The sequence below is a fragment of the Rutilus rutilus genome (assembly GCF_951802725.1).
Source record: "Rutilus rutilus genome assembly, chromosome: 2".
NCBI lineage: Eukaryota > Metazoa > Chordata > Actinopteri > Cypriniformes > Leuciscidae > Rutilus > Rutilus rutilus.
This window is the reverse complement of record NC_140210.1, coordinates 7,611,732-7,683,820: the sequence shown is the minus strand read 5'-3', so window position 1 is coordinate 7,683,820 and position 72,089 is coordinate 7,611,732. Positions and strand designations below refer to the sequence as shown.

Here is a 72,089-nt window from a genome sequence, read left to right as displayed (position 1 = left end):
AGTTACATTTAGATATTAACCATATTTAGCCCATTAGACATACAGCACCGTGTAATCATATGGATCCTCGATTAAATATCTGCTGTACTATTCACTATTGGTCATCATACAGCTACAAAACAGTGTCCTACATAGCATTTTACGAAGACAGACACAATGCATCCCTTTTCTAAAATTCCAAGGGCCATTTAGAAGAAATAGACAATATTGTTGTTCACAAAAACATTATTTATCAACACCATGAATTATGATGACTCCCCTATGGCTGGCCACTCTTCTTTAACTGTTTTTCTATCCTCCTGTCAAAGTGTTTCTGCTCACTGATGAAAACATTTTTTAAACATTAAAAAAAAGGACATCCATGGTGAATTTGATCTTGTCAAATTCACACGCAGCAGGACTCACTGTTAATTTTTGTATACAATTCCTGAATACTTAATTTTTTATCACAGCTTTGGTACATTTCTCAGATCACTACTGAAATTCTCATAACTACTTTTGAACAAATTGCCAATGCTTTGGTAAATTCATGCAATTGATTATGAATTGCTTTGCTGCTTCCTAATTTATCAATTCATTATTTCCTTCATTAGTGAAATTCTAAATACACCTCCGCAATTCATCAATTCAGGACACATTTACAAAATAAAGTCTAATAGAAATGTATTGAAAACATGCTTGACAGTTTATATAGTCAGCCATTTTGCATTTAATGACTTATGCAAGGAACTAATGCCTATGTTTTGAGAAGTATGACAATTCAACAGAGAAATAGTATAATAGGCCTATATTTTGATCAACATGACATAAAGAGTTGATAATGTAACAGCAGACAGTTGTACATTATCAATTGCATGAATGTACTGAAGCATTTGCAATTTGTATAAAATAATGAGAAATTGCTTTTATGATGTGCACAAGTGACAAGATGATGTGATTTCAGTTGTGATCTGAGAAATGCATCAAAGCAACTGAGATAAACTATAAGACTTATTGGAGACCCTGCAGAATCACTGTAGACCCCCTACGAGTCACAGACCACATAAAAGAAAGTGTTACGAGAACACAAACTGCCTTTTTAATTTGAGTTTCATATCTGTGGGTATTTCATAAAAAAAAAGAATAATAAACATTAAAAAATGTAAAAAGGACATCCATGGTGAATTTGATATTGTCACAGTGTGTGTGGGTGTGCTGCCCAGAATTTATGTCAGGAGAGTGTGGACCGCATCAATTTGCTCCTGATCTTCAAAGTACAACGGCACAGGCACTTGTTGGTGGAACACTTTTGGAAAAAGTGTCAAGACACTTTTATTTCTTTTGGCCACTGATGATGAACTGTGCAGAGAAAATTGAAAAAACATGTCCATGTATGTCTCTGTAAGTCATTTATTTACTAGAGAAGCTATTGGTTTGAAATGCAGTTAAAAAAAAGATGGGATGCAAGTTAAAGAGAACTTGGTAAAGACAGAGTATGATAATTCCCACATTAAGTTCACACAGCCTACATTTTAGTCCAGATCAGTAAACAATTTTAAGAAAAATTTATATTTAGATATAAATTAGATAGTTAGATCATCTCATTTATAAGAAACAACTCAAACCAGAAAGGAGTAAACAAAGTCTTACCAGAAGAGGCCATCTCACGCAAGATAAAGACAGGCAACAAAAGAAAATTAATTTTGAAAGTGAGTAGAGAAGACTAGGGCAGCTAAACTTACACGTGGTCAGCTAAGTTTAAGCCAGACAGAACATCAACCTGACCGTCCAGAACTTTTTGCTCTATCAAGCTAATCGTTTATAAAAAATAAATGTTGCTTCATTGCTAAACAACAATAACTTTAGCAGATTATTTAATATACCTCAATTCGTGTCGCTGTACAGTCTCCCCCTACTGGACGCATCAGGAACAGCAGGGGCGTAAAACTGCCTGGGGCGTAAAACTGCCTGGGGCGTACCGGCTCCAGGTCTGCAGCCTCCCCCTACTCGCCGCAAGTGAGTTTTTTACGACCGTGTTGTGAAATATTCCAGTTCAGAAGCCGGAAGTGTACTGAGAGTGAAACTTCTCGCCTTATTAGACATTCTCTGGTCGTATTTTTAAATTTCGCGGTCTTTCTCATCTGCTATTGACGCAGCTCGGACTCATCTCTTCAATCGGACTCGATTGTTCACCACACCGGCTGCCATGTTTACATCACCACCATCACCACAAAGCTCCTCCCTCCCGCACGCAATGGGTTGTGGGCAATATTAGCCGCATTGATCTGCACTTCGAATTCTAACCGGAAATAGTAGACCATCCGGGTATCTTTGGAATACTCATTTCAACATACTACGATTTGGGACGTACTAATTCTAGTTTCGCATACTATTTAGGACGGATAGTATGCGAATTGGGACTTAGCAATAGTCTAATGTGGGGAGAAGTGCCACTCAATAAACTTCCGGTTGCAGTTCCACTGTTGTTCCATATGAGGGCGCTCACATGACGAGTGCAGAATGAATGGAGGTCTATGGAGCTATACCGCTCAAAATCCACTTTTCTTAGGATATAATTTTTTGTCTAGTAATTTGAATGTTGTTTTCGAAAGGGGATGCAAAGAAATTACACATTGCTTGGTGTTAGATTTTTTAGAGTCACTTATTTGCTTTAAAAAATCTTTCAAAATGTCAATGACGTCAGAATGCTGACGTCATTAGCAGAATGCTAGCGTGTTATGGGCAACAACAACTCAACCTGTAAGAAATCGAAAAGAAATAAGTACTCGTTCATTCAACTTTCGATCTATAACCCATGTTGAACTTGCAAAACCTACAATCAAATCTGAGATTTCTCAACGGCAATCGGGTGAGGGAGACAAATTTAGCCGTCTAGCCCCATTGACTCCCATTCATTTTGCACTCATGGCGAGCGCCCCCAGTGGAACTCTGATTGGAACTACAACCAATAGGACTTAATAGGGCGTTGGAGTGAACAGGCTTTCCGTAGACGGGCTTTGGTTCTGCTTTAAGATAAACCTTACCTTCTTACGTGCGACGTTACCCGGTGCTGTCCGTGGCGATGGTGCTGAATTGGTTGATATCGATGGCTCGAGAATCAATTATTCTCTCTTGCAGGGGCTGTTTATGTGAGAAAGCGGTGTTCTTTATAAAAGAAGCACTTCAGAAATAGTTGAAATTGCATTTATTAGGACTAATGGGATATTATAAAAATAGCCTATAATAGCCTAGCCTACATATTTTTTAATTGTATCATATATTGCTGCCATAATAACCATTTCAAATTTTTACGTGCTTTCTTCTCTTTCCCGTTTTTGTTCGCTGAGGTGGAGCTGTGATGAAATATTGTTGTTGTAAATACTTTCCAGCATTTCAGTAATAGAAGTGTACATCTTACGTAGGCCTACGGTGCTCGGCAGTGATCAAACAGGATTTAAACAGTGGATTTTGAATCTCTTGTAAACTCAGAGATGTGGATTCAGATGCCAATTAAATTACCACACGACCTGTTTGTCAAAAAATTATGGATTCGGACGGCACTAAAATCACCGACTTGCCCCTGTAAATGTTTAAAATAGGCCTACTGTACGAGCCCATGAGAAACAATATTAGCGTCCGAATAGGACTTCTGACAGTAGCCTATGCTTTCACTGGCCTTTAAAAGCGCTCTTTAATTAAATTAATAATATTGTATAATAATATAATAAAAAATCTAACGACAATCAGTGTAATGACAATTTTATTCTTTGCATGAAAACACTTGAATTAGCCTAATTGAACACTGTCTGTGTGTATTAAAACTTCGGAATTATATTCGTATAGACCTGCAACAGTGATAAGGTAAAGCTAAGAATGGTCCAGACCAACCTTCCGAACGTATGACTTACAGAAGGTATACTTAACTAAGAACGTTTCGGGAAACACATATTAACGATAAGGTATAGCTTAATGTGTAACTTAAGAACGATGTAGCGTTAAGGAAGTTTCGGGAAACCCAGCCCTGGGCCTTAAAATGAATAAGAACCAATGTTCGGAAAAGTGTAGAGTTTAAAATGTTTTAGAAAAATAATACACACAAACACACACATTCTTTACATGTATATAGACATCTATTGGAGATTCGGGCTGTTGAATGCTTGATTCTGATTGGTTGACGAACATTCTAAGGTGTGCGATTATTTTCAGGAAAACTGAAGTAGTTGAAGTAGGCTGAAGAAGTTCCAGGTCTTGACCGCATCCCCATTACAGTTCCATATCACTTTGCCAAATGATTTTAGTTATTTCAAAGGTCCTTCCAGCTTCACGGCATGGCCACATTACCACCTTAAGTGTGCATTCTATTTCTAATAATTCAACAGTCCCTTGACAATTATTCCTTACATATGTAATTTGGACCTTAAAATGAATAGGAAAACCAATTTGTACCCTATTTGTGCAAAGAGCCAGGTAATGATGAAATAGCTGGCAGTTACATACTTTACATAAATTTACATGATTTAGTTTCCTTTTATAGGCGATTCATTCAGCTAACTAAAATACACTAAAACTAGAAGGTCTACTGATGAATGGCTCTCTTTGTAGAAACATCTCACAGCTCATTATATTTTGACCTGAAGCTAAGGTGCAAGAATGTCAGTCGCTCTCTGTGCAACTGGAACATGCAGTGATTATGTTTGCTTTTGGTAACTGAATACTGTTTAATCAACACTAGAACACATCAATTATTCTGACCTAAAGTATATAACAAGCTTAAATGACCTATGGCACATAAATGGTCACTTGTGGTCATAAACTGGTGTGATCATGTGATCTACCTGACCTTTATATCTGTTCAAATGCATACACAATGGACATGGACTGCAAATGGGCATTTTTAAATACAGCAAGTCACAGCAGTGATGATCACATGCAAAGTGTGTATTCACTTAGTCTATGAATTTAAAAATATAAATACACTCGTATTCAAAGCATCATCTTCCAAAAGGACAGTGACTGCAGATGAGTTGCTTAGCAACCTTTGGCCTTGATAAGAGGAAATTGTAGTCACCACCAAGCAATCACAGGTACACATACATTGAGGCCAGCAAATTCAAACAGCGGGCGATATTCCTTAGATGAATTAAGAGTTTGTTAACCTTCGTTTTATCAGCAAAAGATTAATGAGGACGGAGGAAGCTGGTGCCGTAGGTAGAGGAAGTTGATAAGGGAGTTTTATGGCAAACACAGTGCAGAATCAGCGACTTTCATTGTTTTAAAGGAGACAGCAAAGGGGAGATGGGCGAAAGAGATATATCATACACTGACTCACTAATACACATGCTGAGATCTTCCCTAGTGTGCAGAACCATAAAGCTGCTTATATACTCACATCATTTCCCTACGTTCAGGTATAGCTGATAATATAGAATGACAAGTCAATCACTCTCAAATCTGCTGACCCAGCATCTCATAAATGATATTTTATTAAAAGCACTAAACATCTGTTCACTGGATGATAATATACACACCGAGCTAAGGGTTTTTATCATCAAATGTCAGTCAGTGGTTCAGGCATGAGCGTTCCATTCGAAAGCAAGGACAAGACAATAGAACCAAGAGGTTACTGAGAATTGTGTTTCTGAAAGAAATATGAAGTGCCATGTTTGTGTTAAGGACTTACGACAACATTAAAATTTAATTTTGAAAAGTATAATACGAATTAAAGTCTGTGCCTGTGATTGTGCAATTGCAAAAAGAACTAATAAAATTAATGTAGTGCAAGCCTGATTATAATGCAGTCAAGAAAATCAGAAAGGTGGATGGGGAGTTACTATGCAATAAAATAACTTAAAATAACATAAACTGACATAACCTCATGTTGGTCAAGAGAGAAAACGTCTGGAGACTGGAGTGTGTGTCTTTTAAGTGTTGCTGATGTTGTTCTCATCTCATTGCAGTACTGCCACCTAGAGGTCAACACTGTATTTTATTGCATTCTAATGCAGTATGATGTGTCAGTATGAAAGGATTCACATGTAAGTTTGTGACTTGTTTTTGACAGAGGTGTCAAAAAAGGGAGTTCATGCCGAGTTTGGTGTCAAATTGAAGCTTCTGTCTTTTCTGGTACCTCACCCTCATCCATAGCAAACAACCACAGACCCACAGTAATTTAACATGTATGAAACATCAATACAGTCAAATTAAAACTTGCACAATACATAAGAGCAATTATGCATTTTATATATATTTTCAACAACCAATTGGTACATTTAAAATGAATAAACATGGCCACACTATTTAATGCTATTATTATTTGATCTATATTCCAATCATTAGAAAATGCATATTCACTAATGTTCAGAAGTTTGGGGTCAGTGGTACTTGTTTTTGTAATTAATAGACATTTATAGTGTTATACAAGTTTTCTATTTCAAATAAATGCTGTTCTTTTTAGCTTTCTATTCAAAGAATCCTGAAAAAAAAAAAAATCCCAGTTTCCACAGTTTAATCAGCACAACTATTTTCAACATTGATAATGTTTTTGAGCAGAAAATCAGCATATTGATTTCTGAAGAATCATGTGACACTGAATACTGGAGTAATGATGCTGAAAAAAAAGTGCATTCTTTGCATAAATGCAGCATTGGTGAGCTTTAGAAAGATATTTCAAGAACAAAAAAAATTGACCAATCCCAAACGGTAGTTTAGATTCATATTTAGATATATGATCTAATCTAGACAGCATTAGGAACTGTTTTCTAATGACTGAAACATATTTTAAGTTATAAAGTGTAAGCATTATATTCTATTCTATTGCATTACCTGATCTCATGCAGTTTGATGCCCTCATTGATAAAGACCAGCGGGATCAGCTAGAGGATTCCTAACACTCAGGTTATCGTGGGAATATCAGAGATATAGAACATGTGGTGGAGGTCGGGATCATGCCAGAGGAAGCGGGACGCCAATGCTAAAGAAGCATTAAGAACAGGCCTGTGAGGGGAACAGAAAACAACTTTATGCCCAGAAAGCCTGGTGTTTAAACGAACATGCCATAACTAAAATTTGATGTAACTGCAAACAAAAGTCATAGCATGCCTTATTCTTCATTATACTTTAAAGTTCATCTACTGAAATGTATAAATACGTAATGATAAAAAGCTACTAACACAACGCAGATGATGACACACCAGCAGCGGTTGCTCAGCCGACTCTGTTTCCACATGAGAGCTGAGCGATGCACATGACTGATGGAGGTACACACTTAAAACACACACACATAGACCTTGTACAAGAAACACCGGGTTCATACTCAGACACATCTTCACTTTCAGCATGCTAAATGATTCATCTTTAAAACATGATTCCGCAAGCTTGATGTGCTTAAAGGAACAGTTCACCCAAAAATGAAAATATTAGAAGCACTGTAAACTGTAAAGCACTGTAAAGGAATTTCAATAAAACATAATTACTCTTAGCATGACATATTTAAATATCTCAATACAACAAGAGTGATTTATTTGCACTATGCTCCTTAATATGCTATGTGATTTTTGTGAACTGTATATGAAACAATATGCATTATGCTACATTATTGTCACACGTATGCTAGTGATGTCCGAATATGTCTACTTCCATACTCTAAAGGTGAAAACAGTCTGAAGTGTGCATTCGATGGGCATGAGGCCATGGGAGAGGATTTGTGAATGGAAGTGAAGTGATGCAACTGATGCCTGAAGTCACATGACAGTGACAACATGGCAGATGTCATACTACACACATTCATACTATATAGAACATACTTTTTTAATGGTCGCAGCATAAGTTTTAAACTAAATGTAGTAGCTACTAATCAGTATGCAATTTCATATACAGCGAAAGTCATCTTGGACACATTGTATTGTGGGAAATAGTGTATATCACCTACTACTTCCAGTGAGATTCTGAAGTGCGCATTCAATGGTCACTTTACTATCCCATGGGAGAGGATTTGTTCATTCATACTACAACCATGTATACTATATAAAACATACTTTTTTTTTAAAGCTCGTGAGGTAAGTTTCAAACCAAATGTTGAACCTACTATACAGTATCCAATTTCGGATGCAGCGAAGGCCAACTTGAGCACATGCTATTGTGAGACGTAGTGTATATCATAGATTTATATAGTATACATATGTCTCATTATTGTCTGCTTCTATGAGCCGCTATACGCAAGCTATCCGCCATATTGGAATGGTCAAATCCAGTCCGTGTACACTCAAAAGCAAGTTAACTGTGCATCTGCAACCTAGTTATTCACATGTATGAATATCTATATCTGCAATAGATGTTTGCAGATGATTTTCACAGCATGTATTTCATTAATGTGATAATTCGCATTAACAATACTAACAATGCTAACAATACATAAAAACACAAACCAGCACATTCCCATCTCTGAAAGGTTATCCAATTTCACCTGGAATTGTATAGCTCTCTGTCTTTACAGCCTTAGGCTGTATGAAAATGTAATGAAATTTATTGATTTGTTAGTGTGAATTATGAACAGCGTCATGTTAATGTTTAAAGATGTGTCTAGAGAGGTTGAATCTACGTATACATATCTATGGCGTATACTGCAGAAATACAGTAGAAAGAGTATTACTGTATGTTGGAACGCTATTACACAGCCAGTCTACATGTATCACATACACATTCCACATACATGAGTAGTGCTGTTGGGTGACAGTTCTTCATCTGGGTGGTTAATAAGACAGAAGCTGTGCAGCAGGAGGCCAAAGCATGTGAGAAAGGTGCAGACGGTGTGAGACCAAACTTCACCAGGAAACACAGCACAAACAACCACAATGTCTACACAAAACTACTGTACATCACTTTAGCTGATCAATTAATCAAAATAAATAAGTGTATTTAACAATAAGCAGATAATGCTCTTTCAAGCCAATGAAAGATGAATTAAAATGTTCAGAAAATGCATGACATACCCCTTTAAAAAGCTTTGCCCTTTCTTTATCTTTTTTAGGAGATCTTTCATGATGGAATTGTCCGATGGCTTTCCCAGAAAGGGACACCCTGAAAAAAAAGAAGAGTAAATCATAATAAATGATGCCTCTAAAAATGATTTATCTTATATATGAAACGTATGGGACTGTTACAATACATGTTTACAATAATTTTATCTAACATTCATGATTGGAGCAGGTTAAATTTTAAGAATCAAAGATGACCAACCACTTATCTGAAAGTTTAGGGGCCCTCCTATAATTTTGGGTTATTGTTTAGAACATTCGTTCATGCTTGAGTAAGGGAAAATAGAAACAGGACAGAAAGAGGACATCACTTGTGCCCAGTGGAGGAGGAAGTTGACACACATGCCAGAATCTGTGGAAATAAACAAACACACACAGGCTTACTCAGCTGCGCCTGTCAAACCCTGAGCTTAAGATGTGTTACTCATAACTTCTGACAGAAATAGCAAAGTCAAAGAAAAGGAGCGCATGTGAGACAGAGTAAAAGAGTCCGATGTTATGGAGTCCTAGATGTCCTCCTAACATGAGGGAATCAGTTCATTCTTAACTAAAAATTAAATGCTAATTTTAAATGATTCATTAAAAATATAGACAAATAATGTATTGGCGTAATGCATATCCCGGGGTATTGACTACTACCGTTCCTGCATGGCTCGTTATTGAGCGGGATATTCAGGACTCCTCCCTCCCTGCTTTACTCTTTGCAGAAAATAAACCTATTAGAAAATTTAAGAACTGTAACCCTATCATTGTAAATTCTTTAAAGGTGTGGTATCAGCTTAGGAAGGTTTTTAAACTCCCTCAAACTTGTTCTCTTACTCCTATAGCCTATAACCATGCATTTCCTCCCTCGCAGACAGATACAACTTTTTTATCATGGAAAGAAAAAGGAATTGTATTGATTTATACATTAACAATGTATTTGCTTCTTTTGCTCAGCTTAGACAAAAGTTTGAACTACCCCCCTCTCATTTTTTCAGGTATTTACAAGTACGAAATTATGTTAAAAGTAATATACCTAATTTTGAAACCTATAAACCCCCTGAGCATCTTTATTATTGTATGACCTCTGAACTTGACATGAAGGGTCTGGTTTCTAAATTTGTTGAATGCTTAAATAACTCCAGAGTTCCTCGTACACAATATTTAAAGATATCCTGGGAAAAAGACCTGGGTATAGATATTTCAGAAGATTCCTGGGCCGAGGCCCTCCGAGGTGTTAGATCTTGCTCCATCAGTTCTAATTTTCAACTGATACAATATAAAGTTGTACATAGACTGCACTACTCCCGTACAAAATTACATTCTATATATCCCTCTGTCTCACCTTTGTGTATTAAATGCAAGTCTAATGAAGGTACATTGGCTCATTTATTCTGGTTCTGTCCAAAAATATGTAAATTCTGGTCTGAGGTTTTCTGTTTTTACTCAAAGGTACTTAAAACTGATTTTCCTCATGATCCCCTTGTTGCGATATTAGGTTGGGCCCCTTCTTTAGAGATCTATAACCTTAATCAAATCCAGCTGATACAATATGGGATGACAATAGCGAAGAAGACAATCTTGCTGACGTGGAACAAAGAGTTTGTACCTAAATTTGAGTTGTGGCTTACAGAGTTTAGCAGTGTACTATATATGGAAAAGATCAAATATGAAATTGCTGGTAAACCAAAGAAATTCTTCCAGATTTGGAAGTCCTTTATGGAATTTCTAGAAGGAGATCATGGAATTTAACAGACTGGACATATATTCTAATAGATGCGATACAGTAGATTATATTGCATCTTGCAGGGTGCAATAATTCTTTTTTTTTTCATAATTGGGTAAACATTGGTATTGGCATTTTCTTTTAAGTATCTTTTAATGTATGTATATGTAGAGGTTTGCAATGTGTGTATGTATACATGTATGTATGGATATGGTATGTTTCTGTGTGTATATGCACTTTTGACAGGCATTTATCATTATTGATTTTTCTTTTATTTTTTTTTATTTTTTTTTTGCTGGCATGGGGTGGGGGGTTGTTCTGTAAAAAATGTGAAAAGCTTTAAATAAAATATGAAAAAAAAAATATATATATATAGACAAATAAGAAATGGATTAAATAATGAATGAATGAATGTTTAATTAATTAACTTAATTAAAAATACATTTTATATACAAGCACAATTGGTGTGATGTGTTTATGTAGTATTACTTAATTGCAATATTGCATCATAATATTGTGTCATATCTGAATTGTCCTAGACTCTGTATCTGATACATTTGCCTTCACTGGCAGTCATCTGATTTTTGGCAGAATGATGTGTCTTAATTTATTAGATTGTTTTTTATTTATTTATTTTCAAATTGTGATTTTGTGTCACTTTTTTTAATTAAATTAAATTCATCTTTTTATGTGGCCCTCCTAGTCCTCTCTTATACCTGTACGAGGACAAGGGACCGCTGACACTGGAACAAGAACAGAAAGCACTTTCTGATGCCTGCCGTGGTGTGACGTGCCTGAGGAAAACAACATTATAAAGTGCATTGACCACACTGATATATAAAAATTCATCATATGTTATACATTCATCCATGTACACGTGTGAGCGTTAATTTGTGTCCACATTTACCTGTTTGATGAGCCTGGTGACTGTGTTGTTGTCCTGTTGGTTAAACTGTACTGTGCAGGCCAGCCCACAGATGGCGCTAGAGAGCTGAATTACGCTCAGAGAGTCTGATGTGTTCAAAGTTCCATCCGCTGCATCAGAAGTGGACCAACAACATGCGGGAACCAGAGGATCTAAAGCAATGCTGTGAATTAATAGATCGGAAACAATGGATAATGTACAGTTGATTAATATAATATATACGGGTCAATGACGTGACGGGTCATTTTTTTGTCCAAAGGCCTTAATAATAATAAAAAAACAAATATATAACATCCAAAGTATGTAAGGTAGTACAACTTGATCTCTTTTACCGAATCCAAAAGGTTTTAATTATATTTTACTACATATAAAGGTATTTTAAAGATTTTGAAGCGTCAAAAGGTCATTCGGTAAAACCGATATAGTAAATATTTAAATGGAATAATATTGTTTTTAATAACTAAAGGAACTACAATAATACAAATATAAAGCAGATAAGGCTCTTTTTTTTTTACATTTCCCCTTTTCTCCTTTCCCTGTGCAATGTTTTACTTGAATATGTTGGAGTGTTTAGAGTAGTCCAATAAATGATCACATTTATGAGATCAGTGATAATTTTATTTAATATTTCTTCTGTGGTACACACTATATACTATCTCAACATCAATGTCAAATCAGTTTTTAACTTTCAAATCAGTGGTTAAACCGAATGACTTTTTTGGTGACAATTTTTTTTTTATTAATTGTGTTAATTGATTGTACAAACCACAAAATCTTATTGTTAACACCTAGGTAAACTAAAAAATGGTTTCAAATATAGTTATATCTCCATTCTATTTTTTTACACTTTTAAAAACCTTATTCGTCAATGACCCGTACACATATAATAAAACTATTTTGTAAATACATACATATAATAAATAAAAATGCATATAATACAATAATGCAGATAAAACGGCAAGTGATTCCACTTACAAAGACTTGGCTATATTAGTGAAACCAGGATTTGTGCAATTGTGACAACTTATCCCATATAGTACAACAACATGGCCTGCAAAAGGTCGACATGTTTAAAGGGGTCATGACATGAGAAATTGCATTTGCCTTGATCTTGTGACATATAAGCGGACTGTGGTACCATTAAAACATCTTGCAAGTTCCATAGCTTAAAACATCCTCCTCATCATAAACATTTATTTAAGCTCTAAAAACAGCTCGTTTTGATATTGCGGGATCTGTGACGACACACGGGCAAATACATTTGCATATGACTTCATTTGGAGCAAGACATTGATGAATAGTTATACATCATCACACTTTAGACCCTGCCCACTGGCATTCAGTCGATTTACGGCTGACATTTGATGTGACATGATGTGAGCGTTGAATAGAATCAATTATAATCACTGACGCTGTCTACACTGGATACAGTATACAGATGCGCGTTCAGTTTCTGACATATTCCACTCACTTGAGTCTGTTGACAACAGGACAAATGAAAGAGTGAAAGGACGTTCGCTTTTGTTTAGTAAACGAGGCACAGTGTAATGAAGAGCGCAGCTGACTGTATTGGATCTGACGGAAGCTGCATCACAAACTGTAAGTGAATGATTTCATTATGCTTTTTCTGTTAATGATGGTTTTATACGTATAATGTTTTCAAACACTTACTCACCCGCAATAGGTAATGGGCGTCAATTCTGTTTCCTATGCAGACACGTTAGCCAATCATAACAGTGACCGTTTATTGACGAGCCTTAAAGGAGTTTCCCCTTAAAAACCAGATCATTTTAGAGAGGGTCAAAATTAAGGTTGAAAATAATATTCTAAAATAATCTACTGTATATTTGTTTGTTTGTTTTTTGTGCAAAAACTTTATTAACATTATAAGTCAATATTAAATATTAAAATAATAAAATTAGGCAATATTTTAAGGTGTGTCTACACAGAAATTGATGTTCAAAAATAAATCTGCCCTGAGAAATATTCACTGGAGTAAAAAGTGTGACAACTAACCCCAGTCTTCCCTATGACATGGCGATTTTAAAGCAACAATGTTTCATGCTAACATTACAATGAATTGGGATTGGGGTGTTAAAATATAAAAATGAGTAATGTCATGTAATGAGCAAATTCATGCTTGGCAGATTGTAGGGAAATGAGTGGAGGTGAGTTGTAGGATAGAAGAATCACCTGATATCACTTTGTAGGAAGATATCATTGTTGTTGATGTTTTAACTGCTCCCGAGGCACCACACGACCTCTCCATCCTCCTGCATGATACACACCATCTCACATTCAACTACACACTCACACACACACACACACACACACACACACACACACACACACACACAGACACACACACAGACACACACACAGACACACACGCGCGCGCGCGCACACACACACACACACACACACACACACACACACACACACACACACACACACACACACACACACAGAGAGGTTATAATGGTTGCTTTGTTGTTGATGATATAAATAATTCTGAGCAGTATTGCCAGATCTCACTAGAAAAACTAGCCAAAAACCAGCAACTGCAACTGCTATTGGTCTTCCTCTGGGGGGTGTTTATGAATTTAAGGATTGCTTCACTTAATTTATCTGATAAAGAGATGTTTTAAAAAGATGTTGTATATATTTATATATAAAATAATGTAAACTTGCATCAGTAGTGGACCAACAACACATGGGAAATGGATTGATTAATAGGAAGAAGAATGAAAAAATGATATATATTAGTGCTGTCAACTAATGTATGCAATTAATTTTAATCAAAACAAATACAAATAAATATATTTATTTTATTTTTATAAATAAAGGATTGTTGTGTGTGTGTGTGTGTGTGTCTGTCTTACTCTGGGATATGCAGTCTATGTGCAGTCTGAATAAAGGGACCAGCAATGGAACATTTATCAATGTTCTGCAGATGTGGCCTCACATTCTCAATTCCTTTTGGAAGTTTGGCCTGGAAAAACAAGAATCAGGTTATCTCTATTTATGTCAAAGTGTGTGTGCGTACAGCTTGTCTATCAGTTTGGAATCCTACCTCCTGGTCCCAACAAAGAGAACAGCTTCTTAGAAGGTCTACATAATTCCTTTGTAGATATCTGAAGTGTTAACAATGTAAATGAGTGGCACCCTGTTTAAGTCCTCGATAAGACATGCTCCATGGCTCTTGACTCTGTCCTCTCTCTGACACTGTCTCTTAGCAGAATTTCCTCCTCTGAAATCAATGAACAGTACCGTTTAAAATTCAACAATTGGCCATAGACTAGCCAGCATGTGTCTGTCTCTCACCTTCCTCTGTCTCTGGCTCCTCCACGTTATCTGGGTCGAGAGGGAAGCTCTCTGATTGGAGGGAGATGTGACAGTTCCATCCTGTCTCCAGTCCCATTTTCTCAGCAAACTCCTACTCATGGAGTGATTCAAAATGTAAATAACATGAATAAAACATTTATACAGTCAATCATCCGACATTGCTTGAATAATGAAGATGTTAAAAAGCAGCCGAGTAAGCGACATGATTCAGGACATGTTCCTGGATCAACATCCTTTGAAGCAGAGGGAAAACATTCCTATCCAACAATCATAACCTGACCTAAAGTCAACAAAGACCCCATTTACTTTTTTATACACATTCCTGGTATTATAGTGCATGTTTTGTCAGTGTACAACTGCAGATAATTCCAAAGATTATATATATGAACTTTCTATTCATCAAAGAATCCTGAAAAAATTTGTATCACGATTTTTACATAATATTAAGCAGCATAACCATTTTCAACAACAATAATAATAAGAAATGTTACTTGAGCATCAAATCAGAATATTAGAATGATTTCTGAAGGATCATGTGACACTGAAGACTGAGTAAAATTCAGATTTGCTATCACAGGTATACATTACGTTTTAAAATATATAAGCATAGAAAACAGTTACAATATTTTAAATTGTAATAATATTTCAGAATATCACTGTTTTTTACTGTATTTTTGAACAAATAAACACAGCCTTGGTGAGACTTTTATGACCCAATCTTACTGACCCCAAACGTTTGAATGGTAGTGTATGTCATATTAAATGTATTATATTTTATACAGCTATAGAAACTTTAAAATGCCTTTAAAATGACTTCCCTTTTCATCTGATCTGTTCAGGCTATTGGTCAGCATTAACCGGGGGGCAAAAATGCCTCAGGCTATTACTATGTGTAGGAGTGTTTGTGTCTGCTGACCTTACTTCGAACTTCCTCTTTAATGGAAAAATAGACAAAACGAATACAAGCACTGTCCAGCCCTGAGATAAGTCTAACCACATCAGGACGAGCTTGATACTGTGACGACACCAGACCAAGAAAGATCTGCTCCCTGAGGGGTGTGATATAGATGTCATCTACACACACACACAGACAGACGCACACAGTTTACCTCCAGATATTTTTACATGATCATAATTCTTCACACAACTATAATCAGACTGAGTGTCAGTATTGTGGTTCAAAGGCAGTTCCACACAGGTGTCACCTATTTGCAGGTCATGTGGTTATAACAGTGGCTTAAAGGAAACAGCCACACACTGGTGGTCAGTAGGTCAATAATGAACATTAACAACTTAAAGAACTCTGACCTGAACCATCGGACTGCTGCAGATTCATTTCGGCATTGATAGTGTTGACATAGAAACGCATACATTTGAGTCACGAACCACTCCGAGTATAAAGTCACAGGTTTCCATCTCTTCCAAATTACAGTAGTTATGGCGTGAACGCAACATAACCTCGTTGTTTTGGATCAGGAGGAACTGTAAAAGGTGGCTGCTGTTTCGTTTGCGGTGCTCAGTGACTGACATCTCTCTAACTCTGCTTAGCATGAAACACTCTGATGACGGTTGATGTCTGCGTGAGCAGGTGCACGGATGCATGGAAATACATAAGTTGAAGCGATTGGACGAACATTTTATGGTCCTACGCCTTCCACAGACGATATATATGTATACCTTTATACCACTTAACTTAGTGATTGCTATCAGGATGTGAAGAGACTTTCAACCAGCATAACAAAAAAAAATGTCTGGAACAAATTGCCTACCCTGCCTTTAAGCCAACAGTAGATACTCTAGAGTCTAGAGGGTGTGCCAGCAGTAAACGTACTAGAGATGGGGTACTTGGACTCAATAGTGAATGAACTCAGACTCACAGCAGGTCACTCCATTGCGTCTAGTGCTCTAACACTCACACATACAGAGTTCACAGCATGAATCTACAGTAGATGGAAGACCTGTCAGAGTCGGTGAGGTGTTGAATATCCTCACCATCCCAGAATTCAGTGCATGCACCCAAAATTACATCAGCTGAGCCATATGAGAACAATTGAAGATCTCCTTAGGACAAAAATAACATATTGTTCTCAGTGTAATTTGTAAAATACACAGTTTGTGATATTATGAAACTGTTCATCTCAATTCAATTCAGTTCAATTCACATTTATTTGTATAGCACTTTTCACAATACACATAGTTTCAAAGCAGCTTTACAGAAAACGCACGTTTCTACATTACAATTTAGAGTAATTTGCAATCAGAGGTGACTGTCCAAGTAATCTCCATATTTCAGAAATGTACAGTTCAAGAATTTTTTTATTTCCTGTATGATACATCAATGATGTTATTGTTAAGTAAAACTAGAGCAAAAAAAACCTACACTGTCCAACATATAGTATCAGTGCATGTTCATGTGTCTTGTATCACTCATGGTCTCTTTTCTCTAGCATAATAATGATTTATGAATTTATGAGAAACAATTTCAATAAATGCTAAAAATGTAAGAAATATTTCATGACCTTTTATTTATTTGGTAAGCAGCCAAGCAAAGAGTGGGATAATGTATAATCTACAAATTATTATCATAAAATAAACCCCTTCCTTACATAATGCATTTTTTTCCACATACTATTTCTGTATACAGTGTACAGTATGCATAGTAACTGCTTACTATTGGCGGTGCGTGTTGTAATGTCACAGGTCACGCGCACGTCTAAGGATGTTCATGCATGTATGCATGTGTGTATGCTCACCGGTTTGTGAGATGTGAGAAAGGAAGCCGTCTCATTGACACAGAAGGTGGAGCAGTGATCTCTGGGTGTCCAGAGCAGTAGATGGAGGGCAGAGTGTAGGCTGCCACACTCATTCTCTGTTCCAAAGGATCATTTGTGGAGGTGGAGAAGCCTGTAGATATGAACACAAGCACTGTTAGCAATACAATTACAGTTTTCTGAAAATTAGTTTGATGGAATTTGAAATATATGAAAGATTTCTGGTTACAAAACACTGATGAATCACTCAGTAACCGTAATACTACGATGATATGTTTAGAATAACCGTACAATACTAAATAAATACCATGGTATTAATTCATATGATTAATTAAAAATGCTCTACTATTGGCCAATAACCATTTTGATACCGATATATTGTGCAACCCTACACTCTAGGAAAAGTCAATAAAAAATAGGGCCTAATGTACTCTGTTAATATGATGGAATTTTCCATTGTGTTGTGTTTTAGGGTCAAAGGAAATGTCAGTAATCTTAATGGATAATGTGCCATTAATTACCAGTACCTTTTCCATTTTTCTATGGATTTTTTTTCTTACAGTGTACAGTACCATACACCACATTTCAATAGCGTTATCATCTTGATTTAATTTAAGACATTATTAGACCCATTTATAAACCATTTCAGGACCATCAAAAACCAACAAGGATGTTTTTGTTATATTTATGAATACATTTAAGTATAGAGTACACTAAGATCACATGGGATTTGTTCACAGATATTCCTGCATGCTGATACTGTGACCAAGTGCATTCTGGTACACACTCAAAGCTCTCATTTCAGTATTGCATTACTTTGAGAGAGATAGAATAGCATTCACTGCCCCAACGTCACCTCACGTGAGAGATGTTATCATTGTAGTGCAGAAACACTAGGCAACATACACAGCCCCCAAAAAGTATTTTGACATTCATTCAGTTAAAAATATATGAATACCATTGCATATTAGATTTAAAAAAAAACTAAAATAAAAAAAGCCCATTAAAACAAGTAGCATTTATTTCAAAGGAAAAACATAAAGTTTGCAGGTGGCAGTTGATTATTGAATGCAATGACATGCATACATTTTTAAGCGTGCCTTTATGTCCTAATTCTTACATTCTCAAATCTTTTTTGCTCCCAGACTGTGCAGCAAACTAGCGGTGTGGCAGAGAGTCGATGTTTGACCCCAGAACACTGAGTAACATTACTTGAAGGTCAACTTCCACATTTCCAATTCAATGAAATGGGAAAATCAGTTTCACATTCCAAATCATTACCAACAGTATATTCATTCACATGGTTACAGTTGTGAGCTATAAAAATACAGCCAGCTATTGTGTGGTTTCCTCTTTATTGAACATACCCACCCACCGCTGGCTGCGAGCCCATCTGTAAATGAACACGGGTCTCTCTGTACATGCACACCAGAAAAAGCAGGGAGAAAGTCAGGGGCAACAGAGGTAAAACACCATTAACCTGCAACACAACATTTGATGTATTAGCAAGAGATGCGTTTTTTTATTTTATGGTCAATATTTTAAAGAAACACTATGCAACTTTTTTTGTTTAAAATGAACTAAATTTAAATAATGAATCAACTCTTCTTCCAAAACGTGTTATCTTACACGGATTCACTATGGTAAGCCTGTTATAACTGTTTATATTTTAGACCTGACGGGATGGTTTTTGTGGGAAATTGTGTACATACGTCACTCGCCAGCGCGTGTCTCGTCATATCCGTAAATAGAGAAAAAAGTTGCTCCGGCTACTTGAATGAATGAATGGTGTGGTAACTGATAAGACATAGTTGTCACGACGAGCGAGAAAGGTTGATATGGAGCACACTACATTTCAAACCTTCGGGGAATCAAGCCCTGAACAGAAGAGAGCTCTGGCAAAAAGAGAACGTGACAGAGCTCGTAATAAAACAAGAATTAACATTGGCTTGGTTTTTCGGGGATGGCGAGCACTGAGGGATCTGAACTGTTGTAAAAGTGACGCGAAGATGGTGTTTTATTACTCAACAGGTGAGTAAGGTATTTAATTGAACAGATAAATTGGCATATGTATTTTTATCATTGTAAAGCATTATCTATTGTGAAGGGTCATTTCATTATACAGTAGTTGTTGTAGCGCTGTGCTGGAATATATTTTCAAGGAAGAACCTTGTCTATTGGGCAAAGCTACAGTAACGTCTTCAGCTAGTCAGCTTGAGATCGTTTCCATCTAAACTGGTTATATTTCTTAAGCCTAGAATGTTAAGAGCAGAAGGATAATCTATCTCTCTTAAACATAAACATATTCATCCGCAGTCACGCAGAGCTGAAGCACAGCCATAATAATGTTCTTTTGCAAAACGCCTTGTTTTTTAACTGCTAAATAGTGTACCTTTAAATATAAAGTTTTGCTCTACTACATCACATGTTCTCACAAATTATGGTTGATACTGATTTGGACTATAATATTTCAGACATTACAAGTATTTGCGTTTTGTGTGTTTCAGAGTATGTAGTGTATAGATGTGTGTATGCTTGTTTTTGGATATCCTACAGGTAGCTGCAGGAGTGTGACAGGCCATGGTCCCACACCAGGAACGCCAAACAAAATGTGTAACAGATTCAGAGCCAGGAGCAGCACCTTGAGAATAAAGGTCAGATAGATGTTACAACCAATCCTGGACAGGGGAATTTTTCCATTTCATAAACAGTGAAAAGGCTATTTCAGTTCATACAGTTCAACACTAACAAAAGAAATACCAAAACACCATGGTACCTTGTTTATCAAGGCAAGTAGCTTGAAAATGAACAAATACTAATTAAAACAAATACTTTGAAAGCAATGCTAGTTACTTCTTATAAAAATATATATGTCAAATGAATAACATAAAAAATATAAATAAATGAGTCTCACCAGGACAAAATGTGCTGGGCCTCTCTCTAGTAAGTATTGCACAGTGAAACGTTCATTATCCAGAACTGACACAGGTCTTTGATGAGAGAGCTCCAAACACCTCCTACATAAAAAGATCCATACAAAAGAGATTCTGTGCCAAATTCTGGGCTTTTTTCCATAAATCCTGCTCTTATGAACATCCTGGGGCTGTAGTTTAGGAGTTCAAGTGTATTGGATATGCTTTGCCATTGTCAATGATCATTTCTGTCATGTTGTTACAAGCAGATCCAGTGAAGGCGCTGTAATAGTGGAATATCATATTGAATACAGTCCTTAAGCTCTTAAGTCCTCCACTAGGATCTGTGTTTTGTGTCTGGCACAGATGAGCTAACATTAAAAGACTCTTATTCAAAAGAGAGTACTAAAACACCACCGGGACACAATAGTGCTTGTTATCTGAAACCCTTTGTCTTTTACTTATATAAATATGTTGATGTGTCAATAAAATATAGCAAAGTTTTCTGAAGTATTAGCTCACAGATTTTTGGTTTCAGTTGGCTTGCAGTACTGAACCTATTTTTATTTTATTTTATCATTGAGCAAACAAATAGCAAAATGATAGCTATAACACCAAAAAAGGTTGACAGGTGTTGAGAAAAAAGAAAAGAAAATGAAATTTAAAAAGAAAAGAAAAGTGAATTAATAAAAGAAGGACAATTTAAAAATTAAAAAAACCTACTGAACCACTTCGGCTGCAGGAGTCTTCGTTACTCTGAAGAGCTGTGGTTGGAGCAAACGATGTGGGTGGGGCCTTCCACTATCCAATGGGGATGGAGGAGAGGAGAGGTGACTGAACACATCACTGCAGGATAAGACAACATGATCCTCTTCCTGTCCTCATAGACCAATCAGAGAAAAGAAAATAGTTTTATGACAGAGTAAGAGCACTCATTTTATGCTCTTGTGCAAAGAGAAAGTCATTTAGTTCCAATCAGTGATGGAAAAGAATGGAATTCATCTGTTGAAAACAACATAAAAAGATGCAAGGTGCTGCCTTGGGCACATTGGAAACAAACTGTATTTACATAGCCTTATTTATTCATTATAATGGTTCACACAAAAATTAACACACTGCACTTGGTACATAAAGAGGGAGCATATGTCAAGCTCCCTAAATACTGGTCTGTTTGTCACAAAAGCAAATTTTTGCTTCAGAGAACTAAGAATATTGTGCATGAGTCATATAGACTATTTGTATGCTCCTTTTTTTGTCCTTTTTGCAGCTTGGCAGCCTCTGGTCATTGTATGTTTTTGTATGGGAAAGAGAATTGTGAATATTCTTCAAAATCTCTCATTTTTGTGTTCTACAGAAAATAAGTCTTTTTACTTTTAGGTGAACTATTTCTTTAAATGTGTCATGTATGCTCTCTGACCTGGATTCCTCTTAGTTCAGTTGGCGCTTCACTGCCAGGGCGTAGAGAGATAATGTCACCCTCCTCCACCAGCAGACTGACAGGTAGATTGGCAAGTTTCCCATCACATCCACTGTCCTGACACCACAGGGGAGGGTGGGGTGAACAGGTCCTCTGTGACTCTTAGCCAATCAGAGGAAGGATGTTTCAAGAACTCTGGATGCATCCAAAGAGTTTAAAGTGACCATGAAATCAAAATGGACAATTATTTTTTTGTGGAATATTGCGGTGTTTATTATAAATTATTAATCCGTGTATCACCTCTTTTTTTTTTTTTTTATAATTCATGTGCCCTTGTAATCTTTAATCAAAATAACTTCCCCTCCATCTTGCAGCCATCTCTTCTCTGATGACGTGTTTAGTGGCATGAGGGTGGGACAACCTGTCACTCACATGACATCACAGCAATAGCAAACCAAAACCATGCAATCAGTTACAGATGGACAAAATGAAGTCTCACCCTACATTTTTTTCTTGTTTGAGAACACAGATATGTCACATTAGGGAAAAATAGAGTAGGCTACAACCTTTGTTTCATGCTGACTTTAATTATTTTTCTTTGCAAGGTATTAAAACAATGTAGCTAGCTTAAGCTACAAAATGGCTGTAAACTATAAAGAACCTTTAAAGTTTAAAGTTAGCTAGTTGCATTACCATCTACATTACAAAACTTTTTGGCGCGGTATAGCCTACTACAGAAGAAAATATCGTTAGTGTTTTGATAATTTTGTCAGGAAAATTTCGTGCAGGTAGTTGAATTCGTGCCTGGTCGGTAAATGTCCAATTTATTCAGCGTCTCAGAGAGCTCTCTTTCTCTTTCTCTCTATGACAAGAATACTTTAATACTAATGAATGATAAACAGCTCCAAACGACCGTGTTCGGCGTGAAGCGGCGCTGCGCGGACCGAAGTACCGCGAGAACGGTAGGAAGTACCATCGTAAATTTGATTCTAAACAACCGACAGAAAATACCAGAGATACACGACATGATAGCTGAAATATCGTCACGGACGATTCGGACGAAGTAACATTGTGTTATTTAAAAACTAGATGCTAACTATTTAGTAATATCATTAACAGATTTGTTTTTAGCACTGCTTGATACTGATATTTCTTTGTATAATTTGTATGGGCTAGATCCATAGATATTATCTGTGGGGTAGATCAGGGAGTGTTCGTCCTACTTTACTGCAGAGCTTCCAATAGTATCATGCTCTAACACGCCTTTAATTCAGATATTTTTAATGTCAATTATTTGTCTTAGACTAGACTTACTGTCGAGACTAGAATAATGGGAAGCAAATGGACTTGCTAGTGCCCTGCTTCTTTTTTTGCAGTTTGGAACAAACATAAATGACACAATATTTAAAGGATTTTTTTTTATTTATTAAAAAAACAAAACTATGACATAGTACACCATTAAAGCCCACAGTATAGCATAGCCTATTTCAGTTTTTATGTGTACACATAAGTAACTGTAAGTAAGTCTCTCAAACTATGAAAGAGCAACCTCTGGGCAATAAAATGTTCTACTGGCAAGAAACGTTGATAAGCATGTCTCGACTATACACTTTTGTACTGTGTCAAACTAGAACTGGAGAGTATATTCAAATGAATGACACTATCAGGATGTGTGCTCAGTAGGGCACATGTAAATAACCCTGTAAAGTGTTCAGTAAAGTCTCTACACTGCGGGGCATCTCCTCTCTCTCTCTCTCTCTTCAGCCACTGGAAGATGATCATGGCAACCAGCCCAGCCAGAAGGAGATGCAACAAGGTGTCAAAGCTGTGCTGTCACTATGACAACCATACAACAAGATAACTTGTGTAACATTGCAGACGATATGCAGATGAATCAATGTTTAAGATGCACAAAGTATTTTTTTGGGCTGAAACCACAGTGGTTTTGTATTTTCAGAAGGTGTATTTGGCACCCACCAACCTTTAAGTGGAAAATGAAATGCACTTAGTTAATATATGCATTTATGTAAATGTCTTATCTTTTTTTTCCAAAGTACGGAGTGATGCAGAAAACACCTGATCCACGCTGCCTGAACAACATCATAACAAAAGGTAACCTTCTAACAAAAGACCACCTCTGATGGTCTCAGGTTGTAAAAGCTCTTTGGGAATCTTTCATTTTAGCCCACTTGCCTTCCATTGGCCATCTGCATCTCTGTGTTGTTGCAGATGACAGCTGAGGATGAAGCTGAGCTAAGGATGAAGCCGGGCTGTCTCTAATAAGAGAGATATATTACAGAAACTGATTTGCATGCAAATCGTCTATAGTGAGCTGAAATACATCAAGCATCTTGTACACAATCTTTGAGATATGATCGTTTGAATGGGTTTTTTGTCAGTATGACCCTTGAATCAGTAATAACGTTTATGCAAATTATTTCAGGAGGTCAAATGCAATCTCTAAATTCTAAATACTTAATGTAAAGTTAAAAATTGTGAACTTTAAACATTCCAATATACCGATTTAGTGCCACATGCAGTAAAATATATATTTTTTTAAAGTTATGAATTTGCATATGAGTTTGCAGTCTGAATTGAATGTAATGAGAATGTAAGAGAATGTCTCCCGATTATGTTACCGGATTTAATCAGTCTGATAAATTGAATCACATTCTGAATGGCAAGCTACAGTTAGCCTACTTTCAGCGATGTCCATCTCAAGACAATGCAAGGTTCATGAAATATATAGCTATATTAAAGTTGTTTGTAATTACCTCACATTTTTTTATCTGTTTTATTAAAACTTTTTTTTTTTTTTTACTATGCATTTAAAATGAGTATATCTGCTAAAAATGCATTTATTATGCAATATAATTCTGTCTAAGATATGAAATTGAGCGAGCCGTCACTTACATTTATGCTAAGCAGTAGCCTAGGGGTAACGTAGGGTAGACTGGGTACAGTTGAGACACTTTTTGCGTTTTGATTTTTCACACAAAAATAGATACTGAAAAGAAGTGAATTTCCACATGACATGCCACATGACATTTTTTTAGCTTATCGACTAAGATATTATCAATCAATAATACCCAGAAGTAGTTTATATTTTCCACAATTAGCTCATGAAAATAAGGTGCTTTTTGTCTCAACCTTGTCTCAACTGTACCCATATGTGGTACAGTTGAGACAGTGCATGGTACAGTTGAGACACCCATTTCTAATGATGTAAAGGTAACTAACCATTCATTATAAATATGAAAAATAAAGACAAATAAAGAAAATAACAATTGGGCAACATTTACGTTTATTCAACCATTTATATTCATTCATTTTATTTAAATTAGCACTGGTTAAAATTTATAAAGCAGGAACAAGATATGAAACAATAGTTATTAATAATACACAGTTTAAATATCACAAATATCAAATTTTATTTTCATTTGCGTCCTATGTTGGCTAATTACGACGTTTAACCTGTTATCATAACACTGAACAACTAAACAGTGTGTTTCCTAATAGAACTCTATCGGGGGTACAGTTGATACACGTGTGTCTCAACTATCCCCCGCTGGCCACCTCGCATATTTCTCTAGATTTTGCAATTATCTTGCATGACACAATACCATGAAATATGCCAGTTTTTAGGGCACAGAATAACGTTTGTGGTGATACCACCAGTTACGTTTAACAGTCATATAGGGATAGTAAGCTATTCATTGTGGAGAGTGCATGGTGAAGTGAAGGTCCTACTTTAGAAAAAAAACTTTTCCCGATATCTTCGGATCGGAGATGCGTCCATTGTTCAAATTTCCCACCATCAAAGAGGACACTAATACGCATGTGCACAGCAAAAATCACAACTTGTGCTTGCTGCGAACGCAAGTTATTTAAGGTGTCTCAACTGTACCTATGTCTCAACTGTAGCTACCCAGTCTACCTACATCGATATGGATCGATGCATCGATTCCACACGTAAAATATCGATATACACCTTTATTTTGACACTCTCCAGTCTCCACATTCTCACGTAACTCCGCACATTTTCGTTTACTCACCAACCATACTGTCTGCCGGTGTGTCTTTATAACGTTAATCTCCTCATCTGAATAGACGCCTGACAAGACTGCCTGAACCCTAAACAGTTTTTTCACAAAAGCCGGTATTGTCCGCTGTCAAGGCATCGCGAGTTCATGTTTTACAGCAGAAACACAAAAGCAGTCGCACCCTTGTTGGATAACACTACACGATAAGTCCGTTTTAGCGACTCAGTATTCAGGTCAGATGTCACTTCGAAAAGACGCGCTAGCTAAGAGGAGTTTCGTCAAAGCTGACTAAAAGTGATCGAGGATGGATATTTCAATGAACTTGATGAACCCGTGATATCTTCTTCGGGGCGTAAAAGTAAAATAAAAGCTGAAACATTTTCACGTAACCTTACTAAAGCAGCAAGTTTAGTGGTGAGGGAAAAGCTCCCTGTATTGCGTGTACGTTAATCACAACAATAACGTTTGTCAGGCGTCGATGTCAGCTGAGGAGATTAACGTTACAAAGATTAACCGAGTGTTGTATTGTATATCATAGCAAGTACTTGGTCTTATTTGACTCAGAAAGATGAAATGTGAATGTATCTGCTCTGCAAAAAAAAAAAAAAAAAAAAAAAAAAAAAAGACTTAAACATATTAAACAAACATATTAAAGCATACTTTCAATTAACTTTAATTTTGTAATTTACCTGTATTTTTTAAGTTATTATTATTATTATTAATCAAAACAACCCAGCTGCAGTTTGATTGATATTACTTGGAATGCACAATAATAATAAAAAACATGATTTATGAAAATGAACAAGAATGGAGTACTTGCAATTGCAAATGACCTCTTCTGTTGTAAGTGTCCCAATTGGGAGAGAGTGTGCAATTTTCAAAGAGTTTAATTAAACGTTCTTGTTATATATTTTGGTTGCATTTGTGAGTTAATAAAAACGTAACTGGTTGTGTGAACATAATATCTAAATATCGATTAATCGATCGATATAGCCCTGAATCGAATCGAATCGAATCGTAATCGTATCGCAGAATTTTTGGAGGTATCGACAAATATCGTATCGCTGGCTGAGAGAATCGATATCGTATCGTATCGTGATGAACTGTCCGATTTACACCCCTACTAAGCAGAAAGCTTTTTTATGCTAATCATATTTAAAATGTAAAAAAAATTTTATGCTAAGCTTTGGAAAATGTTTATTTTCAGTAGTTTATGTAATAACTTTTTCTTAAAATTGTGTTGATCGTGATATCTTTATACACCATATTTTGTGCATATTGTAATATCTTTAGCTATACTTACCAAACTGGTGCTTACTATGAAAGCATAACTGAAATGATCTCCCTCCCTATATGAATCCTCAATGTTACCACCATACCATAAGTGTTCAGTTTTACTATAGTACATTTTCAAAAGTGTCAAATATGTGTTGTACCTCTAGAAAATATAATATTATCACTATTCTATTCATTTTAGTGAAAATATTTCTTATGTATTCACTGGCTCAAAGCTATCCTTCATAAAAGCTCTCATTGTGAGCACTGAAGGGCACTATGATGTTTTCTTACATCTTTGTGTGTGTTTGTGCTGGATAGGGGGCTGGGTGGATGCTGCTACCAGCACATGTTCTCAGACATGCCCACTGACTGTCATCTGTCAGATACAGAGAACTGAAATCATCTCCATGCAAACAATTAAATATTCAGTGCAGTCTCATGTGTAAGCCATTCAGTTCTGAAACGCTCTCTTTAAAATGAGTTAATCAAGCTGCACTAAGTCAAGAGGCAGAGATATTATGTGACCATGTGCGTTTATTAAATGGCGTGTCATCTGAATCAGAGTGGACGTGACCAACATGCACAACAATCGAACATATGCACAGCTGCAGCAAGTGCTCTTAATAAGGGCCATGTTGTTGGTTCATAAGAAACTGCCGTAGGATAAAAAGCATGTGCCCCCTCCAACAAGATTTATGATTAAATATACTTCATAAATTGTTATATATATGTATACATACTAAATACTCTTTGTAGACTATTTTAGTAACACAAATGGAAGTATGTGGAAATTATGTAATTGTATTTTAAGTAATTGTATAGTAAAATTCCATCAAATTGAATTGAATAATCCTAACATATTATTCATATTATGAATTAAGATTTTTAAATGAGTAAAACAATCCAGAGTTTAATAAAACATTTTGTATAAATCGTCATGGAATGAGGGAACATTTAGTTCATGTGATTCGTATTCATAAATTTAAAGTCCAAGTGAACTGGAAGTTGCAAACGACTTTTTTCCGGTGTTGTGACGTATTTCCAAGTGAAACGAAATATTAAATAGAGGGCAGGGTTTTACTTCAGTGCACCTCCTCTCCATACCTTACTCATGGAAAACTGACGGTTGGTTAAGGATATTCAACCCAAGCCGTCAAACCGACGTAATCAGAGAAGAAACGCCATTCCAGAGCAGAAGCAAATGTTCAGATATTGATTAAAGATTACCATGACAAGCAAATTATTTATGTGTATTAACCTATACGGATTAATTGTTCACCACAAGACTAGCAATGCACGCTAAAAAAGTAAATAGGGTAAAAAAAATCATGTAAACATATTTTAATATTTTTTTAAAAATATGAATATGAATCACATCAACTAAATGGTCCTATCAATTATAATACTAAGAATAACAATAGCATGTTACTAGCGTGGTTTAACATGTTTTGAATGTCTTAGCATATTATTGCACATGCTTAGCACATGTTGTTAACAAGTTTTAGCATGTTCCAAATTAGCATGTTGCTAACATGTTTTAGCACATTGCTTGCATGATTTAGCATGCCGCCAGCATGTTTACATTGCTAACATGCATTAGCATGTTGCAAGTATGTTTTAACATGTTGTTAGCATGAATTAGCATTTTGCTAGCATGTCTTAGCACATTGCTTGACTGAATTAGTATGTTGCTAGCATGTTTTAGCATGTCCTAGTTGCTAGGCTTTGCAAGTGATAGATACTTGGTGGATGAAGCTACTCTATTAGAGTATAAACATTTTGATCCCCTCAGTGAAATTCTTTGGGATTTTTCATAGTATTGATTGCCGAAAACCTAAATCCAATCAGTTAGAAAAGATATAGCAACTCGAGTCAGAACAGTCTGTAGGTCTGACCTGAGTTTGGTGGGTGTAGCTTTAAAGCTATAGGAAGAGATACTGACTAAATTTAGTCTCGGAAGAAGAAGAAGATGATGATGATGATGATGATGATGAAGAAAAAGAAGCTTAAATAGGATTTGTCAAGCCAACATAAGAACAAATATAAATTCACTCAAGTGTGTCTTAATTTGTGACTGTAGGTTACGTACATTTTTTGTAGTGCATTATATTTCATTATATCTCGGCCATTTGAAGAATTGAATCAAAAGCATGTGATGTTCTGATCTGGTCACTGCTTTTCTGCTCTCTTTAATTTTCTCTTTTTTCTTTTCTCTCACTCACTTTCTCTCTCTCTCCTTCCCCCTCCGCTGCACAGCTGTACTGGCAGACACACATATTCTCTCCGTTTCTCTACCAACATTGTGCTTCCTCAGTTTTTCACTCAATGTTTTTGTCGCTCCAGTTTTTCCGCGCTGAAGGCTGTACTCATCGTCCTTCTACTGATTATTCTTCTCATTCACCCTCTCCATTCTACATCTCCATTCTCCATCCTTTTTAATAATTTTTTTCATCTTTTTCCATTTCTGCTCATCCTTACCCATCCTTTTTTTCTCTTTCCTCTTTCTTGTCTTCATCCTGGTCTCATCTCCACTTCACTGCCTGTTATTTTCTCTTCTGTTCTTTCTTCAATGGAGGCTGAGGCTCTTTACAGTTTCAGAGCGAGTGAATGTGATGAACTCAGTTTCCAGAAGGGTGACATCCTGAAGGTGAGTCTGAGTGTGTATGTGTGTGTGCATGCAATAGTTCACTGTGAACACTAGTATGATACTACGAGGATTATAGTCTGCATGCTGATCCTTTGCAGAAAAGACTTGATCAGTGTGTGCATCAGTGTTATAGCATCTATTTCAGATTGGATATCTGAATGAATGGGTTGTGGTTTATGTAGCTGGGCAGATTGTGGGAGGGTACAGTGCAAGATCATTTTTTGCCCCGGTTTCACAGACAAGGCTTAAGCCTAGTCTCAGACTAAAATGCATATTTGAGCTGTTTTAACTGAACAACTTGCACTGGCATATCTTAAAATACGTCATTGCCATTGTTTTGTCTCAAGATGCACACCAGTAAAAAAAATTTTCTAAGTCAGGTTGATAAAAACTACTTAAATGTCCTAATTGAAGTAAGGCCTAATCCTGGCTTAATCTAAGCCTTGTCTGTGAAACCGGGCCATTGTCTACTTTATAATTCGAAATCTATTAGGGGAAATTGTAAATATGTCTCAGGGTAGACTGTATCTTAACTAGTCAGTAAAATACTACACCAGTCAGTCATTTGTTTATGCGTTATTTGAACTTAAGCGGAAAACAGGTCATTTGCATTGTTTTGCAAACTGTTTTTTTTTTTTATTACCAAATTTGTTTTCTGGGGCTGTTACATAGTTACATGATACTTGAAAAGTCGTTTAAATTTCCACTAAGCAAATAGTTATTCTCTAACCTAAGCTGATAGTGGACATCTGAACATTGATCTTATGCTTATTTTAGGTGACAAACATGGACGACGATCCAAACTGGTACACAGCTGAGCTGTTGGGTAGGCGGGGCTATGTACCGAAGAACTATATCAATGTAAGACCTCACACGTAAGTATCACGTGACCAAAGTCAATCTAATTTAGCATGTGAGTTTATCTGTGAATGACAAAATTCATCAAGATATTTTGGGAAACCTTTGCAGTCATCTTCTGTTCTGTTCTTGTAACTCATAATTAATATAAATAAATGATGTAGTTATTGTCTTGTTCAGTTTAATTAATTTAAACGAGCTAAAGTAACACAATTTGTCACAACTTAATTCAATCCACCTAATAGGCCTATATTTAAAACTGAAGTTTACTTAATCAGCAAGAGTCATTTTTGTTGACATAAATATAAACTGGGCTGTGGATCTGTAGTTCCCAGCATGCTTTGCGATGGACTGCACTAGGAGAGTAAATCTAGGGAAAAAAGTGATATTTTATGTGTTACTCAGTAAAGGGAAATCCATGTTAGTGTTTATTGTTCAGTTATGTTGGACATTTAGAAGAGTTTCTAGTGGTTTATGTTTCACACTTCAGTTAACTTCCGTTAGTGAGCAGTGATGCTCAATGGTTTTCAAGGTGTATGGTGGGTCTTTTTAGGGAGTGAACACTTCTGTGCCCTGGAAAGATTTTGCGATTGAGACAGCCCTTTAAAAGACAGACTTCCTGATCAATGCACTTCTGAATATAAAGCTGATTGAGATGCACCATAAGTAAGGGTAATGTCTTTTAGTTCTGATATCGCTAGTAGTTTGTGCTCCAGAAGGTATTTGATAGGTGTTGTTTCTCTTTGGTTCTAAATGTTGTATTTGTGATGTACAAGGTGGATGACAATTGCATCAGTCCCGACCTTGGAATGGTGCTGTTGGATGCACAGCCGGAGTTTTAGGGTTGGGTGTTGGATTATATGTTTTTTACAATTAATCTGATTCATCCAGACTAGAAAAAAAAGGTTTTCGAAGAAGTAGCTTCCTCTGAACAAATGTAGGGATTTCCCAGCATTACACCTCACTGTGTCATACGATTTACTAATTGCTGTGGGTGTGGCCTTCCCGATGGTGTGACTATTACTGAAACTGCTAGGTAAGGACATTGCTAGATAAGGGCTTCCTTACCCTGCAGTTTTACCATGATGTGGATGATTGACATTCTTGTGAGACAGTGAGGATTAGCAAAAATCAGAGACCTGACCAAAGCCCTTCAAACATGCTGTGGCTTGACCTGAACAGAGCAGTTTATGACTGAGAACCGACCAGTCATTTTGAACTGAAAGGATGAGTCAGTTAATATTCATGATCGTAATGAAAAAGAAGACTGAATGAGATCAAATATCGGCTTATGGTCAATGCAGCTCAAGTTACTTAAGCAAAAACGACAGAACACTTTCGCACAGTGAAACATGTTGTTTCACCCGGCCCTATATCGTGCAAATGCTCACATTTAAATCTGAAAACATGATGAAAACAATGCATATACTTCTTAACACTGGTGGAATTTTGTGAACAAATTGTTCGGGAAATAAAAAATAAAAATCTGAAATTTTATTTTCTGAATAAATATTGTTCTTTTTTGTAAAAAAAATATATATATAAAAATAATTATATATATATATATATACACTCACCTAAAGGATTATTAGGAACACCTGTTCAATTTCTCATTAATGCAATTATCTAATCAACCAATCACATGGCAGTTGCTTCAATGCATTTAGGTCCTGGTCAAGACAATCTCCTGAACTCCAGACTGAATGTCAGAATGGGAAAGAAAGGTGATTTAAGCAATTTTGAGCGTGGCATGGTTGTTGGTGCCAGACGGGCCGGTCTGAGTATTTCACAATCTGCTCAGTTACTGGGATTTTCCCGCACAACCATTTCTAGGGTTTACAAAGAATGGTGTGAAAAGGGAAAAACATCCAGTATGCGGCAGTCCTGTGGGCGAAAATGCCTTGTTGATGCTAGAGGTCAGAGGAGAATGGGCCGACTGATTGGGCCACAACACGCACAACCTTGAGGCGGATGGGCTACAACAGCAGAGGACCCCACCGGGTACCACTCATCTCCACTACAAATAGGAAAAAGAGGCTACAATTTGCACGAGCTCACCAAAATTGGACAGTTGAAGACTGGAAAAATGTTGCCTGGTCTGATGAGTCTCGATTTCTGTTGAGACATTCAGATGGTAGAGTCAGAATTTGGCGTAAACAGAATGAGAACATGGATCCATCATGCCTTGTTACCACTGTGCAGGCTGGTGGTGGTGGTGTAATGGTGTGGGGGATGTTTTCTTGGCACACTTTAGGCCCCTTAGTGCCAATCGGGCATCGTTTAAATGCCACAGCCTACCTGAGCATTGTTTCTGACCATGTCCATCCCTTTATGACCACCATGTACCCATCCTCTGATGACTACTTCCAGCAGGATAATGCACCATGTCACAAAGCTCGAATCATTTCAAATTGGTTTCTTGAACATGACAATGAGTTCACTGTACTAAAATGGCCCCCACAGTCACCAGATCTCAACCCAATAGAGCATCTTTGGGATGTGATGGAACGGGAGCTTCGTGCCCTGGATGTGCATCCCACAAATCTCCATCAACTGCAAGATGCTGTCCTATCAATATGGGCCAACATTTCTAAAGAATGCTTTCAGCACCTTGTTGAATCAATGCCACGTAGAATTAAGGCAGTTCTGAAGGCGAAAGGGGGTCAAACACAGTATTAGTATGGTGTTCCTAATAATCCTTTAGGTGAGTGTATATATATATACTGTATATATACTGTATATATAGCCTACTGTATTTACTGAAATTTCAAAAAGTTACCATAATTGTAATAATAATTTGGCATTTCTATAGATCATGTCGTAAGTCATAGGTTAAATTCCCAGAGAATGCATGAACTGATAAAATGTACTTCTTAAATGCAATTTAAAAAGTCAAAAAAGTGTATGAAATGGACATGGAGAGCAAAGTGCTTGAGACAAAAAACACACACACAAAATCAACTGATCATTGTAAGAGGAATAAACTCAACCTGACATCACAAGACAATAACATACACACGTGACAACAAAATAAAAAATAAAAACTGGCAAATGGTGCGACCATATTAATTATTCATAGCCTGATGCATGCTGGGAAGAGGCTGAACCACAAGTACATTTTTCAGTGTAGGCCATTTTTTGAGCTAAAAAAAAATCTGGCTTATCTTAAACCATTTAATTGATTCTGTTCTCTTCTACAAAGCTGTACTACAATAATCAAGTAAATCTTTTTTTTTTTTTTTACCTGATCAATGAACCCCCTTTTTAAAGTAAACCTATACCAGTAGTTCTCTTTCAGTTTATAAATATACCATACGATGTATCGTGACAGATGAGCTTGTATTTTGCAGGTGGTTTGTGGGTGGAATATCACGGCAGGCTGCAGAAAACCGCCTGAGACCGCTGGAGTGTGGAGCGTTTCTCATTAGGGAGAGCGAGAGCACACCAGGAGAGTTCTCTGTGTCTGTCAGGTCAGATACACCCTACAAATGAAACCTACATTCACCGCTCGCCTCTACCACACACATGTACGCTTCATATAAAGGCTTGATATTATTATCCCCCCTGCATGTGCTGATGTTTACAGCCGACATGAGTGTGCTTGCATATGCGTGTGTGTTAATGTGTGTCCTTGTTACCCTATCTGGCTCTTCATTAATACACTCTAATTAGAGTGGAGTGCATGGTAGCGTTTTGCTGTGATGTAATCCTTTTGCTCCCAGCACTCCAGAACCTATTTAAACAGTTCAGAGTTCTCTTGGTGGAAACGGAAACCTTTTAAATATGCCAAGCAAAAAGTACTTTTTATAACACTTTGTGGTATACATGCATACATAACACATACAAGTGATGTATGCATGTACTGCATGCATACACACAGTTCAGATTGCTAGATTATTGCTAGATGTTCTGGTGGCACTTGTGATTATTTGCTAGATGTTCTGGTGATTATTGCTAGGATGTTCTTGTGGTTACTTGCCCAATTCGAAAGAGCCTATTAAAGTCGGCATGAAACAGAAGTTTAGAGTCTTTTCTTCCCTATTTATGTATATCCGAGCGAAACGGCTTCATGAACAAGAAAAAAAAAAAGTAGGACGGGGCTTAATTTTGTCCATGGGGAATTGATTGGATCTTTAAAAGAAGAGTTCAGATGCAAAAGCCTGTAAGTGCCATCTGAAATTTTCTTCCAGAATGATCATTTTTATCAAGCTTGTATATTTAAGTTCAATAATTTCACTTAAATGGCAATGCAAATGACCTATTAATTGTCATTTAAGTGAAATTACTTAACTTAAATATACAAGCTTTATACAAATTTATAGATGGCACTTAGAGGCTTTTGCATCTGAACTCTTTAAATGGTCGTGGTTTGCTATTTTGCTGTGTACCGCTCACAGCTCATGGTATAATTCTATTGAATAAGTTGGCGTGCGTTGGGAAGGTGGACATGCATGGATTATTTTTAGATCACTTTGCTTTACACCTCTAAAGGCCTGACCCAAAACGTCAAATTCTACTGAGACTAAGAGAAGGAAATTGAAAGAGAAATCGAGGGATAGTTGCAACACAATTGCAGCACAATGAATCCAGTCTAGTCACATATTATTAGCATAGTGCCTCTTGACAAGCTTGAGTACCTGAGGCCAGCACAGATGTTTCTGTGTGTTTACACATGTGTGTGATGGAGAGGGAGGGAGAAAGCAAGGAAGAAAAGACAGGGAAAGACAGAACGATATAGTAATAATAATAATTTATATTTTTTAGGTAAATCAACCTTTACAGACCTATGCAGTGACATTTAGTAACCTTTAGTTTTGGAACTCTAACTAATATGAATGCTTAACACACTCTTAGAAAAAAGGTACAAAAGCTGCCACTGGGTGAGGACCCTTTCAAAAGCTACACCTTTGTACCTAATAGTACCTCATATACAGTACCTCAGGTACATATTGGTACCTAAAGTGATAAATTTTAGAACCTTTTTAAAGGTTCCTCCCCAGTGACAGCTTTTGTACCATTTTTTCTTAGAGTGCATATCATTTGCAAATGTTTGTTTAAATAGTCAGAAAAGTCATGACATTTAAGAAAATGTTTATATATGTCGACAGACCCGCCTGGACTACCTCATGGACCCCCAGGGAATGTGCTCAGTAGCTGATGAACAGCTGTTTTGTGGTATAGTTGTTAAATTATTGTGTAATTTAGCACAGCTGGAATGATGCATTGACTAGTCATCATTCAGGAATTAACTGAACTATACATACATACAAACACACATACAGTACCGGTCAAAAGTTTGGGACACATTGCTATTTTTTATGTTTTTGCTATTTCATCAAGCCTTATTTGATCAAAAATACAGGGAAACAAATATTATTACAATTTAAAATAATGGTTTTCTATTTTAATATACTTTCAAATATAAATTATTTCTGTGATGCAAAGCTGAATTTTCATCAGCCATTATTGTCACATGATCCTTCAGAAATCATTCTAATAGGCTGATTAGGCACTTGGTTATTATCAAAGTTGGAAAAAGTTGTGCTGCTCAAGTATGAAAAAAAAGTTTCCAACATTAATAATAAATCAGCATATTAGAATGATTTCTGAAGGATCATGTGACACTGAAGACTGGAGTAATGATGCTGGAAAATTGTTTTTGAATTTTAATTGTATTAATATTTCAAAATATATATTTTTTGGATTTTCAAAAACAGTAAAAAATCTCACGACTACACTATACTGAACCTATAGATAGAGAATGACAAAACGGGTCAGATGTATTGTTTTGGGCCAATCACAATAAAAGCTTAATGTAAACAGAAAGCACAATGTTACACAAAAAACAGAAAATTAATGCGAGACAGTTTATGTTGGAGCTTGTGTCTAAGAATTGTTAATGTGTTTTTGATGTTGGGTCATATCTAATGACTGTGATTTTAATTACTTATAATGTCTTACTCTCCCTAAACATGCCCTGTTGCTTTGATGATCTTTAGTACAACTCTCTCTCTGTCTCTCTCTCTCTCTCTCTCTCTCTCTCTCTCTCTCTCACACACACACACACACACACACACACATCCCAGAGGCAGTTCCTCATTCTGTCACCGTTTCTGTCTGAACAAGCAGAGTGATCCATGCAGGATTGCGTGGACTGATATGCATCTGTGTATGTGTGTGTGAGTAACACCCACACAGGTTAAGAGAAGGTGTGGTAGGGTGGAGCCACCAGGTGATTAAAGACACATGCCGCAGGCGCAGGGTGTGCGTCAGTGTTTGCATGTTTCTCAGTAAACCACAAACAATTAAGAGCATGTGTTCAAATAAGAATTATTTACAACAAATGTATTAAAAATAAGATACATTTATATATTTCTTAAAGATTTACCAATTTACAGGGGTTGTGAAAGGCAAAACATATATATTTAAAATAAATTAAAATGCAAGTGATCAAAATGAATTGTAATAAATAAATAATGACACGTTCTAAAATAAAATAAAATAAAATAAATAATATATAGACTGAAAGATAGATAGATTGATTTCAGCAATTAAATTCCATTTGCACTGAAGAGTAATTGAGGAACAATTATTGATGATAAATATGTTTTTGAAAAACAATTAACACATGTACAGTTACAAAATATTTTTTTCACACACTTAATGGACATCCACTGTATTATTGCATCTTAAATGTAGATGCATAAGGATATTGATATTGTATTGTTGCATTTTGAGTGGATTATTGTTTGATTTTTAGGCCTGGTTTCACAGACGAGGCTTAGATTAAAGGTAGGGTAGGCAATTTTCGGTGAGGCTAGCAATAGTGAGCTAACTTTGAAAGCATAAGATCCCATCCTCCCTTCAGAGTATCTCCAAAGCCACGTCTCCTCCAAAACACATGAACACGTACAGCAGGGAGCAAACAAAAGCGTCATGAGAGACGGCGTGAAACTACCTCATGTCTCAAAGCACATAACATTACAATAATAATGAACATAACTTAAAGAACTCTGACCTGAACCACCTGACTGCTGCAGTTCATTTCGGCGTTGATATTGTTGCCATTGAAACGCATGCATTCGAGTCACAAACCGCTTTGAGTATAAAGTCACAGGTTTCCATCTCTTCCTAATTACAGTAGTTATGGCGTGAACGCAACATAAGCTCGTTGTTTTGGATCAGGCATAGCATGCATAACTCTGCATAGCATGAAACACTCTGATGACGTGTGATGTCTGCGTGAGCAGGTGCACGGATGTATGGAAATACATAAGTTGACAGGCAGGTAGGACATCATATCATTGCATTTGGAACGAATGGCATGGTCCTGCACCTTCCACAGATGATATAAATATCTTTATACCACTTAACTTAGTGATTGCTATCAGGATGTGAAGAGACTTTCAACCAGCATAACAAAAAGTATTTTTGGAACAAATCATTTAACCTGCCTTTAATCCAGGATTAGGCTTTAGTTAATTGATACATTTAAGTTGCTTTTATAAACGTGCATTAGAAAAAAACGTTTAAGTTGCTTTTATAAACATGCTTTAGAAAAAAAAAACATTACTGGTGTGCATCTTAAGACAAAACAATGGCACTGACAAGTTGCTTTCAGTTAAAACAGCTCAAACATGCATTTTAGTCCAGGACTAGGCTCAAGCCTTGTCTGTGAAACTGGGGGATATGGGATGTATTTATTAGTACGCTGTTGAATGTACTGTAATGAGCATTTTATCTGAGAGGAATACTGTAATGTATCTGCAGGAGAATAAGCACAGACTTGTTCAGAGCCTAATTTGATTATAGTTATTAACACCGTGCTTCTTCTGAATCATTGTGATTCAAAAACTTGCTGAGAGCTGAAATGTCAAACTGTGATTTATTGGGCAAAACCTTTAATCAAACACTCTTATGTTCAGATTTAATAAACTGGGAAGTCCAGGCAAGATCTACCCATTAATCTAGAAGTTAAACAACCCTCTCTCTCTCTCTCTCTCTCTCTCTCTCTCTAGTTACGGGGACCATGTGCAGCACTTTCGGGTTTTGAAGGATGGATTAGGGCAGTACTTCATATGGGATGAAGTCTTCAGCTCCCTCAACCAGCTGGTGGACTTCTACAGAATCAACAGCATTGCCAAAGAGAGGACCGTCTTCCTGCAAGAGCCCGAGGGATCATTAGCTGTAAGAGCCTTACTGAGGTGCCAAAGTTCAACTCTGGTGAACTCTGATCTGCAAATTTGCAGAGCGATAGGATGTTTGACCAATAGAGGATGTTAAGTCACACTTTGATCTCTTGGCTCAATGCAACCCTCTTTAGCTTGAGCGTGACATCATATCCTGTTACAAGCTCTTACGAGGCATACGTAGAGCCAAATGTGACCCCTCCTTTATCAATATCATTGCTGATTTTCTATGGGAATCCATTTGAACTTCAGAGGTATTTTATTTATTTTTATTTCTCATAAATTGCAACTTTTTATCACACAATTGTGGCAGCTATTTCTCACAGTTGTAATACATTTTTTATGTAACTGTGACTGTCCTAAATTTCTATTTTATTTCTTCCAATTGTGACTTTATCACATTTGTGACTTAACTTTATATCTCACAACTGTGGCAACTTTCTCTCATAATCATGAGACTTGTTTCTCATCATTCTGACAATATCTTACAATTGCAACTTTCTCATAAATTTAAATTACATTTATTTTGCTACTCTAATTGCAACTTTATTTTTCACAGTCGTGACTTTATATCTCACAATTGACTTTCTCATCATTTTAAGACTTTTTCTCATAGTTGTGACTATGGCAACAATTTAGGCATGTTTTTCATAATTGTGAGACTTCTTTCTCCTAATTGCAACTTTATTCCTCCAAAATGTTGATATTATTTCTTTATTACTGACAGTTGTGACTTTATATCTCACAATTGTGGCATGTTTTTCATAAATGTGACTTTTTTTTTTCTCGTAATTGCAATGCATTTCCCGTAATTTTATGTGTGTGTGTGTGTGTGTGTTTCAGAGGCCACGTCATGCCCATGCCCTCTTCGACTTCACATCTCATCATGCGACTCATCTACGTTTCCTGCGCGGTGATGTCATTGATGTGCTGGACTGTTCGGACGCTCAGTGCTGGAGGGGGCGATGCCGTGGAAGAGTGGGCATTTTCCCACCAGAGTATGTGCAGCCAATTTACCACTGAACTTTAGCTTTACGTGTCACTGTCCTGTACAGCTAAACTCACCTGAATGAGAGCCTGAGACTTATTCATCCATTACACATACTCTCCATAAATCTGAAGGTGAACTAAGTCTAATGTATCAATGTTTGCTGCATCAGGCGATTAAGGTTTGAATTAAACCTTATGTGTCATGGTCAGCACTTGCCCATCGATCTCTTTGTAAAGCATTTTTAGCAAATCAGAAAGCAATTCTAACTTGTCAACAAACCAGTTTTGTAACACCCTTAAGGATTATAACAGTTGACTATTGAGTGACATTTACTCGCTGATCAGTCATCATCTGAGCTTCCTGTCTATTCTTCTTTCAAATACTTTCAAGTCCTTTCAAATGGAGAGTTTTATTGCACTTAATTAATGTTTATAATTGACAGACATAAAAAACAACCTTTTTTTCACACCTACTATATATTCCCTCTTTTAAAGTGAACATTCATATTAAAGTTGTACATACTTGGAAAATGTTCTTTCTCTTTTTCTTAGAAACATACTTTCATGGCAATTTTTGTGATTTAAAAAATCCAACCCTAGATTAATATTCAGAGACAACCGTAAATAATCTGCACATTGATTTCTTTGTAAACACTGTGGCTTTGTGGTGCTATAAAAACATTTGCTCAACCAATGGCGTGAGTCTAGGGTAGGGCTATCGTTTTATTCAGCCAATGGCAGATTGTGGGAGTGTCTAGGATCCCTGTTACATTTATTTTTACAGTTCTGTTTAGTGCCACAGAAATTACACTTGACCTTAAAAAATATAATAAATAAATAATAGATTCATTTTTTTTTTTTTTTTTTTTACTGTAGTGCTTAAATATTTTAGCTAAGACCACTAGTAACTATGTAAAAAAAACTCTAATTTAATTTCAAATACCATAATTTAACAAATCATGGACAAAACTAACAAAAAGGAATTTATGTTGTTAAATAGGCCACTGGAGATGATTATAAAACTGTAAAAGAAGTATTTCTGTACTTCTTATTAGAGAAGAGAGGGTTATTTGATTGTTTTCAGTCATATGTCTGTTCAGGAAGACCTCTGACTGATGTTCCAATGGAAAACAAACGTTGGATCCACCCATGCCATGTGAAAACATTTGGGATTCTATGCTGTTAACGTGATGACCATCAAAATAAGCAATAATATTATTGTGTGACCATAATTTAAGTAATTCTTTCTCTACTGATCAGTTTATTTATTACAAGCAATGTAATTTCATTTACATTGGCATGTATGATGTGTGAAATAAAAGGTTAAACAGTTATTTTTCTCTTTAAGCTGCAACTGCTGTTCATTGATATGCAAAATAGTAGATACAGTATTATCAAGCTTTGGTGCAATGTTAACGGTCTGATGTACTGTGATAAAATATGAGTCAGCCAAACTGCTGACTCGTATTTACACCTATAAATTGCCTGCACGCATTCAATACATGATAGACATTTTAACTGTATACGTTTTGTAGAAATACAGCAATCAGGTGTAATATTGCGTAAAAAATGTAAGGATGTATTTAATGAGCAGATATTGTCTCTATGACCTTTCAACTCAAGGGAAAAAAATAAACTTTTATCTACTAAATGTATTATTTGTTCTTGCCGTTCACATTTATATTCTATAAAGGAGCATTAAACCCTTAAATTAGATCATCTATCCATCCATCTGTACGTCTATGGTTCATTCCCACACAAACACTCCAAACCCAACACACTTGGTTTACACATTGCTTCATGATTTTAATGTATCAATTTTTCATTTGCGTATTAACAATAAAACAATATAAATTACGAGAAAACAAAAAAGTTAAATATGGACAGTCACAAATATTCAAGTTAATGTTTCATGTAACCCATTTTTAACTGATTTTCTGTTCTTAAAATCATTTACAAACTGTTCTTACAACCATATATTATATTGCTAGTCTCACTCTATTGTTGAAATAATTATTTAGACACAAATTACCCAGTCATCGATGTGCTGTACAGATCATTACAGTTTAATCACGGTTCATTTATTTCAAAGAAGAAATACTGCAGTTAAACTTACACCCACTTCTTTGGGAGTATCTAGTAATGAGTTTTTTTTTTTTTTTTGTCTCAGTTAATGTGAACATATTTATCAAACATAAGATCTTACTTTATGCATAGCATATTGCCTTGCAACATGCACTGTGAGAAAACTCATGGTAACTTATTTTTTTCCACTATTCTCAAAGGTAAATGTACAATTGTTTAACATATATGCATTATGTGAAAAGGTAACTGAACAACTATTAATAAGTCATTTGTATATATATATATTTAAAAAAAAACTGTTCTTTGTGATGATGATCTTAATTCAGCTATTGCATTGTTTTGCAGTCATTCTGATCTAAATTTAATTGTAATTTTAACATGGATATGTAACAAATAAAATCCCAAAGGTTTAGTCAGTCATCTAGGTGATGCACTTACATTATAATGACAAAAAACTGATGTGCGTGACTGCTAGCTTGAGTATGTTACGCATAGTAAGCATAGAGGAAGATGTTAATGCACACGAGAATGATGGCATTGACGCAGCAGAAGCGAGACCAGAAGGGATCTTCTCTGATGCTGTGAATGACCGGAGATGAATTCCCGGACACAATTCGGCCAGGTCGGGGACTACAGAACCCAGCGGTGCGCACACACTTACCCCTGCGCACAGACTCACAGCCTAGATTGAAACAAAAATGTTGGCTGTGAAATTAACTGCCAAAGGAGCGGTACAGTGATAGTATCAGATGGTAATACCATGGTGCTTTGATGTTTAAAGATTACCATATTCATAAACTTTGGGATTTACATGGCAGCTTTAAAGGATTTTTACTTTATAGCTGAATCGACTTTGTTTCATAATTGACGAATCAACACTGAATTAACATTGAACTGACTCAAGCTGTGAAATGATACTATTCTTCTGCTGTAGAGCTGCTTGTAGCTGAATTTCAAAATTGATGAACTTTAATGAACAGAATTTTAATTTGTGTCATATTTGTTGAAGTGTGCATTTTTGATTGCTTTTCCTGTTTATTACTGTGATGCTGCTTTGAAAGAATCTATATTGTATAAAGGTGACTTGACATGATATTCTAAGGTTCTTGAAAGAATACCAAGGTATTATCATGGTACAATTTAAAAATCCATGGACATCCTTATGCTTAAAAGGCTTTATAACTGAATGAAATGACATATTGCATGATTGCATATAACCTTAATCTGCCTTACAGTTTTCAAATGTTGTGCTTGGTAACATAATCCACTTTATGCAGTGAGCTTACTTGCATTCCAAACCAAGAAAATCACTATTGGTATTTTTCTCAGTTCCTTGTGTGTGTTCTCACACATATAAGACTCTTTTGTTTTGTCAACTGATACATAAATGTAGAACACCACCACACCCTGATGAATAGACCGCAACAAACCTCATGAGATCGATCATCCTGTAAACTCCTCTCACACCTCCATTCTGCCTCAGGAAGCAGGATTAGTTTGTGTGTTCAGGTTTATCTAAACTTGTGATTGTCAAAAATCTCCCCACTACTCAAAAATGAACCTCACTAGTTTAAAAGGCTTAGAAATTTGCCAAATCATGTTTATATTCGAATCTAATATTTTGCACAGGTTTCTGAAGGGTTCGGGTTTATATCAGAAATTATATAAAAACAATTGAAGTCTATGATATGTCCTCACTAATATAGTCAAACAAACGTACGTACTGTATGTACGTGTGTGTTTGTGGTCCTGGTAAACCCTACAGTATGGGGTCAACATTTCCCCTCAAAGATGGCAATATCAAAAATCCATTTCCATTTTTTGGTCCCAATGAGGAAAACAGCTTATAAATCATACTAAGTGTTTTTTGAAAATGTAAAAAATGCAGAAAGTTTTCTGCGATGGGTTTAGGGGTAGGGTTAGTGTAAGGGGATAGAATATACACTTTGTATAAAAATCATTATGTCAATCGAATGTCTCCATAAAACATGAAAACCCAATGTGTGTGTGTGTGTGTGTGTGTGTGTGTGTGTGTGTGTGTGTGTGTGTTTCGTACCATCTGTCCTGCGGCTGAGTGTAGTTACTTTCTGTAGAGGTATTTCTCTCTCAGTGCTGTCGTGGAGAGTCCACCAGGTAAGATTATGTATCTGAAACAAAATCAAACACAAGCCAGTCTATATGACATGCTGCAAAAATACTACTGGATCTTATTAAAATACTTGATAAAAGACATCAAAATGTATCTTGTATAAGCTATGTTTAGAACAGCGTACTACCATACTACTCTTATTATTTCTGCAGTATATTAGGCACAGTACATTTAATGTATATATAATTCTGTTTCCAGTAATGCAGGAATCCTGTAATGGAATGCACTTTCCAGTATGACAAAGGAACTGAAAGTAATATCAGTTATGATTTTAAGATCTTTTATCTAATACAAAATTGTATTAAATGTGCAAAAGAACCATTTTTATATCTGTACTGGTATGCCAATTGCGTAAATAAACATGCATGTAATGAGGCCATGTGACAACAATGAATGTACAGTAGCACACTACTGTTTGCATAATGCTGTTTCACATACTGCAGAATGTACACTACATTTCAAAAGTTTGGGGTCTGTGTGATTTTTTTAAAATATATGAATACTGACACATCAAATTGATCAAAAGTGACAGAAAGACATTTATGATGTTAGAAACAAATGAGTTTTGAACTTTCTATTCATCAAAGAATGTTGAAAATAAAAAGGATTGTATAATGGTTTCAACAAATATATTAAACAGCACAACTGTTTTCAACATTGATATTAATAAGAAATGTTTCTTGAGCAGCAAATCAGCATATTAGAATGATTTCTGAAGGATCATGTGACACTAATAAACATCACAGGAATAACTTACATTTTATGTTAGTTATTTGAAATTGTAGTAATATTTTACAATATTACTGTTTTTACTTAATTTTCTTGTCAAATAAATGCAGCAATGGTGAGCATATGAGACTTATTTCAAAAACATAAAAAAATCTTTCCAACCTCAAAAAATGAATGGTATGCCATTGTGAACAAAGCCAACTTCTTGAGACTGGACAGTTAAAGGAGACCAGAAAAGGAGAACAAATCCTTTCATTATTTTAATATTCATTCATTTCTTCTAATTCTGTCCCAATAATTGGTAACTATGTGTTCTATTTTGGAATCATATAAGAACTTTTCCAGTAGGATCCATTTGGACTGGCTTCAAGTTTTGGTGCTAATAGGAATTCTGATTTTATTATGGGTGTAAAACTTAAAATCTATGAAAACATTTTTCAAGAGAGACTATTACCTGTTCCTCATTGGGTGGAGGGGTCAGCAGACTGATCACAGCCACAACAATAGCAGTGAGGGCGCACAGTATGATGGCAAAGTGTAGGTAGTGTACACTCCTCAGGACAGAGGGAGCAGGGTCAAACACTCCACAGCGGGGGGGAGGGAACACAAACTCAAGGACCATCCGTGTCAAGCCCACCACTAGACCCACCATCAGGCCCCAGAATGCTCCCTGCAAACACAATACCAAACAAACACACATTCAGCTCTGCTGCTCTACGTACACACATCGGTGGTCCTTTTTCTCAACATGCTATATGAGCGTGGGAGACTGTTAAACTAACTGTTTGTTTTAAAACCCTTATTTATTTCAGGTATCTGAAAAATGTCAACTGAATGAACTCTGAGCCGAGAATCCTGACATGACAGGCTCTTATTTGCTTATTTAGGGTACTTAAGGGTGGAGTGCAGTGTGAAGATCCCTTGACAAGTGTGAAAATTCCAGTGAAATGTTGTCATATTTCAGTGAGAGTTGTCTATCTGTCTATCTATCTGTCTATCTGATTGTCTGTCTGTCTGTCTATAGATCTATCTATCTATCTATCTGTCTGTCTGTCTGTCTGTCTATCTATCTATCAGTGAGGGGTGTCTGATATGTGTTTTGACAAAGATGCCTTGAGTGTAAAGACAGTAGATTTTATAATAATTATGTAAGTAAAACTGGTTTTATTCTTGTACATTTTGTATCATTGACTTACACGGATGCGCTTACACAAATGTGTTCTACTGTAACAATTTTTTTCTAACCCCTATGAATGTCATCTGGCGAGTTTTGGTTTCTTAAGGCAATCTTCTCGGGGCAACTTTAGCTTTCAAAATAACGCCCTAAAACGTTAAACTAATGTTCTCAATGCAGAAAAATATTTTCAGAGCAACTACACTTGTAAATCTCGCTAGCTAAAATGGGTATTTCCTTTTTGCTGTGGGGGACGGGGATAACTTTCCAGTAAAAGACCCTTCAGGGTAAAAACACACAGGAATTCTGAAATCCCACCCTCCCAGTGTTAAAGCCCTGAAAAGATGTGTTAAACAGGTTTTCATTATTTTGCTAAACTGCCTGGTTTACAGCTAATCTTTTGCTAAGACAATATGAGCACTGAATTTTAGCACTAATGCACTCTAATATGAAAAACAGTATTTTGTTCTACTTTGTGAAACATCCAAGATAATCAGCCTAGTACACCGCAAAACATTTATTCTAAGCATATTTGTCAAAACACATTGGGATAAGGGTTTTTTCATAGAATCAAATGAAAGAATCACGAGGCCTTTTTTTCCTTTTTCTGTATCTTATTGACTCTCACACAATGTTACTCCTGTTCTATGAATATATCCTTGTTTATCACCGGTAAAGACCTCAAGAAAACACGTCACACTGGTTTGTTAACAATATCTATCTATCTATCTATCTATCTATCTATCTATCTATCTATCTATCTATTGCAAACAGTTTAAATTTTTCCACCATAACATTATTATACTAACAAACAGGACAGAGGACCACTCATACACAAATGGAAATTTTGTACTGAATGTAATATGCAGCTCATAGATGTGGGAATTATCAATGATTTTTGCTTCTCAAAAGCACACTTTACAATGAGTCAACAACACAACAATATAACGACTTATATTAAGGTGTGACTTATTTTCCAGAAAATACGGATATCTATTCATCTCAATCACTTACAAGTGAAAGTTGGAAATCACTTAAAAGTGAAAGCTCTCTTTTGCTGTCATTCAGACATGTATACACTCTTTGTGTGTTTTTCAGACAAATACACACACCCTGACTAATCCGATGCAATAAAATAGCAAGACATTCCTTCTTCACGAGAGAGAAGTGGTTTCTTCGAATGCATGTGACTGGTAATGTCAGTATGTCAATATGTACATAGTCCTCGGACAGTGTTTATTGTAATCTTTTGTGTGTGCATTACCGCTTCATTGGTTCTTTTCCAGAAAACAGCCATTACAAAAATGGCAGTAACCGGAGGGGCCAGAAAGCTGGTCACTGACTGGATGTAAACATACAGCTGACCGCTGTTAGCGCTCTGAAGAATTGGGATCCAAACCACGCTAATCACCACCAGAATAACCGTCACTATCCTGAGAAAACAAATTGGCATACATTTTATGATCATCTTCAGCTTCAGCAACATTTCTTGATATGATAAAGTTGAGTTCTGCAACATCCAAATCCTATGGGACCTATGGGAGTAATATTTGCATAATTAATTTCTATTATTCAGCTACTAGTTATCTTCCATCTTCTAGTTATATAAATAAGAATTTGCGGTTTTATTTTTTTATTTAAAATGATCTCAACCTAATGACAGGGCATAAATATGAGCTAATCTAAATGATTAATCCACTCCTTGATTTCTAGTTCTTCCTGCGGTTATGCATTGCATTTCTGAAGATATAAATCATTCTTACATTCTTCAGTGTAATTGCTTTTGCATAAAAAGATGTTGGAACTTGGAAAACATGTAACCTTTAAGCATGTCACAATGATCGATGGTTTTAAATGGGTGACACATTCCACGCATGAAATGCAAACACACACACATAAGCACACATAGACACCTGCCAACCAGCAGCAGCTCCTTCTCGCTCGCCCCTCTTCGATACTTCTTCCAGATGTCCATGGTGAAGAGGGTACTGCTACTGTTAAAGATGGAGGTCAGTGATGACATCAAAGCAGCCATCATTACAGCTATCATTAACCCCCGGAGTCCTGGAACACACACACTTACAATTACTTGATTTTTAGGGCTAAAAGATTGTGACATGGGTTTTATTCACATTTGCTAAAGTCATGTTAACAGTTCAAACATATAATATACACAATTTGGAAAACAAAATCCTGATCCTGATTACCACTGGGCATGAGCTCGATGACCAGTTTTGGATAAGCAAGGTTGGAACATCCCACCTCTGCACCACACACCTTTACACACTCTTCAGGGTCCACGCAAGCCACTGTGTCTGAAAAAGGAACATGTACATAAATAAACAGTCCTATTTAAAATAAATGTTCTATAGCCTAAGGTACAATTACGAAACAAAACATTCATGAAACCACAAATAATGGAAAAGGATAACTATAAACTATAATCAACTATTTGAATAGTAAGGGATACATAATGTTTGATATATCCTCATATATATATATATATATTTATAGACAAAACGCACAGTTGTGGAACTGGACTTTTTACTCCAAACTTTAGTTAGGCTACTGAGATTCATTTCTTGAGGCAGCTTCCCCGTGTGACAACTAGCCCCGGCTGCCCGTTTAAGTGTCTGCCTACAACCACTACTTTGTTACAAAGTCAGGGGAAAATAGGAAGTGTCTGTTTCACTTTCCTCCGTTTCCTGTTCTTATTTTTTCCCGGACACCCCGCCCAAAACCCACGTAACTGTTGACTCGACACGACAGTCTATTCGGCCAGCACGAGCACGCCGCGTCATCGGTGCTCATGCTGCCCGACGTCTGGCTTCTTCCTCTTTCTAGCTCCACAGAAGTAGGGCAAAGTCACACAAAAGCCCCACAGGACTTAATGGACAACAAACTCGGGACATTATTTAAACCGGGAGACGGAACGTGGAAGAAACTGTGAAAGCTTTGTTGAACAACCGGACACTTTTGTTTTATCGTTGTTTTTCTTGCTGATATTCAAGGTTTATGCTTTGGTGGAAGATAAACGCGGATCTCGCCGGTTTGGCTTAAGTCTGTTGCGCTTGTGTGTGCATATGTGTGTGTGTTTGTGCCCCTCCCGGTCAGGTGACTGAGGTGTGTTCTAATCACCAGAGCCTCTGGAGATGCTTTGTTCTAGTCTACCTGTCGGTAAAACTGAAAGATGATCTCCGGCTCCGCGGTCAGCTGCGTCCTGTAGGCTATAGCTGCTACTGAACTAAGACTCTGCTCGGGGAAATATGCTCAAATAACATCTGAGGAATCGTTTATATCTTTAGGAAACAACATAGCTTTTATTTGAATGAATAAACGAGCTTTTAGTTTTTGGTGCTTAAGTTATAGCTTTTATCCACTTTAATTGACACCAACAAAATCGATTGAATCGCCACTTTACCATGGAAACGCTTTACCACGATCACGAATGGAATTTTTCTAGCCGTTAACCGAGGAAGAAAAACTTTGAGAAGACTTTTAAGAGGAGTTTTAGTGGGACTTAACTTATTAAAATCCTTAACGAGAAGAAGAGAAAAAGGAACCGGTTTCTATCATATAATTCGGATTGTGTGTGGAAACGATGGCGCTCTCTCAAGTTCAGTGTCTTGATAACAATCATGTGAACTGGCGTCTAAATGAATCTAAACCGGAGTTTCTCTACAGTGAGGATCAGCGGCTAGCGCTCGAGGCGCTTGCTACGAAAGGACGTGACGCTTTTGACGCATACGTGAAAGAGCACGAGCTGCGTCCTTTCCTGTCGGAAACCGAGCTCGAGTTGCTCCGTCGGAAAATAGAAGATTATAAGCCCGGTTCTGAGCATCAAAAACCAAATGGTACGACGGAGGGAGAGGACATTGCGGTGTCTCTGCAGTATTGGCCGGACCGCTCCGATATCTCCATACCGAACCTGGATCTCGGATGGCCCGAATCCACTTCTTACCGCGGAATCACGCGCGTCAATGTGTACACGCAACCGCCGTTGGACGGACAGTCGCATATAAAAGAGGTGGTGAGGAAAGCCATCGCGCAAGCACAGAAGGTGGGTAAACTAGAGAAACTTGAAAAGCACGCTTGTATGGTCAGTCCGCCTCACTGCAGACCCTTTGTCTAACAGTTAGATTAGTCAGTGACTGATCTTAACTACAAGAGATTTATGTTATGCATGTGTGATGTGTAAAATGACAGCTAGTGTTCACTTAATTTAGCGATATGTCGCTCTATTGATAATAAAGGAAAATGCTTAAGCAAGCATGCTATGCATAAGTTGCTATGGTTACCGTTGCACACTCTGAAACGGTGTTTGAAAACATTTTGAGCTTAAGTTACCTACTTGTACCCCTCTCATTATTAATATTTTTCATTATTTGTCTATAATTCTTAATACTCATCTTGCATTTGCTATCATTTTAATCATGGCTATGAAGAGCAATAATAATCAATGACAACAGGTGATGGGGTAATGCGAATATAGAACTATTGTATAATTACTAATAAGAAAAAAAAGCTGTTATGTTTTTGTCAACACACTATTCAACACAACTCTTCTCCTTCAATCTAATTAATTTTTAAAAAAGATAACCTGTTTTTAAAATGTAATTGTCCGTTATTAATTGAGTTCAGCAATAAAACTAAAAATGTTGAATGTCCAAATATCCATCACGTTTCACAATCACTACTGGTTTCCAACTGACTCATTTTTCTTGTTAGAACTTGCTAAAGCTTGAACCCAGATCTTCGGCCCATGACACATACCGGCACAAATTCTCTTCCTCCCCCTCTCTCTTTACCGCACACACTGAAATGCTCATTCAAATAGATCCCTTTATCCAAAGACATTTGTCACAATGAGTGCTTAAAATGAGATGTAGGTAGAGTACAACCGACTTTGGGTGTGTAGGACTTGTTTTGTGTCTACTACATCATGTTGTATTCTTAATAAAGAGAACATACTCCTTACTAACAATAGAACTGTAATTGGAATATGGCCTGTATAGTATGCACACTGAGAAAGAATTCAAAATGATTTTTATGCTGTCTGGGTTGAACTGTCTAACTAACATCTATACATTTACTGTGTGTGTTTGCAGATGATAGCCGTGGTAATGGATGTTTTCACAGACGTTGACATTTTTAAGGATCTAATAGAGATTGGATTTAAAAAGAAAGTGGCTATATACATTATTATAGATCATGCTGCTGTACAGGACTTCCTATTTATGTGTGAGAGAGCCAACATGCACAAAGGGCACCTCAATGTGAGTTGAAGACGCTTTCTGTTTTGTAGACTGTTTCAAGTCCTTAATATCATAAAAGATGTAGTTTGTGTATGAAAAACAATTTAATTTGTTTTGTTTTTTTTAGCATCTGAGGGTGCGAAGCATCGGTGGTTGCGAATTCTACACACGCTCGGCTCAGAAGGTGCGTGGCTCATTGAGTCAGAAATTCATGTTGGTGGATGGAGACCGTTGTGTGTCCGGATCATACAGGTTTGTACTGTATGTGTGAATTTTAATGTGTGTATGTATATACACAGGCCTTGACATAAACTTTTTTTCTCACCAGCCACTGTGGCTAGTGATTTTACAAAGTGACGACTAGCCACTCAGCATTTTGACTGGCCACAATTTGACATCGATACCATGGGGAAAAACCGCCATTGAGATATTTTTAATATATTATCTCATAATTTGACAGCCGATATATTAGGCTGTTGTCACTTTAAGACCTGATGCACGGACCCATTATACTGTTTTATATAGCCAATATACTTTATGTGCGCGCACTTTGGGTGTGAGCACAACATCTGCGGGAATGGGTAAAATTACGTACAATTCAGTATCTATGTATGGAAAAATCGCTATTTTTGACAACACTACATTACACTTAGTTTATTATTTCAGATGTCTTTTTAAAAGACAACAATTGAACGATGTATATATTATAAAATTCAACCTGCCAAAGTGGCTATTAGGTGGGTGTTAATGTCAAGCCCTGCAAGCTGTGTTTCCTAAATACAAGCCAATCACATTGTGTCAGAATGCGTCAGAAACTGGTCTGTGTGCCTGTAGGATGAAGTACAGATAAATAGCAAGCATGCTAGTAAAAACTGTATGCAAATTAGAGGGTATAAATATACAAGGGGGTAACAAAACAATCAAACTAGAAAATTAATATAAAACAATAAAAACAATTATCTAGCCAAACAATAATAAAGTCACAAGACAACCCTGATAAACCAATCACATGGTAGGAAATACCAGAATACAAAAAGGGGAAGTGTGAACAGATAAATCAAGACCAGGAAAGCTACTGTAGTGAGCTACTGTACTGTCACAGAATTGGACAACATAATGTTGCTATTAGGTAGTTACCCCTTAAAGGGTTAGTTCACCCAAAAATTAAAATTCTGTCAGTAATTACTCACCCTCATGTTGTTCCAACCGCGTAAGACCTTCGTTCATCTTCGGAACACAAATTAATATATTTTTGATGACATCTGAGCCATGTTTCACTCCTCCATAGGCTTCCAGTGTGACCGAAACTTGCTGGCCCAGAAAAGTTATTAAAGAGATCGTTAATATAGTCCAAGTGACTCCAGTGGCTCAATCTTAAGTATATCAAGCGACGAGAATACTTTTTGTGCGCAAAAACAAACAAAAATAACGACTTTATTCCACTATTCATTTCCTTCTCTCTGGACCTCTAGTTGGTTTGCGTAGTGTTTTTGCGCAGCGCGTCTGTGTTACACGTCACCACGTAGGCTCACTATTGGCCGACGCCAGTCATGTGTGTGTTGCGTGATGACGTGCAACACAGACGCGCAGCGCAAACACACTACGAGGCCCAGAGAGAAGGAAATGAAAAGTGGAATAAAGTCGTTATTTTTGTTTGTTTTTCCGCACAAAAAGTATTCTCGTCGCATGATAAACTTAATGTAGTGCCACTGTAGTTACTTGGACTATTTTAACGATGTTTTAATAACTATTCTGGGCCGGTGAGTTTCGGTCACACTGGAAGCCTATGGAGGAGTCAAAATTCTGTCAGATTTCATCAAAAATATCTTAATTTGTGTTCCGAAGATGAACGAAAGACTTACATGGTTGGAACAACATGAGGGTGAGTAATTACTGACAGAATTTTCATTTTTGGGTGAACTAACCCTTTAACACTGGTGGTAACATTCTTTAAGATATTTTGAGTTGCTCGTTTAAATGTCAATTTATGTGCTTCTATTCTGTGCATGTATTATTTGTTTGTCCACTTTGTTTTTGTTTCTGACTTCTGGCATTTTCATATTTCAGTTTTACGTGGACAGCTTCTCGTTTGGACCGCAACATCATTACAGTCATGACTGGGCAGTCAGTTGAAATTTTTGACAAGGAGTTTCGCGAACTGTACCTGAACTCTCTTGGGGTCAACCTCACCAAGATTCCTTTGGTGGAACTTCCGGAGCCTGACCCTACCCCAGTTGTCGTTCCTCCCCCTGTTTCCGCAGCTGTTGCAAGAAAACTAATTAACCCCAAATATGCATTGGTCAATGTAGATACAACAAGCAAATCCTCTTCAGACAAAGCTAGTGCCAAGAACAATCCTCTGGTCCAGATTCCCAAGCCTCAAAAGGAGTTGCAAATGCACCCAGGACTTGTAGGCTTGCCAAAGGCAGATCTCATTCTCTACTTGCCCATCTGGCCCGAGCCAGACCCATCCAGTGATGTTATTGGGTATATTAATATTCGTGACACAAACAAGCCAGCACCAGTGCATTTAATGCGCTCGCAAATGTTTGAAACATCTCAAGCGATCCGCTTTAAAGACCCTTTCACTGGCCCACCTGAGGAACCGCTACCAGATAAGGCAACTCTTCGTTCTACAACAGCACAGTTGTCTAAAACAGTTGCTGTAGATGCAAAAGGTCAATCACGCGCCCAGCTTCAGCCGGAGACTGAATCTAGTAATGCCCTTCAAGAGACACCAGCCAATACACCTGATTCGCCAAGCTCTCCAATCCAGCAACAAGACCCCAAACCCAACCTTCCTCCACAAGAGCAGGAGCCCAACCATGAACCACCAGAGGTCCAACAGGCTTCAGATCTGCCTGTTCCCAAGCCACGCACTATTCAATTGGTGGTTAATATGCCTGAAGGCTCTGAAGACGCAGAGGTCACTTTAGTCAGAAAGGAGGAAATCCAGACGATGGATGCACACACAGATGCTCAAGACAACGACGCCATTAGCACCGCTGTGACCTGTGCACATTCATTAAAGGATAAAGATGAAAATTCCACAATGTCAGATGAATACTATGAATGTACTGATTCCGATAGCAGTGACAAACTCCCTAACGGAAGGTTAACGGGTTCCGGTCGTGTTGGAGAACACAGCCCTAATGCGCTTAACGTGATGGCCCGCTTCTCTCAGTCCATGCTGGACTTGAGATCGGATGACGTTGAGCTGGATCTGCAAAGCACTGCCGAGAGGAATCTACTGAACGCGCAGAACAGAAACAAAACAAAGGTAGGTAGGACTTTGATTTAGTGTGTCTGAATGTGAAAGTGCTTTTTATCAGATTTGGCTCTCCACTCTACCAGTCATTAAACTTGGGAGTGTCTCAAATAGATGAAAAGAAGCCAGGCATTTGCGTTATGGAACGCACAAGGGTGTGCCGATGTTGATATTTCCTGCATGCCTTAACCTGCTATAAGTGCTAAAACGCATATATAGGGGTAGTGGATGGGAGGAGGGTAAATGTAAATGAAGTTGCATATCAGATGAGAACAGGAAAACAGAATGTTATTAGGGTTTGTCAGATCCCCATTTTGGTGGGATTTCCCCATGAAAGAAGTAGTAGTGTGAGTGTGTGTGTGTGTGTGTGTGTGTGTGTGTGTGTGTGTATAATATAATATATATATTATTGGATAATATATATTATATAGGCCATTATTGGATAAACTTGCTCATGCTCCTTTTTTCCCCATTACGAAATTAAATACATTTAGATTCTGCTCACTTAAAGGTAATCTTTAAAAACTCAAGTACTGGTATTCTTTAGCAAATCTCAAGTTAATATGTATTTTTCATACTGTATGTTTTAACTTAGTGATGCCTTAATAAACTTGTTGCAAAGTTTATTAAATAAATTTTAATAATATTGCTATTTATTTTTTATCAACCATAACATGAAAATAATAATTTCCCAATATACAGACATCCCTACTTTTATCACATAGTTCTTACAAATATTTGCCTAATGCCATTGATTCTATACTAAACTATTTCCAATAATATTCCAATAAAAGTTTCTAATAAAATTCGTCCATTAAGTATGATGTAAATATATTTTGAAACCAAAAGCATTTTGGGGGGCATAAAACTATCCTGCTTAAGGTTGTAGCTGGTTTCTAGCTGGTTTAGAATAGTGTAGTACAACTTGGTCAAGCTTGGTTAGGTCTAGTAGTCCACCTTGGACCAGCAACAAACCAGCTACCATGTACCAAAAACCAAATTGACCACCATAAGCTGGTTACCTGATTTTCTTTAGGTAGTCTTAAAAGGTGACAAAGCTTGCACAGAAGATGACATAGCACTGAATTTTTGCAGCTCTAGCGGATACAGCAGCTGGAGCGTGTGTGTAGTACCTGGGTAGAGTGCCCTGCTGATCATGCCAGGTAGGATGATGAAGATCATGGGAAGCATCTTGAGATAGCTGGCAAAGATGGACGCCCCTTTGGCGTGACTCATATTCTTTGCTGACAGAGATCTCTGCACGATTACCTGCCAATGATCAACCAACATTATTATTTTGTATTTACTGAATTCTTTTTGAAAAATTCATTAGAACAGTTTATAGTTTATGTCGAACCATTTGAAATTATGCCTGAAGGCTGTTTATCATTTTTCTTTTTCACGTATACCTTCCTCCCTTTCAGCTTTACCAGATGGTCTCCAGGTCGCCTCTTCGAGACGGCTATGGCCGAGCCAAAGTGGTGATTGCAAAACCTGGAGTGTTCCATAGACCCCCTAAAAGCAGCGGCCATGTGATCGGGGGCCACAGGTACTGGCAGGGGAAGATGCAAGGCCATGAACTCTCCTCAAGTGGAGCAGGCCAGCAAAACCTAAACCGTTCAGGTCGGTCCCCCAGGAGACAAAGCCCCGCCTATACGATAGAAGGACTGCGAACAAGCCAATCACCCGCTCAGCGCCTCATACACTCTCAATCTCTTTCCCCCGCTCAACGGGCCTCTCAAACAAAGTCTCCGTCTCCTCGTAGACGGGTCGAGACTCGCACGCCATTAGGAATCTCTTTATCTAAACTCGCCAGTTTCAAACACCTCAGGGTGAAGGTTCCAGTGAACACGTCTGGTTTTGCTTTGGGGGATAAATTGTTGACACATAGTCAAAGTGAAAAGTAACTGATTTGTAGTGGCTTTCTTCCCGTAAAACACAACTTTGTATTGAGTACAAAGGCATGAATGTGTATTGATGTAGCCACCAGTCTCCACTGATAAAGGCTTTTCAACTGGAGTTCAACTGGATCTAAGCTAACATGAGTGTTACAGTGGCACACAAACACTGACATTTTCTGGACCGTGGCAAGGAGCACTTTCTGCATAAAGCCTTACTCTTTATTGATGTGCCTTTGAGTAATCTGAACTAGTGGAAGGGAATTTGGTGGTGGATTTATGACCATGGTGTTGGCAATTTCACATTCACCTCTATTGTTGGCTAATTGGTGTCTCAGATTGTGGGAAAAGGACGTTGAAAGTTTGTTAGAGTACAGACTGAAAGTGGGTTATATTTTAAAACGCACACACTAATATTCTGCAGTTGTCCCTGGTTTTATCAGAGGAGATCAAGGCCTGTTCACACCAGGACAGATGTTTTGTGCAAAAAAATTGTTGTGATAAACATTTGAATTTTAGTTAATGGCTTTTAATGCATCTTTTCACATCGATTTAAACATTAGCTTGCTGTCAATGCAATTTTTTACAAATAAGGTTAAAAGGTTTGCGCATTAGGTCACATGCCCAGAGTTGCTGCTGTTACATACAACTACGACTTTGTGGTACACACAAATCTAAAAGACTATTTTGCTTAGAAACAGATTATAAACCTGGGGATTTCCATAAGCGCCACCTACTTTCAGAAGTAGGTTTGTATTTTCTTTCAGCCCATCTACAGGTTTTTACATTTCGTCTGAAAAAAAAAAAAAAATGTGCATATAGATATTTGACCATATTTTCATGCCAAACATTTGTGTTGGTGTGAACAAGCCTTCAGCTTTTGAGTTGGAGTCAAGGCCAATCCCTGCAACATCCAGACCAAGACCTGTCCATTTCTTAATCAGAAAATGCTGAATTTATTGCAGCATTCATCTCAGATACTGAGCCACTTTGTGAGGTGTTGAACAGTGGTCACGGCTGAGGACCTTAGCTAAGACCCAAAACAAGACTTTTAAGATTTGAGGAGCCCCCAACCAGAGGACCTACTGTAATAAGACTCAGACCAAAACAACATTTATTGGGCCTTGAAGGGATTCCAACTCTTGACAGTATTTCTAGGAATTTAATAATTTGTCTTCTGATGGAATTTCTTTTTTTTTTTTTGCCTTCCAAGGAGGTTTGGAAATAAAATGCTTTTTAAAGATGTTATGTGCACTATACTTTAAAGAAGGAACGTGTTACAACTTTAATTAGTACAAAGACAGTCTTCTAAATTGTCTCAACCATTGTGCTTATGTTTTTAAATAAATAAAGCTTAAAAAGCAAGGTGTTTTAAAGATGCTAGTCAGCACACACTGATTCCTACAATTTCTGTAAGGATATACTTGAATCATTTGGGGATGTTTTCAGTGACGCAAGAGTCAATGTAGGCTTTAGTCAGGGTAGTTGTACTTAATTTGACGCGAATCTCTCACAGTCTCGTTTTCATTGCGTCAAATTAGATGGGTCTACCCTACCCTGACTTAGGTCCATTTCAGGCTTGGTAGATTTTAACCTTCATCTCTAAAATTGCAGTCTTTGTGGCAAACAAGTGATACATCAAATACAGTATCTTAAGGTCACAATGCAATTTACATTTGCAATACTGTCCTCTACATGAGGCCCTATTACATTGTGTGAGAACCAGGGTAGACTTATTATCTATTTTTGAGAGTAAGTGTGTGTTTAAGCATACCTGATCAGTGCACCAGTACCATGTTGCAAGAATGGTTAATCCCAGTGTCATGCCTGGCCAGGGTAGGTCTCCGTGAACAGGGTCTCTGAACAGGTGCATGGCATCAGGCCTGGGCAAGTGACATGTTGTGTTTGGGATGATCTTGGATGGCACCGCTTTCAAATACACGCTCTCCAGGTTATTGTAGCCTCCAATTTTATTGAATGCTGTAACGTACGTAAATACATATCAGCTAAATCTACTACTCTTTTGGGTAAAATGTAGAGATTTGGCATAAAAATGTATCTTTGTAGTATTGTCCAAAATACAATGTATATTTTGAATTGAATACAATTAAAAGTATTATTTAAATTTCTTTAACTTGTTTAGACTTGTGTGTGTGCGTGCATTTTTCATTTACTTTTCGGTAAAAACTTTACAGATGGTTTTCTGTAAGTGGTTAAATACAGTCATGGGATTTACCACATCCCCATGCAAACCAGCAATGCAGGTTTTAAAGTGTTTCAATGTGTCCTATCCGGACATGATGCGATAAAACCTCTCTCTTTGACAAAAATGTGAGGTGCGTTTTTGTTCATTCTGAACAGCTGTGTCGAGTTACGGGACATTTCGTTTGTTGCCTGTGACGGCCACAGTGAAATCTGCTCCACATTACACCAAATATGTTGATATTTTTGCCTGTTACTGTGCAGCATCGTGTAGTGTTTTCACTTTCACTGAGGAAAGGCAAATTCCATCATAAGGTGAAAGTGAACTCTTCAAAATAAAAGGTTCTGTATTGGCATTGATGGTTCCATTAGGAACCTTTCCATTGCACTAAAGGTTATTTATAGTGAAAAAGGAGATCTTTAGATTATTAAATGTTCTTCACGTTCACAATAAGAAAAAAAAAAGTGCAGGGTTCTTCAGGAAACCCAAAATGTATATTCAATGGCATCACTGAAGAAACCCTCTTTTCGAACCTTTATTTTTAAGAGTGTTGGAATGTTGCTTTTTATTAAAGCTCTTGTTTGCACTAAATATTCACGTTTGGTGAATATTAACATTTTTATGCATTTTAAGAATAATCAACGGTGCTAAATTTTATGCATTAATGCAAATATAATTTTTAATTTCCTTATTTATTTTAGGCTATCTGGAAAATGTATAATAGTAGATAAACAATTGAACCAAATTTCACTATATCTAACATTTTTACTATTACTTATTTTATTATTTTCATCATACCAGCAGACAACCACAGATAAGTCAAGCTAAAACTGATTTTTATCTGCATTTAGGTATCTGCATTTATATGCTGAACATGTGATATATCTGTACATGGAATGCATGGTTAAAAACCACATATAACCATGAAAAATGTGTCTGCCATAGCTGTTCTCTTACAGCTGCCATCTGTTTTCAGCAGTGGCACTTTCACAAGATGTTCTTACTTCCCTAGTGACAGCTGACATTAAATCCCTGCCAGAAGAGAATAAAAGAAGAAGCCTGAGACTGACCGACCTGTAATGGTGAGGATGACTGCTCCAATGATCATGACAAAGGTCTGAAGAGTGTCGGTGTAGATTACAGCAGCCAAGCCACCTGGAGAAACAGAGGACTAAGCGGGTATTGCTCAATTCTCTCATGATGGTTTAATATGATATGAGTCATCGGGGTCAAGTCTGAATCAGCACTTGTAGACAGAGGAGTAAATACAGTGACAGCAGAGCAGCGGATTAAAGTCATTATGCAATTATGCTGGAATCAGTCATGTAGACTATAATTACTGCTGCAGAAATTAACTGTTACTGAACCACTGGGCTTCTGTGAGAAAGTTCAAACAAGTAATCATTTAGTAGAAGCTTTTATCCAAGCAATTGACAGTAATACTGTGGTTAAGTACCTCGCTCGAGGTTTGCACTGTCAACAACTCAAACCAGCGACATTCCTGTTACCAACCCTGAACCATTTAACCATTATGCCACTCTATCCAGTTGTACAACATTGCAGTTGAAGAGGAATCTTCTTTAATACTGTGACAACGGTGTGACATCTTAAGCTGTTTTGTCACGCTAAACTGCTGATTGTTGGAATTGTGGCAACTGCTCACTACTGAAACATGTAGTGGTACCACTTTACACAATAAGCATCATGAACAATGATAATTTATTAATCTAGGTTGATGCGAAGTTATAAATATACTATTGTTCATTGTTGATTCATGTATTATGAACAAATGTTAATTTATACTTGAGTAGTAGCCTATACACAATGTAGCCTATTAGTAATGCAGAAATTAACATTAACCTAGATTAATAAATGCTCTCGAAGTATTGTTCATTGTTAGTTTGTGATGCCTAATACACAAATAGACTACCATTCTCATGTTTGCATTAGAAAGACAGTTAAGTTCCCCCCCAAAACTTTCTATTTCAAATAAACGCATTTCTTTTGAACTCTCTCTCAAAGAATCCTGAAAAAAGTATCACTGTCTCTTAAAGATAACATTAAGCTCAACTGTTTTCAACACTGATAATGATAAGAATCTTGAGCAGTAAATCAGCATATTAGAATGATTTCTGAAGGATCATGTGACACTGAAGACGGATGATGCTGGAAATTTGACATCACAGGAATAAATTACATTTTCAAATATATTCAAATAGAAAACAGTCATTTTAATAATATTTCACAAAACTATTGTTTTTAATTCATGTTCATCAAATAATGCAGCTTTGGTGGGCATAAGAGACTTCTTTTGAAACACACAAAACAATCTTAATGACCCCAAACCTTTGAACGGAAATACAAACCTGCGATAGTGTAGAGGGCAGTGACGACCAGCATGAGGACAGTGGAGAGGTAGAGATTCCAGCCCAAACAAACCTGGACAAACAGAGCTCCAGAGTACAGATCCGTCTGCAAACCATACAGGATTTGAAGATTTTAGGTTGCTCGTAGATATAGGAGACTTAATTGTGAAGTGTTTTCATCACTTTAAAAAATGATATAATCAATAAGTTATGGCAACATATGTTTTGACATTGCTTTAACTCATCAAAATAAGGTAATATACTCTATATATCTAATATATCTATATACTATACTCTTTGGTTAAGCAATTTTTTACTTTTTAATAAGTTATATAAGATTCTCATTTTTAAAATAAGTTTAAGTTTAATGCAATTTAAGTTGGAATGACTTAAACATCCAGGTTGATTACTTAAAAATATAAGGCAGCAACCTTTTTTTTACAGTTATACTGCATTTGAGTATCAACTCTGTTTACTCTTGTTAATAAAGTAAAGACAGTCGTTAACATATACATTAAAGGGTTAGTTCACCCAAAAAGGAAAACTCTGGCATTAATTACTCGGACTCATGTTGTTTCAAACCCGTAAGACATTTGTCCATCTTCACAACACAAATGAAATCTTTTTAATTCAATCTGAGAGATTTCTGTCCCTCCATTGACAGCCTACGCAACTACCTTGCCAGCTACATGTCACCCAGTGGTTTAACCTCAGTGTTATGAAGCAACGCGAGAGCTTTGTTTGCACCAAAAAACAGCACATTCACGAGAGCACCACCACGGCACATGCGAGAGCAGACGTTGTTGAACGCGTGTTGGAGATTAATATTTTGTAAATAAAGTGGTACATTTTGTGCCAAAGTTTGATACCTAGCATTAATGGTTTATTAGCAAGCCAACAAGGAAGCACGGGCAGGGTGTGAGTGTTTTTATATGCCTGCAGTGAAAAACAGATGTTGAAACAGCTCAACTACATTCTCTTTCACAACTTTAAATTCCTTGGGTGCAGAAACATGCCAGCACAGCAATACAGGACCGAATTAATGAAGCCTTTGTAGATTAATGTTTGACTTTTAGCTTTGTGTGAATGAGACAGCAAAAAACATGAGTGAATGTATGTGTTTTCATGCTCACTGAGATCTTGGTAAACACAGACAGCATCAAACTGAGAACTGACAAGTACGTTCGAATTCGCTCTCCTCCAAACCGCCGACCCAGATACTCTGGCATTGTGACAATCTGAGAGAGAGAGTGAGAGGAAGAGCAGAAGGGCATGGCATGATCTAAGCAAATTAATAAGCAAATCTGGGAAAGTAGAACATGTGGTGAGTTTGTGTGTGAGAGAAAGAGATTGTGAGTCTATAACACGTGGCAGTATTAAACATAAGTTCTGAATTATTAATTCACATAGGACTGTATAGCTCAGCTAGAACATCAGTATGAACAGTGAGTCAGTGTACGTCTAAAACTCACCCCAGAAGACACATAAACTGGGACAAAGACCCAGGCAAGAGCCAACAGGACATAAGTTGCCTAATAAAGAAAGAAAGAGTTAGTGCACAATTTATTTTCCAGTAAAACACATTTAAACATCTCATTTTACAACAAGATCATTTTACTTGAGGAGCAAAACTGCATGAGATATTACATTGTGTTTGCATTGAATATACAGTGGCCCTAAAAGGTATTTTGAAAATTAAGACGCATCTAAATGTATATTTTGTCATCAATCTAATGACGTTCAAACAGCTTAAAGGAATAGTTCACTCGTTTGTCATCCTCATGTCATTCCAAACCTGTATGACTTTCTTTCTTCCAGAAAACACAAAAGAAGATATACTGAATAATATTTCAACTGTTTACATGCATAACATGAAAAGTTAATGGGGTCCAGTATGACACTGGACATCATTGTGTTTCATTGTATGGAGAAAAAACAACAAAAAACAGACATGTTTTAAAATATCTTCTTTGAAAGTAAGTTATACAGGTTTGAAACGACATGAAGGTGAATAAATAATGATGAATGGGTGAACTATAACTTTGTGCAATTTAAGTCTAAATTTTTGGGGAGTTTAGTCATGCATGAGGTTTTATTTATTTCACATTTCACATATACGCCTCTATAAATTTAGACAACATGTACAAATAAAAAGACAAACTACTTAAGCCTTAAGATACTATATTTTTTACTGACATTCTAGACAAAAAACAAGAATTATATTTTCGGTAGCACTTTATTTCACAGCCCTGTTACCCATATATATGATGTACTTATTACAATTGATTACAATAACGGGGGTAATAACTCGCTACTAACCGTGAACCTACCCCTAAACCTAACCTTAACCACTGTAGTTACCTTATTACCCAGTATTTTCTTAGGTAAGGACGCTGTAAGTACACGTACTGTAAAATAAAGTGCAACTGAATTTTCAGCACCCATAAATAATGTAGTTTTAAGACAGAATCTGGTCTTTTTCTCCCCCTAGTGCTGATCGAATGCTGGTGCATTTATATGAACTGCTAGATTTTTTCGTGTTAAAGTAATGATTAATAACGAATTATGACTAATACATATTTTGCATTTGTTTGGAGTAAAAAAAAATGATGTCTCTCACATTCCATTCAAATCCAGCAACAGCGATCCCTCCTGCTGCTCCTGTCCCAGCCAGACCGATGAACAGTCCTGAACCCTCACTGCTGGCAAACAGAGATGCACCAATCTGCACACATTCATACTGCATATTAGTGCCATTCTCAGGACAGACGACGTAAAACAACTTGATTTACTACAATCAGCTTCACACTCAGTATTTGCAAGATCGCTGACAAGACATGTTAGGCAGTGTCATGCTGCGTACATTTCTTTTTGAATTATTATTAATTGTTAACAAACATGTATTCATTACTTGAATGAGCTCATTGTTTCTGCCTTAAATTAATAAATGGTTTAAATTAATACATTATCAGCTAACTGTGTGATTTGTACATACATTTCTGAAATACATAACTTGGACACATTTTCTGTGAAGCTGCTTTTCATAATATGTATTGTGAAAAGCAATGTGAAATTCATGTATAATTACTAGCCTACATATGTCATATGTATAATAATTATATACAGGGCTAAATTTGTAAGACCTCATTTTTTTGTGACCTCATTTTAATTGCGATGGTACATGGAATTGTACACATTTATTTGTCACTATGCAGGACTAATTAAAGCCACTGCAAAAGAAAATGAAACAGAGCACCTAAAATATAAGCCTTCTCTTATTACAGAGAGGTCCAGATGTCTCAAACCACTAGTTAAAATGCTTTATTTGGAGTCTTTTTTATTATAAATTATACAAAATAATATGAGCAAAAGGTTCATTAATATATATTTGGTGTGTCCATCTTTTGCTTGACTTTCCAGCTGCATGAACTTAGCCTTATAAATGTATTAAATGGAACTTTATAGATGTCTTTACTGTAATTTGATCAATTTAATGCGTCCTTGCTGAATTAAAGTATTAATTTCTTACCCTAATTTTTTTTTTTTACATTTTTGAATGGTAGTGTTTCCACAAAAATATTAAGCAGCATAACAATAAAGGCATGTTTACTCAACAACGTTTGCGTTTTTGCATATACAGACAACTTTGTCAAAACTATATCTGTTCACAAAGGATCCGCGAAAACGACTAAAACACACTGTATTATCCTGTCAGGCCAGTAGTTGGCGATGTCACTTTGTAAAGAAACATTATGCTTATAGACTGAACACATCTTATGCATGCGCATGATGACACTGTTTTCACAAATTCAAGTTTCTGTAGTTTACACAGAGACAATAACTTGCACTTTGAAAACAGTTTTCAAAAGTTTGCGTTTTCAGGTCCCCAAAAAGCCGCTGTTGTGTAAATGAACGGCCTAAATCCTTAAAAGGTTTTCTGTTTTTAGTTCATGAGTTCACATCTACATATAATTATTACGGTAAAGGTTATGCGTATTTGGCGTGCTGTCCGGGTGGAGGGCTCCGAGCTCGGAATTTCTGCTCGAACCCCCGTTGTACTCCCCCCGTTGAGTAGATGGAACTAGAAGTGAAGAGATGGGGTGGAAGTGGGATGCTGATAAACTGTCAAGAAACAGAGGTGGGTTCTGCTGTTATTTATCTTGTCCTGAGTTGATTACTGATTGATTTCCACTTGTGCTAATTGGGTTAATTATCTGCACCTGCTCCTCCCGAACCTTGTTAATAAAACATCATTTGAAAACGGTGTCATGTAAATCAGCATATTAGGGCTGTTTATACGACACCAATTTCAACTAAAAACGGAAAACTTTTCAAGCGTTTTTGCCGTTAATTCACATAACAACAGCGTTTTGGGGACCTGAAAACACAAACTTTTGAAACCGGGATTCAAAGTGCAAGTTTTTGAAACCGATACTGTTATTGTCTCTAAACTACAAAACCGTGAATTTGTGCGACGTCATGCGCATGTGTATTACGTGTTCAGTCTATAAGTGAGTAGGCGTAGTGTTTCTTTACAAAGTGACATGACATCAACAACATGCATGATAGTGTTTTTAGTTGTTTTAGTGGATCCGTGTGAACGGAGATCGGTTTGACAACATTGTCGTCTGTAGCCTACATGAAAAACGCAGTATTCAGTTTTTAGTAGGCTACATCGTTGTCGTGTAAACGTATATGATTTCTGAAGGATCATAATTGTACATTAGAGCAAACTATTTTAAATTGGATTTTTTGGGCTTATTTATAGATTTAACTTTGGTTTTGCGGTTTGACTTTTGGACACCACTGTATATAAATGCTGACCTAAAATCTGGATGTTGAAAATAAGTAGTTTCATGTCCATGTTATTTTACTCTGTACTTATTAAAAAAAGAAACAACTTTATTCAGCATTGTCTATAAAACGTTTGCCTTGATCACTTTTATCACATCAACCTCTGTAGTTTATTACTCTACTACTTAAAGTAGTTTATTTTTAGGTTGTAAAGTAAAAAAAACAAAAAAAACCCACAACTAAACTAAGTATTATTTGTAATTTATCTCCTCATAAGGCTTAAACAATATAAATTAAAGTAAATGTATGCTTATATGGCTTCAATTGGTTCAGTTTACATTAATTATCACTCACCGGCCACCAAGCCATGTCTCTGCCAGCCAGGAAATATCCACTTAGTGTGTTTCGACTCACTCTGCAAGATGACTGAAACACAATAGTTTATACGAAATTTGTATTTGAACGTTGTATTTCCCACTGATGTTAGAATAAAGTAACGTTTTAAAAAAAGATTCCTTTCTAAATCCACAGTTTACATCCACATGTTCTTAAACACAATTGTGATCTATTTTTTTTAAATATCACTCTTAGAAAAAAGGTTCTATTATAGAATCTTAAAGGATTCTGCACTTCATAGAACCTTTTAGGGGTTCCCATCATAGGATCATTTTATGCATTTAGTTTAATTAATTAATCATTTAACAAAAAAATGAATGAAACAACATACTTTATCACTAAAATACAAAAATTAAATAATCCCTTAAACATTAAAGTATTATGCAATCATTTAATACATTTCTCCGTATGTATAACCTTTTTCTGCAAAAGTATTCAACCCCATTGAACCTTTTTTCCTAAGAGTGTAAAAACACGGTGACAACAGAAAAAATATATAATGTTTGATACAACTAATACACACACATGCGATACACAAATATATCTCACCCATATTCCAACTGCGACGTTCAATAAAAAATACGCTCCAATTACAATGATATCAGATACGCTGAAAGACTGGGAAAGGGCCAAAAATTTAGTGGTAGAGTTAGACGCCATGTCCTGCCTTCACACACACTACACACAGACTAAGACCACAAGGCAAAGAGGCTAGAAAGACACAAGGCGTTCCGGTCAGCCGGCTCTGTGTGTGAATTGATCATTAAACACATCAGTTTAATGAAGCAAACTTGCACCTACATGAAAACAACAAGGCAGATGAAACACATCCGTGAAGACACACAAACCCTGCTGCTTGTTTGGGTTTCAGAGACTTACACATGCACCTGCACATAGAGACAAACACCAATGGCTACACACACACACACACACACACACACACACACACACACACACACACGCTTAGACGTATAATCAGAGCATTTAGACGTGTGATCTAACTAACCTAATGTGACTGTCAGAGTCTAAAAAACATCCCTAGACACACTTAACAAAGTGAATCATTTACTTAAACACCCACTGGTGCTAGCCATTAACACACACACATGCACTAACCGTCAGCATCAATCTTACACATGGACATAAGTATACCTTTAGTGTTTGGGGTCACTGTTCACATTAGCAGTACTTTATTTGCCAGTGTGGCAGGAGTATTTGCAATCTAATTTCTTTGAAAATGCACCACAATTGACCCATGATAAAGTTAATTAGTAAAAAAAAAAAAAACCTCTGACTTCTGTTTTCCAGAGTATTTTGTTCTAGTATGTCATTTTATTTTGGCCTTGGCAGTTTTAAATGATGGCAGTGTAAATGGTTCCCGTGACTTTTTGTCTCTCATTGAGTTATTTATTATATTGATACAATTTTTTTTTCACAGTATCTTTAATGCTTTGAAAAGTGTATGGCGGATAAGATTTTGCTCTTTTGCTCACCAAGGCAGTATTCATTTGACAGTAAAACAGTGATAGTCAAATGTTATTGCAATTTAAAATGCATGTTTTTTATTTTCATATGTTTTTATAAGTAACTTATGATGGCAAAGCTGGATTTTCAGCATCATTCCTCCAGTCTTCAGTGTCACATGATCCTTCAGAAATAATTCTAATATGTGGATTTGCTGCACAGGAAAAAATGTATTATTATTGTTGTTAAAAACAGTAATCATTTGTGGAAACTGATACAATTTTTTTCAGGATTTTTTGATAGAAAGTGCAAAAGAACTGCATTTATTTGAAAGAAATAGCAGATAAAAGTATTTTATGTCACTTAGAAATAATAATTCTAACCCTCATTACTGCAATGAAAAAAAAAATAATAATAATAAAAAAAAATATATATATATATTTAAATAACATACAATATAGTAGTATGTATTGCGCTGTCTTAATAAAAAAAAAAATCATTGTATTACAGTAATGAGAATCCACACTGGGAATAATAGAAAAAGAAATAGGAAAAAAAAAGCCACATCTGGATGCATTACGCTACATTACACTTTCATGCTGAAAAACATAAGTGCACTCTTACTGTAGCTCAATCCTTTTCCTGGATATTTACTGTACCTTCTGGAAGGGTTTAGTTCCAGCCCCAGTCAACACACTTGCTGAATTAGTTGTTTCAGTTGTGTTTCATTATAGCTGGAACTATTCTCCGCAGGAGGGAACGGTTGGTGAACTAGTGATTAAGGTTGGCAAACACAAAAGTAGCTGATTCCAGGTTGGACAGAGCCAGGAACTGGTAGGAGGGGAATCTCCCTGCGGATAATTTGGAGAATAAGTTTTACCTCACAAACACCTGGGTATTAATTTAGTTATTGCAGTCCTTAAAACTGACAGTGCAAAATAAGTAAAGAACGGCTAATTACCCACTGACTGATGTGGGTTAGAACGAGCCCAAATTAGACATCTGCTCTGGTTCTGCTGACACCCTTAGGGAGGAATGTATCGTATCAGAGACTTTTAATTGTAAGATTGTCACCAAAAATTATGTCTGAAATGACAGAGATAAGGAGTAAGAGAGCGATTAAATTATATGATAATAATCAGAGCAGTGTGGCTATCAGTGTCTGAGGGCCACCAATGAGATTTAAAGGAACAGCTCACTTAAAAATAAAAAAAGAAGAGAGAATGCTGTTGTGTTTCTTTCTTCTGTGGAATAGTAGTTTTCATATGTTTCACCATACTGGACCATCATTTTCATATTAAACATAACTGATATTAGTGTGATGCACCATCAAGGTTTTGCACTAAATACAACTTACATTTTGATTTGTTCATCTGTTGCTCACAGGCTGTTGCTTTTAACCTTGCCAGATTGTGGTCACTGTCATTGCTTTTGTTATATTGTACGGAGCCCCTAAAGGGACGTGGTGGTGGAAAAAAATGTAGGTTGGGAGATTTTTTTTTTATTATTATTATTTTATATTTTGCGTACCCTAGCAAAACTTTTGCGTTCCCCCGAGAAACTTTGTGTTCCCTCGAAACACTTTTGCGTTCCCTCGCAAAGATATTTGCGTTCCCTTCCCACGCAAAACATGTTTTGAGCTCGGACAGACACTTCCTGTTTAATGTCCCGCTGGCAGTGTTTCAGAGCTCTGTACGTTAATGGAGCGTTTCATAGTGTTTGAACTTGGACTCAAATATAAAGAAATGCGGTCAGTGTTTAACTCAAGAAGTTCAGTGAAGTTGGCAATAAATTCACATAGGCTATTCGAACTTCCCGGATCAATATTTTTGAGCTAAACGTTGTTAAAACACAATCGACACCTGTTTACAATCACAGCAGAGATGGGACCAAGTCACACATGTGCAAGTCTCAAGTAAGTCTCAAGTCTTAACCTTCAAGTCTCAAGTAAGTCCCAAGTATTTTTTTCTTGGGCAAGTCAAGTCAAGTCAAGTCAAGTCACAGGCTATGTCAAGTCAAGTCAAGTCAAGTCACCTTATTATTATAATTTTATCTGCAGAATCTGATCTTAATAAAGTGAAAAGACAAGAAATAAGTAACTGTCAGTAAATTACAATAATTTGGATTTGCATTGTAAATACTCATGTTCAGTAAAATACATAATGGGATCAAACAAAATTGTAACTTCATAAAATTATTTATTTTTCATTTCTGCCACAGTGTTTGAAATGTTTTAAATTTTCAACATTGAGTCCATAAAACAATTAACAGCTTAACATCTAACAGACTCCTCTCTGAACACCTCCTTCTCTATCTCTCAAACACAGTTTATGTAGGCTACAACATTAAACTTTGTTACATTTCTCCTCTCTCTCTCTCTCACACACACACACACACACACACACACACACACACACACACACACACACACACACACACACACACACACACTCATTCTCGCTCTCTCTCACTCACTCACTCACTCACTCACACACACACACTCTCTCTCTCTCTCTCAGACACACACACACACACACTCTCTCTCTCTCTCACACACACACGCACGCACGCACACACACACACACACACACACACACACACACACACACACACTCTCTCTCTCTCTCTCTCTCTCTCTCTCTCTCTCTCTCTCTCTCTCTCTCTCTCTCTCACACACACACACACACGCGTTTTTTTTGACGGCCTGCTTAAGCCTCTGTTATACTCCAGTTTGGACGCGTACACGACAGCTGTGCACAGCTCGGACGCGGACTACTTTTATACTTTCTGCCGAGGTCCGCTCGGTGAAAGCGTTCAACGCATGCGCAGTAGATCGGCTTGCGCTGTTTAGCCTAGTGACCGCGCATACTTGACAGCGCAGTCATAAAAAATGGGAGGCACGCGGATGTCCGCAAGGAGCCTGATTAACACTCAAGTCATTCAAGTCATCATGTCTCAAGTCAAGTCAAGTCCCGAGTCTTCAACTTCCAAGTCCGAGTCAAGTCTCAAGTATTTTATTTTTTGTCAAGTCAAGTCACAAGTCATAAAAACAGCGACTCGAGTCGACTCGAGTCCAAGTCACCAAGTCACAAGTCCCCATGTCTGAATCACAGTAACCTAGACAACGAGCTACAACCCAATGGGCTTTATGCACAGCTGCACTACTTCCTGAACTTCAGGCAGGTCCTTTGTTTCCTGTCTGCCATTATTGGACAAACTGATTAATCCAGGTGTGCCTGACCACCTGAATTAATCAGTTTGTCCAATAATGGCAGACAGGAAACAAAGGACCTGCCTGAAGTTCAGGAAGTAGTGCAGCTGTGCATAAAGCCCATTCTCATCAAAACAAGTTTTTGTAATATCTATAGGCTAAATGGATCTCTATGAGCATGCGGCTGAGAGACAAGTTCAAAGGGACCGTTTGCAAAGTGCAATATAACCCAAAAAACGACTACAGCATCAACTCATAGTCAAAAATACAAAAATAGTCATTAACTTAAATGTTACAAACTGTAGTGCCACTCAATTCAGTTTACACATCAATGGTGACTCACTGGTCATACTACACTGCTTTTGCACATTTTATATTATGAAAAATATTCAATAAAGATTTAGTTCACACATCACTGCTTGGTTATAGGCCTACAACACTTAGTTTGCACATAAAAAATAAGTAGGCCTATTCTTTACACAAATTATATTGGTACTGTACGCAGCTTTTGCATTATATTTGCTTATGAATTTGATGGCATTACACTGTATAACAGTGTGAAGTTATTAAAAGAAATTATATATAAAAAAAAAATCTATTGATTTTATTTCATAATAAATAATCATAAAAATTATGCTTTTTTTTTTTTAATCAAACTAAGTAATGTAGTATAACCAGCAGGAGAGCAGTGATGTGTGAACTGAATTTGGTGACAGTACAGTGCGTCACAGTGAAGCTATTGAATATGTTTAATAATATAAAATGTGCAGAAGGGTTTTGGGATTTGCACTTTGCAGACGGCCCCTTATTTGGACTAGTCTCTCATTCGTCTTTAGAGACAAATTAATATTATAAAGCTCGTTTTGATGAGAATTGGGTTGTAGCTCGTTGTCTAGGTTGTGATTGTAAATAGGCCTAGGTGCAGTTTGTGTTTTAACAACGTTTAGCTCAAGAATAGGGAAGTTCGAATAGCCTATGTGAATTTATTGCCAACTTCACTGAA

At 36.7% G+C, this 72,089-nt stretch overlaps 3 protein-coding genes and 1 pseudogene across 5 annotated transcripts; 2 read left to right on the top strand and 2 right to left on the bottom strand.

Moving 5' to 3' along the window:
* Nucleotides 1–6,869: 6,869 nt before the first annotated feature.
* Nucleotides 6,870–23,828, bottom strand: LOC311286556 (transmembrane protein 94-like; annotated as a pseudogene). The gene is made up of 15 exons: nucleotides 23,789–23,828; nucleotides 22,090–22,284; nucleotides 21,396–21,547; nucleotides 20,675–20,777; nucleotides 20,315–20,401; nucleotides 19,132–19,240; nucleotides 17,743–17,893; nucleotides 16,376–16,565; nucleotides 16,135–16,246; nucleotides 15,906–16,063; nucleotides 14,969–15,080; nucleotides 14,810–14,894; nucleotides 14,527–14,636; nucleotides 13,838–13,946; nucleotides 6,870–6,972 (listed from the first exon to the last, which is right to left on the bottom strand). The product of its transcript is annotated as a transmembrane protein 94-like (transcript).
* A 5,783-nt stretch (nucleotides 23,829–29,611) lies between these two features.
* Nucleotides 29,612–40,911, top strand: grapb (GRB2 related adaptor protein b). The gene is made up of 5 exons (XM_084402954.1): nucleotides 29,612–30,057; nucleotides 30,835–30,932; nucleotides 34,266–34,385; nucleotides 38,934–39,102; nucleotides 39,948–40,911. The coding sequence occupies exons 1-5, from the start codon at nucleotides 29,980–29,982 to the stop codon at nucleotides 40,125–40,127; spliced, it is 645 nt and encodes a 214-aa protein (XP_084259080.1). The 5' UTR covers nucleotides 29,612–29,979; the 3' UTR covers nucleotides 40,128–40,911.
* A 1,006-nt stretch (nucleotides 40,912–41,917) lies between these two features.
* slc5a10 (solute carrier family 5 member 10) lies at nucleotides 41,918–67,080 on the bottom strand. The gene is made up of 15 exons (XM_084400228.1): nucleotides 66,961–67,080; nucleotides 66,370–66,441; nucleotides 63,842–63,946; nucleotides 62,694–62,753; nucleotides 62,355–62,459; nucleotides 61,222–61,327; nucleotides 59,930–60,010; nucleotides 58,427–58,632; nucleotides 55,888–56,023; nucleotides 48,439–48,546; nucleotides 48,145–48,295; nucleotides 47,496–47,664; nucleotides 45,512–45,727; nucleotides 44,236–44,326; nucleotides 41,918–42,861 (listed from the first exon to the last, which is right to left on the bottom strand). Exons 1-15 carry the CDS (start codon nucleotides 67,069–67,071, stop codon nucleotides 42,665–42,667), a joined length of 1,914 nt encoding a protein of 637 aa, XP_084256354.1. The 5' UTR covers nucleotides 67,072–67,080; the 3' UTR covers nucleotides 41,918–42,664.
* fam83gb (family with sequence similarity 83 member Gb) lies at nucleotides 48,971–58,781 on the top strand. 2 transcript variants are annotated; one of them, XR_014626281.1, is made up of 6 exons: nucleotides 48,971–50,291; nucleotides 51,340–51,507; nucleotides 51,614–51,738; nucleotides 53,554–54,766; nucleotides 55,850–55,917; nucleotides 56,179–58,781. XR_014626281.1 is itself a non-coding variant. In XM_084400211.1 (5 exons), the coding sequence occupies exons 1-5, from the start codon at nucleotides 49,833–49,835 to the stop codon at nucleotides 56,659–56,661; spliced, it is 2,448 nt and encodes an 815-aa protein (XP_084256337.1). In that variant the 5' UTR covers nucleotides 48,987–49,832; the 3' UTR covers nucleotides 56,662–58,781. The 2 variants fall into 2 exon arrangements, 1 of the variants encoding a protein (XP_084256337.1); XM_084400211.1 differs by lacking the exon at nucleotides 55,850–55,917 and having other exon boundaries at nucleotides 48,987–50,291.
* Nucleotides 67,081–72,089: the final 5,009 nt, after the last annotated feature.

Bases quoted from the DNA above. Each gene is read 5' to 3' on its own strand.
- grapb (XM_084402954.1), top strand. From the start codon at position 29,980: ATGGAGGCTGAGGCTCTTTACAGTTTCAGAGCGAGTGAATGTGATGAA. The intron at 30,933-34,265 runs GTAAGTATCACG...TGTATTTTGCAG, and splicing joins ATCAATGTAAGACCTCACAC to GTGGTTTGTGGGTGGAATAT. The intron at 34,386-38,933 runs GTCAGATACACC...CTCTCTCTCTAG, and splicing joins GAGTTCTCTGTGTCTGTCAG to TTACGGGGACCATGTGCAGC.
- fam83gb (XM_084400211.1), top strand. From the start codon at position 49,833: ATGGCGCTCTCTCAAGTTCAGTGTCTTGATAACAATCATGTGAACTGG. The intron at 51,508-51,613 runs GTGAGTTGAAGA...TGTTTTTTTTAG, and splicing joins TGCACAAAGGGCACCTCAAT to CATCTGAGGGTGCGAAGCAT. The intron at 51,739-53,553 runs GTTTGTACTGTA...TTCATATTTCAG, and splicing joins TGTGTGTCCGGATCATACAG to TTTTACGTGGACAGCTTCTC.
- slc5a10 (XM_084400228.1), bottom strand. From the start codon at position 67,071: ATGGCGTCTAACTCTACCACTAAATTTTTGGCCCTTTCCCAGTCTTTC. The intron at 66,442-66,960 runs GTGAGATATATT...ATTGTGTTTCAG, and splicing joins ACGTCGCAGTTGGAATATGG to TCATCTTGCAGAGTGAGTCG. The intron at 56,024-58,426 runs GTATGCTTAAAC...GATCATTGGCAG, and splicing joins GGTACTGGTGCACTGATCAG to GTAATCGTGCAGAGATCTCT.